The sequence below is a fragment of the Ascaphus truei genome, chromosome 4 (genome assembly GCF_040206685.1).
Source record: "Ascaphus truei isolate aAscTru1 chromosome 4, aAscTru1.hap1, whole genome shotgun sequence".
NCBI lineage: Eukaryota > Metazoa > Chordata > Amphibia > Anura > Ascaphidae > Ascaphus > Ascaphus truei.
The window spans coordinates 353,581,608-353,653,696 of NC_134486.1; the positions used below are offsets into that span (position 1 = coordinate 353,581,608).

At 43.3% G+C, this 72,089-nt stretch overlaps 1 long non-coding RNA gene across 1 annotated transcript; it reads left to right on the top strand.

Moving 5' to 3' along the window:
- Window positions 1-36,105: 36,105 nt before the first annotated feature.
- On the top strand, window positions 36,106-43,194 carry LOC142493736 (uncharacterized). The gene is made up of 3 exons (XR_012801192.1): window positions 36,106-36,632; window positions 39,538-39,661; window positions 42,594-43,194. It is a non-coding gene; the product is annotated as an uncharacterized LOC142493736 (long non-coding RNA).
- The last annotated feature ends 28,895 nt before the right edge of the window (window positions 43,195-72,089 follow it).

Sequence of the window (72,089 nt, forward strand, 5' to 3'; positions counted from 1 at the left end):
GATATAGCTTGATAGATAGATATAGATTGATAGATAGATATAGATTGATGATAGATATAGATTGATAGATATAGAATCTAGATCATGCCCAACATCAATAGCTATAGTAGTGCCAAAACTATGCCTAAATCAAGCCATTTTGTTCATAATATTTAGATATGGATAACTAAGGATAACTATAATTAATTGAGCCTTGTGAATTGGGGACACGTCTGCACCAAAAACCAAAAAAGTGCATCACAGCCACCAGTAGGGTTGTCTGGTGTCCAGTATTGAAGCCGACTGTCTTGAATTTGGACACTGTCCAGTAAAAAAATAGAGGTAATACTGGACATGTATGAGTCCAGTATTACCTCTTTGGATATAATGAAATGTCTGGCTTGCCCCACCCCCCCCCCCCCCCGAGATTTCCCCGAGCAGGGAGAGAGCAGGGCTGTTGCTAGGGGGCTGAGCAGCTTCCTCCATCCTGATTGGCTGCATTACCACGAACAGCTAATCAGTAGGAGTTGTCAGGAGACCAAGGGGTTGGGGCCAAGGAGAGGAGGAAACAGCATGGAGCGGAGAGAGGTGTGTGTGTATCTCGAGTACGTCACACCTTTCACCATTGTGACCAGTATTCTTGGAGAAGTCACCTGGCGACCCTAGTCACTAGCCAAGTTTAAGTGGCCGTAAATCTCCCAAAAAAGTAGGCAATAGTGCTGCTGCAGAATTAAGATAGGAATTTGATGCAGCACAGATGTTTCAGAATCAAGGTTAACAAAATGCATTATTTTCACAGAATGGCTGTTAAAAATTATGTTATTGTAATAATTGAAATTCACTAATACAGATTTAACAGTAGGGCCACAGAAAACAATGGTTAAAGGGGGTAATACTATAGATATGTGAATAAATAAAATACACATTTAAATTCATATTTATGTAACTACCTTTCCCTGTGTCTATGGAACTACTTGTGCTGCCTTTACCTGTGGCTCACAGAAGGCCTGAGCAGCTATGAGCCTGGGGTGAGCTCTCGTTCTCCTCAGTAGAGCACCTCCACATGAGAGGGATCCCAGCGCATCAGGATAACCCCTTTCAGGACCTCTTACAGTGAAATGATACACATCAGTATACAGCAATTGGTTTACTGACAATAGAATAATGATATAATGGTACCATACAATATACCACACACAATACAATAATAACAACACAGGGTGGGTGTCCCCCAAAATACATAGGGTACGTGGCACCAATACCCCTGGTGTCCTCCTCCAATGAGAGTCAGTCCACCCAAGTGTAGGGAGAAGCGCTACCCTGTGGGTTGGTGCACTTTTACCTCCGTGGGCGCACTCCTGTACCCAGGTCCCGCTGAATGAGCAAAAAGGATCCATCTGATCCCACAATGTCTGCTGAATTCTTTCTTTCTCTCTGGTCCGCATACTCATCCGCCTCTTGAGGGAGCTCCAACTGGAGGGTGTCCCTTAATGTCTATAGTTGTCTGTGGTTTGATCCCAACCCGTAGGCTGCAGCTCACTGAGTGGCGTCTCTTCACTGGTGCTGCACCTGACACTATAAAGCTAAAGGGTAGCGTCAATCTCTGGCGTTTTCCCAGTGCATGAGCACGGCTGCAATTGCGCATGCGCGAACTATAATATGGCGTCCCCCACTTGCCGAGTACACAGCGGATCTCCGCCACTCCTATACACTGCAGCCGTCCCCCTCCCAGGCACTAGCGTTAAGAGGGAACACGGCTACATCTATTTCATTTAAATTGTTCAAATAAGGTATTCAACTTGAGGGATGTGTCAAAAATCCTACAATCTTATGGAACAATACCAAATAACAATCACACACAGGGTATATAATAACCGGTTGTACTGACATAGGATAACCAACCTGTACCCTGCAGTATATAGCCCACACACACACATCCCTAGCACGCCAGAGGAGTGTCCCCAAAATACATTGGGTGCTAGGCACCAATACCCTGATGTCCTTCCCCAATGTCAGGGCCACCCAAAAGTGTGTGGAATAGCGCTATTCCGTGAACTGTTGGTGCACTTGTTGGTGGTACCTGCCCGGGAGCTCAAGCACCCTGGTACTGCCGAATAACATACAGGGATCTGTCTGATCCAACATCGTCGTAGTCCGCGAAGACGTCCAACTCTAAGTGGGGTGAACTTCCGTTGGAGGGTCTCACCTTTGAAAGTCTATTACTGCGATGGTGGTCTGGTCCCAGACCACAGGCCGCAATCACCATGTGGCGTATCACCGGGGATATACTCTGACTATCAGCAGCTACTGGGGAAATGTCCCTAACTATGGGCTTTCCTGTAGCAGCCACAACCTACTGTGAGTCGGTGTCTATCTGGGGCCTAAGGGGGTATGTGGCCTAGTCTGGGATGCCATCTACACCAAGACACTACTTTACCCCTCTGCGTCCCTTCTCCGACTGGCGTGGTCCCTGCATTCATGCCAAATGCCTATCTCTCCTGGCCATGAATGCAGCAGCCCTATTGACCCTGCTATACCATGTGGTGGCAGCCCCTTGGGCTGCTGGGATATGTAGTTCCCTGCAGGTCCTGTTTCTATTTGCCGTCGCAACTATTGGCATTACGCATGCGTGGGCATCCTCAAGATGGCAGCCCCCGACAGCGGCGTCCACAGCAGATCTCCGCGACCCGCTCGCCCGGCAGCAACCTCCCTGCTCCCACTCATCTCCCAGCGGCTCGTCCCGCCGCTCCCGCGCTCACCATAGTGCAGCTGTCCCCTCCAGCAACAAGGTAAGGGGGCCAAGGGGGGAACCTGGCTACACTTAGTATATGTATATGCATTTCTTCTAGCCCTTCTAACATTTGCCATTTTAAAGCTCATAGAAACATATAGAAAAATTGTACAAGAGCTTGAAAAATCGTTTCTAGCACACAACAATGTGTGAAGGTAATTTGTAGAAAGATTATGCTACTGACTGCATGTTGAAGCGCATAGCTGTTTCATTAACACTACCTGCTTCTCAGGAAGCATTCAAATTGCTTATAAAGAATATGAATCTCAATTCTCAACTGGGGTATACAACAATTTCATAGCTCAGCCATTGCACCTAGCATAAGGCTAGTTAGACGTGCGCATGCGTAGAAATATTAATTTTACATGGCAACAAATGTTTTATTCTAAAAATTGAGTTACAAATGCTTAAAAAAACAAAGTGTATTTGAATATTTGCATCTGATTTGTATGCAAATCACAAGAGTAGTGTTATTTTAAAGTTGTTTTTCTCTAACTTGTGCAATGTTATTTCAAGTTGGGTATTGTTTTGCCATTATATTGTAAGTAGTAATTATTAAAATGGTATAGTGTTGTAACATTTCTGCAGAGAGCTATTGTATAAAGCAGGGGTGCGCAATATTTTTCCCCTGCGCCCCCCTGCGGCTCTCCCCCCCTCCTCTCGTCCCCCCCCCCCCTCCTCGCGCCCCTCCCCCTTCCTTACCTTGGGTCCGGCATTCTGACGTCACAACGCCATGGCAACGTGTCTCCAGCAGCCGTCTGAGCCAAAGTAAGTGAAGTTCACAGAGGCCTTCACCACTCCCCCGGCATTTAATTTAAATGCCTTCAGGAAGCGTGTGCGTGTAAATCCGGCGGCCCCCGCAGAGAATCTCGCACCCCCCCATCCCTGTCTATGGCAACCAGGCTACCTCAAAAAAGACTAGAACGGGAATCCCTGATACAGCACGCTGCCCTCATTTATCTTAGGCATCTAGGCCAGAATATTAGGCCTAAAGCTAGTGTGCTGTTTAGTGCCTAAAAGCAATAAAGCTTTCAATATTACTACGGTTAGAACCTACAATTAGAGTCTGGAGAGCAGAATGCTATATGTTACAAATCAAGAATCCATTTCTGAGTTTTACAAACCCACCTCTGTAGACAAAGGTGTCTGTAAAGTGTGGTTTTACGTAGAGGACTGCAGCAAAACTATAGTATGCCATGGTCTAAGGCTAGGCCATGATCCTATACAAAATGGACACAATAGAACTGATTGTATTTATAGAACATCAGTAAAATTGCCATTGTTAACTGAAGCTTTAATAGTTTTTTGTGGTCTAAGACATCTTAGAAAGAGTCTTATTAATAAAGTAAAAAATATCCTATCCTGTGTTTTCATGCTAATAAAGAAGAATATAAATTTGAAAGAGTTGCTTAACCTTAAAACATATAATTAGTACAGTTCAGTAACGCAACATGCTTTTCTTGCAGTATGAAACAGTACAGAAAAGATGTGTCCATTTTGTGTCTTTGCAAAGAATACGTTTAAGTGATAGTTTTACACCGCATACATTAACCTTGGCCTCTTGCAGACGCACTTACCAGAACGCCCTCCTACTATCGCTGTACGTCTTTCCTACCAACCATTTAGATTGTAAGCTCTTCGGAGCAGGGAATCGTTTTCCTAAATGTTACTTTTATGTCTGAGCACTTCTCCCTTTTATGTGTTATTTACAGTATATTATTCATGTGTATTACTGCTGTGAACCGCTATGTACATTAATGGCGCTATATAAATAAAGACATACATACATACAATGATTCTTTAAGCAATATTCCTCAATTCCGAATGCTTAGATCTGAAATATTATGCTTCTGTAGAGTATTACTGTACAAGCTCTAGAAGGCATATTGGTCCTGGAGAAAAGCAGATTTGTTGTAGGTTGTATTACCTTTTAGTGGACAAACAATAGAGTTCTTAAAGGAGCAAACAAGGAACTGTGAGCCTAACATAATGGCGGCTGCAACATTTTCCGGGCCAATAAGAAGCCGTGATGTCATCTGTTGTGGCTTCCCATTGGCCAGCGTGACCGGGACATTTAAATTGCACCGGAATAGCGGCACCGCTAGGAGGTAAATATCTCTGGAAGCAGGGGGTCCCCGGAGTTGAAATTAGCACAGTTCTTCTCCGGAGATCTCTTGCTTCAGTCCTATAAATTAAAAAATTTAAATCATTTAAAAACACAATGATGCCTGTACTGCTGCTTTAAACATTTCGGGAGTGTTTAAATCATGCCCTTTTTGTGCTCGTTTTCCAGGGGAGACAGCGTTCTGCAGGATGCGATCTGTAACAGGGAAATGGAAAAGGACTCCTCTTCTTCAGGTTCCGGATTAAGAGACAAGCGAGAATATGAAATTATAGTGTAAAGAGGTTTCAAAACCTCATTGATTTCTTGTTCAAAAGGAACTCTATTTAACCATTACAAATTTAATGATGTTTATCCACAAAAAAAAAAAAACATTCCATTGTGTCCATTACATACATTTTTGCACAGGACTTGAGGGCACTTGAAGAAGGACACTGTGAAGTTTCTAAAGCTCTGTACACTATAATTTTGTCTATCAAGAACTCTGATATTGGTCCCCAAATAGGTATCACACTGTACTGTACTGAATCTGCTCTTACAGAGTAAAGCTGGAGGAGGAGATAAGATGATTATGTCTCTTGGGCAATATCTGTTAGATAATGAGTAAATTCATAATGCTAATAATACCCTATATATATATAAATGGAAAAATGGAAAATATAATTTTAAGAAGCAAGAAAAAAAAAATGGCTAAGAGCCCTTCACAAGATGTTGCCAGCCAGCCAATAACGAAACATAAGAAAAACAGAGGTGGGGTTTGGGGTAAGCATTATAAATTATTGTTCTTCGTATAATGCTATATATATATATATAATTTATTTAAAATGTTATAATTTGAATACAATTTTCAAATCATTAAGTTAATTAGCTCATCTGGTACAGTCAAAATAAAGATCAATGCACATTGAGCTCTATGTGGCTTATTCACTAAACCCCGATAAGTGACTTACAGCACTATATTGTATGTAGCGCACTTTCCCCACCCCCTGGATGTGTGGCTACAGTGTGTGGGTGTAGTGCAATACCTGTGGTGCACAGGAGATATGAGCCTCCGCTGCTGGGAACCTGGGGTATACCTGAGTGATGCATGGTAGCGCCTCCACCTGTACGGGATTCAGCTGTGAGGAATACCCCTGTTACAGGACACATAAAGAATTACACATTGGTATAAGATAACAATTTTACTGCAGGTAACCAAAGATAGCTCAGACCCATATATACAGTATACAGCCCCACCAACCGCCAGGCCACACATGGCTGTACCCACCAGCCCTCTGTCTCCCACCTGAAATACAGTCCCCAAAGTACTGAAGGGGCCCCTGGGCACCCAACCACCCTGGCGCCCACAAGGTAATTCCCCACCCACTGTGTTGTTCAGCACTGCCCACTAAAGTGTTTGGTTGGTGCATGTGTAGAGCTGGGTACCTGCCGGGTGATCCCACACCCTGGCACACTGTGGAAGATAGGATCCACTGATCCAGCAATGTCAGCGATGAGTCCGCCTCCACGGTGGGTGGTATCCAGCTGGAGGGTCCCACACTGATGATAGTTTCTGATGGAGCAGGTGTCTAGTCCCAGACCACTTGAGGATAGGATGCAGCCATGTCCTGTCTGTGTCCCTATGCTCTGGTTCTACAAGGGCAATGTCCCTATCTATGGGCCTGTCCCTGCAGCAACCAAAAGCTTCACAGGGGAGTCGGGGCCTAGCTGGGGCCTAATAGGGAATATCTGGCCTAGTGAAGGTGCCGCAGACACCTGCACATACCTCTTACCCCTTCCTTGTCCCAGCTCCAACTGTCATGGTCTCAGATTCGCGCCAAACCTAACCCCTAGCTGGCCGTTATCCTAGCAGCCATATTGGCTGTTCGCACCCCTGTGATCGCAGCCCCTAGGGCTGCTGGGAGTTGTAGTTCCACATACAGAGCCTAGTTCTCTACTGGCCATCTTGCGTGCCTACACTGTACATGCGCGGCATCTTGTGCATGAGAAATCGCACCAAAGATGGCGGCGCCCTGCAACGGAAGCCGCTGGTGCCTCTGGAGACCGGGTCGCCCGTCATACACACCCCACAGTGTCGCCCGCACCTGTCCTGGGTGCGCGCACTCAACCGGAGGTAAGGGGGCCAGGAGGATCTCTGCTATATGTAAATGCCCTTATAGTGCGATATTGCTTGTGTTGCTATTCACAAAGCTATCACACTAAAACAGCTTTTTATAGTACTATAACACTCTGGCAAAAACAAGTCATAAGATAAGCCACAAAATGCCCGAAATAGCTTTTTGCCAAACACACATTCCCAGCTAGCTCAAACTCCCACACCCACCACATGATGAATATATATTTATGTCAACAAGATAGCTATTGAGCGTGGCAATTGTATATAGCAAGAGACAGGGGGTGCCCAATGCTACATCCCATTGACAAAACATATATGGTGAAAAGTATAAAGTAAAATACTTCAATAATAATATTAAATACTTGGTTATTTAGTTAACCCTTTGGCCAAAGCGTCATAAGCCTGCATACCAACGCCAAGGTATAACCAAATGAATGCAGGTCCTACACTACACTGTGAACCCTTCCTTTTACCTCTGTAAGAGGGGAAGAACCATTATAGGTCTTGTTCCTGCAGCAAATGAAAAGACCTCCCAAGTTAAAAAGGTGAAGGAGGAGGAGTGAGCTCTAGGGGGGAGGTGCCACCAGCCTCCAAATTCCTGCTACCAGTCAGACATAGATTAACACAAATTCCCAGCTAGCTCAAACTCCCACACCCACCACATGATGAATATATATTTATGTCAACAAGAGAGCTACTGAACGTGGCAATTGTATATAACAAGAGACAGGGGGTGCCCAATGCTACATCCCATTGACAAAACATATATGTGAAAAGCTTTTTGCCAAAAACTGCTATTCACTAAGCAGTGATAAGAATGTAGTGGGCTATGCACTAAGCTCAATGCTTTTGCGTCCGGATGGAGAAAAAAAACACGTCTGTTAAAAAGTGAGGCCAGAGACGCGATTCACTAAGGCCTTGAGCCCATTTTTTAACGTACGTGCTCAAAACAGCCACAGCGTATGTGTTGCTTTTTTCCCCCTGCTAGCATTCTTAAACTTCACGTTCGCTAGCTGATAGAAAAAATAAGCCGCCTGTAACATTTGCATGGAGATTCTGTATCTCCAAGCAAGGCTGTTACAGGCGATCGTACACTAAATAAATACATTTTAATAATAGTGTACATGAGCAGGGGGTCTCCGGAGCTGAACCGCATTGGTTTCAGGTCCGGAAGCCCCCTACATCAGGAGATACAGGCCCCGTTATGGGGTGCCGGTATCCTCTGCACTTTCAAGCTCCCGCGTCACGTGAACGGGATATTTACATTCTGCAGTGGATACCGGCACCCAATAAGGGGGCCTGTATATCCTGAAGTAGGGGGCCCCCGAGGCTGAAACCAATGCGGTTCTGCTCAGGGGAACCCCTGCTCCCGCACACTATTAATAAAAATACATTAAAGCAGCTTCATTACCTTAGAAGGTAACCGCTAAGGCAATGGAGGGGTTAAGGCACAATAGCATGTTTATTGGGGACATTTGTCCCCAATAAACATACCAATAAGAACACACATCCCCCCGCCCCCTAACACATACAATACAGTAATGGGCAAAATAACTATTATCCACATTTGGATAATAGATTATTTGCCCATTATTAAACACATAAATCACCATAAATTGTTCTACTTACCCCTTGGCAATGATGGGCGCCCGGTCACCCACCCTGCCCCCATTCATTTGTACAGTGGGTTATATATATATACATACATATAACACCAATATACAAAGAAATGTTTAAGGGTTAACAAAAACATGATCAAATAAAAATACCACTTCCCCATATCAGCCATAGTAAAATAAAACCCTATTTCCTAAAAAAATTAATCTCATCTTCCAATCAAAAGCATCAAATGCCAATCAAAACATTGAATTTACATTGTATACTTGATGCATAAAATCTGTACACCATGTACACTCTGCCAATCAATGTTAACAATAAAATAATCCAAACAAAATACCATTAAATCCAAACAAGTATACTATTTAAACCAAGCAAGTCAACAGAAATACATTAGCATTCATTAATCAAATCCCAAAACAATTAAAATACCATCCATAACAAATACACAATTAACTATTTCAATCGTTAAACAAAATAAGTTACCATCAGACAAAATATAAATACCAAAAAGCATCCAATATACAAAAGCAAGCCTCACCGTGACCTAAAGTACAGCATACAACACCAAAAATTACATCTATCTACACACCAAATTACATTACACACACATTTATGCATAGCAGCATAGCCAAAAACATTTTAAAGACAATAAAACAAGCATTTCCTACCCTGTATGTATATGTAACGGGTATTCCCCCTACCCTAATCACAGATAGAGTTCATGTGAGGGGGAACCTATATGTTACCAGGTGTGGTGCGTATACCTGCAGGTTCACAGGAGGCCTGAGCCTCCGCTGATGGGGTGAATCCTCTGAAACGATCTTCCTTACAGCGCCTCCACCTATGTAGGATTCTAGGAGTGTAGAATGTACCCCACACAGGACCCACATATATTAACCACATACACCAAAGGTATATATAACTCAGGTTTACTCTATGCAGATAACATCACACAATACACATGCATCAACCTCAATGTCACCTTGTGACACTACTTCCATGGGGTGATAACCCCACACCGTGTCCACAGTCCCCAATGTCATCCGCTCCCACTTAGGAATATATACCATGGGCCCACCACCGTGTACCCCCACACCGTGCCCACAGTATACCCTTGTCCCATGGTCAGCGCTGCCACTATGTGTGAGTTCTCTGTTGGTGCACTTATAACGATACCTGCCCAGTGCGACGGCACCTGGGTTTTAAAAGATCTTCACAAAGGGTCCGCCGATCTCCTGCACGACGTCCTGGTTTCCCCCAGCGTGGGGATCCGTCAGGGGCGATCCCACCCTGGAGATAGTCCTGCTCTCTCAATGGAGTAGGCTTGAGCCCAAGCCTCTTTGAGGGAAGCGCAGCGTCCGCTGTGTCCCTACCTACAAATATCACTAATGGGGCAGGCTCCCTAACCTAGGGCCTGTCCCTGAAGCACAACAAGCTATACTGGGTGACGCAGGACCTCACTGGGGCCTATGGGGCTGCTGACCTAATGCAGCGGGTCACAGAACCCTGCACTCACCTCCTACCCCTAGCTCTTCCTGGTCTTGACTGACTAGCGTGGGCTGAGCACGCGAAATCTCTCAATCCCTCAGAGCAGGGCCCTACTGGCTCCCTGGCGTCATGTGGGGCGCTCAAGGCTCATCGGACTTGTAGTCCTTTTCAAGAGCCGTCTCTTGGTGGCGTTTCGCGCACTATAACTGCGCCTGCGCGATCTCCCTGAGGCCATCCCGTCACGCAACTGTACTGCGCATGCGCAAAAAACAACATGGCGGCGCCCTGCACTCTGCTGAGCCACCGGAGCCTCCACAATCGCCGCACCACATCCGGCAACCCCTCCCACACGCTGCCGAGGCGCGCGCCATGCGCGCACATGCCCCTGAACCTCCCCCGCGACCGTCCGCCCTACTCCCGACCTCCGCGGTGAGTGCCTGGAGGGGGTCCACTGTGCAGAGAGACCGGCTACATATATATCGATCGAGATATACATACATACATACATACAGTGGCAAGAAATGATCTGTAATAAAAAAAATATATCACATGTAAAAAAAAAACATGTACAAGTTAAAAAAAAAAACATTTCTTTTGTTGACTTACCATTACTTGACCAACTCACCGACTCCCGTTGAACACCTTACTCTCGAACCAATCCACGCACAGGTACCCATAAAATAATAAACCATAAAATAATAAACCATAACAATGCAGGGGTCTTCTATTTGTAATCCATCTTCATCTGTATTCTTCTTTCTTGTTTCTTCTTCCGCTCTCTTCTGGGGTCTTCTTCTCTTCTTCGGCCATGCCCTGGCCTTTTTTCTTCTGTAGGAGGTCCTTCCTCCTCAGCGTCTGGCTTCAAAATGAGACGACATAGGCTTTTATAGGCCTATGACGTCACATTTTGGTCAAATGGTTCCCACGGCCCTGATTGGGCAGGGAAAAACGTGATTTGGCCGAACAACAAAAAAATGTGATGACGTTATTTAAAGGCAATGACGCCAGCCAATCAGAATGGCTGAGCTTCAATTGCCTTTAAGATGACGTCATCAAAACAAAGATGGCCGGCGACACATGGTACGGTAGCCAATCAGAGCGTGGGAACGAAATCCCAACTCTGATTGGCTCTGGTAGACCATCTGACAGAGGCTTTGCTTCAGCCAATCAGAGTGTGTCATGTGTCGCCGGCCATCTTTGTTTTGATGACGTCATCTTAAAGGCAATTGAAGCTCAGCAATTCTGATTGGCTGGCGTCATTGCCTTTAAATGACTTCATAATTTTTTTGTTTTTTTTCCCAAATCACATGTTTTTCACGGCCCAATCTGGGCCGTGGGAAACATTTGACCAAAATGTGACGTCATAGGCCTATAAAAGCCTATAGGCAAACAGGAAACAAGGTTCCAAAATCCAAAGTTCAGCTGCAGAGAGTCAGTGTCCAAAATATGCAATATAATCTTGAATGATATAACAAATTATAGTAATGGACCTAATAACACCCCTCTCTGAAAAACCGTGTCTCTAAATATACTCCTACATGTGGGGGACCTGTGTTATGGAGGTATGGGTCAGTAAATAATATCTAGCCCCCTATACACAGTAATTGCCGTCCCCCTGGAGAGAGACACAGACAGAGAGATATAAACCCCCAAACCGCAATGATCGGAATGGGTAAACTCACAATTGAGAGCTGGTGATCTCCAAAGGAGCGTGCGTCTCGTATGTACACTGGCGACACACTTTATTGCAGTGTGGCCAGTACCACAAGCCGGGAGATTTCCCGGCTTGCAAGTGGCAGCCCCTCGGCGTGCCGCGCGTCTCCGATGCCCTGGTGTCCCGCGATGTGGGGGACGGCGGCAGGGGGTTCCGGGGGACCCGGCGGACCCGGAGAGGAGAGGGGGAAGCCGCGATCGGCGGGCCTCTCCTCCGCTGCTTCGGCGCGCGCCCGGCACCTTCCGGCGCGCGCCAGGTAACTGCTGCGGCCGAGAACGGGCAAATGCTCGAATAAACTCGGCCGCAGCAGTAGATAGCAGCAGGAGAAGTTCCACGGGGGAAGCACCGGAGCACAGCAAAGGAAAGGAGGGGGCTAAACATCAGATAAAGCTAAAAATCCTTTATTCCGTGATTGACATCATGGTATTGGATATGTAAAAGAACTCTAACGCGTTTCGGGCCGTCGCCATTTGTCAAAGAGGATGTTTTACACTGCATCTGCCGCGACTGATATAGGAGTCCCCCTTCTCCAGTTGATCAATGACGTCAGTGAAAAAAGCTCGAAATCACTGTGCTACAATCTGATTGGCTCAAAGAAGAGCCAATGAGATGAATGACATGCTAATACTATCCTCGAGTCAGGGGGCAGTCCCAATCAGGTGCGTATACACTGTGTGCCAAAGGGAACACACAGTAAGCAGTACTATTGCGTGATAGTTCATAAAAACAGCAACTAACATATTTCGAAAGAAATAAAACAACATTAAAAAAGGCAGTCTTATAGGCAGTCTAATAGAATGGAATGGAGAGGTAGAGGAAGGCAAAGTAATAAGGCAATGTTTATAACAATATTTGAGTAGACTTATCATAATAGTCCACACAATATAGAGTTGTGGATGAAGATGGTACAATAAGAATATGTCAGAAAGATATCTCTGAAAAGATTTTAGAGAGATGCACCTGGAATACATTGATAGGGAATAAACTACAAAAAATAAGTAAGTACCAATATAAATCAATGAATTATCATATAATAATATGAGAAAACAATAATGAAAATATGAAATACATAATGTAAAAATGTAAAAATAATACCAAAAAATGTATCATAAAGCAATACACATAATAATAAAAAAAAGCCTATAAAAGCCTATGTCGTCTCATTTTGAAGCCAGACGCCGAGGAGGAAGGACCTCCTACAGAAGAAAAAAGGCCAGGGCGTGGCCGAAGAAGAGAAGAAGATCCCGGAAGAGAGCGGAAGAAGAAACAAGAAAGAAGAATACAGATGAAGATGGATTACAAATAGAAGACCCCTGCATTGTTATGGTTTATTATTTTATGGTTTATTATTTTATGGGTTCCTGTGCGTGGATTGGTTCGAGAGTAAGGTGTTCAACGGGAGTCGGTGAGTTGGTCAAGTAATGGTAAGTCAACAAAAGAAATGTTTTTTTTTTAACTTGTACATGTTTTTTTTTTTTTTTTTACATGTGATATATTTTTTTTATTACAGATCATTTCTTCCCACTGTATGTATGTATGTATGTATCTCGATCGATATATACATACAGGGTGAGAAATGATTTGGTAGGAAATGCTTATTTTGGTATCTTTAAAATGTTTTTGGCTATGCTGCTATGCATAAATGTGTGTGTAATGTAATTTGGAATTAGATAGATGTAATTTTTGGTGTTGTATGCTGTACTTTAGGTCATGGTGAGGCTTGCTTTTGTTTGGATTCTTTTTGGTACTTATATTTTTTCTGATGGTAACTTGTTTTTTTTAACGATTGAAATAGTTAATTGTGTAATTGTTATGGATGGTATTTTAATTGTTTTGGGATTTGATTAATGAATGCTAATTTATTTCTGTTGACTTGCTTGGTTTAAATAGTAAACTTGTTTGCATTTAATGGTATTTTGTTTGGATTATTTTATTGTTAACATTGGTTGGCCGAGTAAGATATAAAAAATGCACAATTGCGCACCAGGGATTAGTGGAAGGTAATTTGTTAAAAAGTACACAATAACTGAGGGGATCCAACCCCACCTCAGAACAGCTGTGCAGCTGAACGGCTGAGTACCACCATGAACAAATACTAGTAGTGACTATACCCTAAGCTGCACAGTATACAAATAACAATAAAATTCATATAAAATAAACCAAAAAAATAAACATGAAACAACCTATCAACCGATTTGTTATAAAACCGCCATAGGGTTAGACACTGGCATGGGGAAACGGACACCTACACTGAGACAGACAGCAGACTCGCGGTGTCTGCATAGGATCCGGATCTCGACACCGCGGGGATGGAATAAACCGCTGCTGTCTCCTGCAGGCTCCGTCACAGCTTGCCAGCAAACACGCGTGCCAGTGTCTAACCCTATGGCGGTTTTATAACAAATCGGTTGATAGGTTGTTTCATGTTTATTTTTTTGGTTTATTTTATATGAATTTTATTGTCATTTGTATACTGTGCAGCTTAGGGTATAGTCACTACTAGTATTTTTTCATGGTGGTACTCAGCCGTTCAGCTGCACAGCTGTTCTGAGGTGGGGTTGGATCCCCTCAGTTATTGTGTACTTTTTAACAAATTACCTTCCACTAATCCCTGGTGCGCAATTGTGCATTTTTTATATCTTGTTTTTCAGGGTGCCTTCCCCCCTTTTCAGGGGGGTTCACCTTGATTTGAGAGCTTTTGGGGAGACGTTGTATGTGCATGCTGCAAAGGGACTATCCACATCTTTATACAGCACGAGCGCTGAATATCCTGTTTTTTCTACTTGGTTGGCAGAGTGTACATGGTGCACAGATTTTATGCATCAAGTATACAATGTAAATTCAATGTTTTGATTGGCATTTGAAGCTTTTGATTGGAAGATGAGATTGATTTTTTTTAGGAAATAGGATTTTATTTTACTATGGCTGATATGGAGAAGTTGTATTTTTATTTGAGCATGTTTTTGTTAACCCTTAAACATTTCCTTGTATATTGGTCCATCATGTGTATATATATGTATGTATGTATATTTACATTTGCATATTTGCTTTGCTGTGGAGGTTTTTAATCACTTTTTTTACTCACCACAACTTAACTCAGTATGGTAAACCCCATCCTTTAGCTTCTCTGCATACCCAGTTTACCAACCCCACACTGATGAGACCCATAAAGGTTGAAACAGCTGTCTGTGGGTGGGTTTTCTGGGTATGCACCTTAACCCTGGCTGTGCTCAAAGCTGTGACCATGCAGCAAGCTTAAGCCTATAGGGAACCATGTTAAAAATGGTTTTTGAAGCAAAAAGTGGCACTGTGTGCTCATTTGCATGTCATTCCCCAGAATCCCTTGCTGCAGTGGAAGTGCTGTGTGTTGGGTGATAATGGTGAAAGGCGGGGTTGCAGACCTGCCTAAGACATGCAGATGAGCATACAGTTGTATTTACATTTGCATATTTGCTTTGCTCTGGAGGGTTTTTGTCACTTTTTTTACTCACCATAACTTAACTCAGTATATATATATATATATATATATATATATATATATATATATATATATATATATATATATATATATATAGTTGCACGATGAAGTCACTGTACAAATGCATGTGTGAAGGGTGGGTATCGGGCCAGGGTGACTTAACCCCTTAATTACCTTTGCAGTTATTATCCGATAAGGTGATTAAGGGGTTCATTGATATCAGAATGTAATTGCAATGTATTGGCTATGTATTTTGTTGGCAACGGAGGACACCGAATTTGCTGTCGAGGGGGCTTCTTATTGATGAGGTCAGTAGAACTTTATTTATTTTATTATGCTAGTTAATGTGTTTAATAATGGGCAAATAATCTATTATCCCTATCTGGATAATAGTTATTTTGCACATTATTGTACTGAATGTGTTGGGGTGGGGGCGTGGGGGGGATTGATGTATTTAATGTATAGGTCAGGTTTATTTTTTTTAAATACAGGATTGGTTCCTTTTGGTCTGCGGGGGACCTATGTTGACCACCTGCAGTCTCCTCGGGCTTCTCACGGGTAAATGGGTGCCGGGTCCACGGGGGACTCCTGCGGGGAAGAACCGGGGACCCCACATCTGTGGTGGCACCGTGGACCCGTAGGGCATGTAGGGACCACCGAGGGCCCCCAGACCCCCGTGGGAACCACCCAAGGCCCCTCAGACACCTGTGGGTCTGACCCGGGGACCCCCAGACAGCCGCGGGTCTACCCGTGGGGACCCCATTGTGGCCCACGGTGACCCGCGGAGACCACCTGGTGTACCAGGGCGCCTGGCGGGGACCACCCATAGGCCTCCAGACCCTGTTTGAAACATGGTGCTGGGCTTCTGTGAGGTCTGTGAGGTGACCCGTCAGGCCCACCGATGACTCCCGTGGGCCTGGGGTATTAACCCTGTATGTAAAATAATAAATCATGTATTTATGGGGGGGCACAGGGGGTGGGTTATGTATAGAATAAATATAATGATGTTTATTGTGGGGCTGTATATTGTTTTTCTTGTGGGTACTGGGGGTGGTGGAAGGTGGTAGTGGGGGAGGGTATTTAGGCAACCCGAGTGGTGGGTGAGGGTGAGTTAACCCCTTAATGACTGTAGCGGATAATGACCACTAAGGTGATTAAGGGGTTAGGGGCTATTTTTATTCTTGTACAGTATGTTTTGCAGCACCGGAGGGACATGGGCAGAATGAAGATGAGGATGAAGACGGCCTTCATCGTGGGTGCCTGGAAAAGGTAAGTGTAATATGTATTTACTGTATTTATTATAATTTATATGTATTTAAAATGGACAAATGCATTATTATCCATATGTGGATAATAGTAATTTTGCCCATTACTGTATTGTATGTGTTAGGGGGGTGTATTTAGTTATAAATATTGTTTATTATTTTTGGAAGCACAACATTGGTACCGCAGGACCGCGGGTACCCGGGACTCCCGCGGGGACCCCGGGACGGCCGCGGGGACCCCCGGACTCCTGCGGGAACCCCCGCACTCCCATGGGGTCAGCCGGGGACACCCGCCGGCCTGTTGTATGGGTGTTGCGTCTGCAAAAAATGTAAACAAACAAATTTTTCTAAGTCCAGCTTTTTTTGAGACTACTTTGAGCTGACGTGTTTTCTTCAACGCAGCTTTCGCGTACGCTAAGGTTGTGTTGCTTGGTGCATCCCGCAGAAGGGCAGAATTGAACGCAAACAAAGTTGGACTTAGAAAAAATTCCTGAAAAAAGTTAGTTTTAGAACGCAAAATGTCTGTTTGCGTGTCTCTGTGAATCGCGTTCAGCGCAACATCACGTTCTCAGAGCACTTTGCGTTCTAAAAATGACTTATCGGAGCTTAGTGCATGACCCCATAGTACTATAAAAACTTGCAATGTTTATATTTATCTAAAGACTGGTGCTAAAGGTATTGCAAGATGCATAAAAACTGTTTCTTTTAGTTTTACTGCACAGGATTGATACCGGAGGCTGGCAGGGATCCCCCCGGAGATCCCTATGTGAAACTCTGAGGAACCCCAAACTCTCTCTAACAGCGAGTCTGAGATCAGATGCATTGTAAATTCTCTTGAAATTTTGTACAATTTTAAAATGACCGGAAAATTACAGGGTATCTTTTAGGCATGCCAAGGGAACCCAAGGGTTCCTAGGAACCCTGGTTGAAAAACACTGAACTAGGGCAAAGGTCATCACAGCCATAAGAGAAATAAAACATATGCAGGGGACAGAACAATTGTTGCGTCCTTAAAGTATGTGTTATGGAACATGAATCAGCATCACTATATGTAAGAGTCTGGCAGTTTTGGTTAATGAATAATGTTGGCACACAATACCGTACAATGGACTTCTGAGTCAGATTACTGCTGCTTGATTCTTTCCAAATCCAGCAATATAGGCCATTCCTAATCAGTGAGAAAGACAAAATAATTAAACATTTATCTGGTTCTCGTTCAAGTTTTGCTTAAAGCTTCTCACCTTTAACCTGCAATCTGTTTTGAAAATAATATGCCACTGAAGTACTTCTCAAGCATGCTGTCTCTATAAAATGTGGCTCTTCATTAATAAAATTACATAAGGGTCTGGCTAGCAATTTTTTGGCTGGCGGAAGCATGGCAATTCAGCCCAGGTATCACGCACCCTATGCAACTTCACAAATGTAACACAATGTATACAAAAATATACATGACAGATACACACATACAGTACATATATACACATACATGCATCATGCACAAACACCACATATACAGTACACATTTGTACCAGATACATACACCAAGGAAACACATTCACCAAACATTGTATAAACACACACACACACACAACAGATACATGCACCATAGAGAGAGAGAGAGTGTGGGGGGGAGAGAGAGAGTGGGGGGAGAGAGAGAGAGAGAGAGTTGGGGGAGAGAGAGATAGATAGAGAGAGAGAGGGAGAGAGAGAGAGGGGGGGAGAGAAAGAGAGTGTGGCCAGAGAGAGTGTGGGGAGAGAGAGAGTGGGAGACAGAGGGGAGAAACGTTGAGTGACACACACACACACACACACACAGAGGGTGGGTGATTCACAGAGAGAGAGAGAGGGTGAGTGACTGACTGGCTTCGTGACTGACTGGATGGGTGACTGACTGTCTGGCTGGGTGGGTGACTGGCTAGGTAGGTGGGTGACTGGCTGGGTGACTGACTGGCTGGGTGACTGTCTGGGTGACTGACTGGCAGGTTGGGTGACTGGCTGGGTGGCTGACTGGCTGGGTGACTGACTGGGGCAGGAGTGACTGACTGGGGCAGGGGTGACTGACCGACTGGGGCAGGGGTGACTGACCGACTGACTGGGGCAGGGGTGACTGACCGACTGGGGCAGGGGTGACTCACCGACCGACTGGGGCAGGGGTGACTGACCGACTGACTGGGGCAGGGGTTACTGACCGACTGACTGGGGCAGGGGTGACTGACCGACTGACTGAGGCAGGGGTGACTGACCGACTGACTGAGGCAGGGGTGACTGACCGACTGACTGGGGCAGGGGTGACTGACCGACTGGGGCAGGGGTGACTGACCGACTGGGGCAGGGTGACTGATTGGGGGGGGGTGCCTGATTGGAGGGGTACCTCTGGTGTCACACACATTCTCCCATACACACTCACACATTCTCCCATATATACACACACACACACACATTCTCCCATATATATACACACACACACACACACAAACACATTCTCCCATATATATATACACACACACACACACACATACTCTCTCTCTCTCTCTACACACACACACAAGGGGGGGGGAGTTAAGGCTGCGACCAGCACCACCACCACGCTCCCCACTCACCACCCCCACCCCCCGCGCCCAACTCCGGAGGAAGCGGAGACCTGAGAGACATCCCCGCTCCCATCTCCTGCCCCGCGGGCTGTCACGCAGTGACAGGGGGAAGCGGAGACCCGAGGTACATCCCTGCTCCCATCTCCTGCCCCGCGGGCTGTCACGCAGTGACAGGGGGAAGCGGAGACCCGAGGGACATCCCCGCTACCACCTCCATAACTGCGGGCAGCGGGAGCGCCGGGGACAGGGGAGAAAGCTCAGATAATACTTAATGTGTCCTCCATGGGAAAGGAATGGCCGCTCATTGGGGGCGGGCTCATATAGAGCCTGGCCGCGCGCCCACAAAGCCTGGGAGCGCGCGCCAATCAGCTGTCAGGTAGGGGGAGTTTTTATTTTTTTTTCAGCTCGAGCAGAGAAAATTCCAGCGCGAGCAGGGAAATTAAAAAAACAAACACGTGTGCTGCTTGGGCCAATATTTACTCGCCCGGAGGTTAAATCCACTCGCCCCGGGCATGTAAATGTATATGATTGTCGAACAGTGTGTGTGTGTGTGTGTGTGTGTGTGTGTGTGTGTGTGTGTGTGTGTGTGTGTGTGTGTGTGTGTGTGTGTGTGTGTGTGTGTGTGTGTGTGTGTGTGTGTGTGTGTGTGTGTGTGTGTGTGTGTGTGTGTGTATATATATATATTCAGTATTTCATTCATGCAGTAAACAGTTATTTTATCAGTGTGTGTTTCATTGCATGGGGTCCTGTAACGGGGTTATCCCATACAGTAGGATCCTGTACAGGTGGAGGCACTACCAAGAGACGATTCAGGTATACCCCAGGCACCCAGCAGCGGAGGCTCAGGCCTCCTGTGAGCCGCAGGTAAAAGCAGCTCATACACTAGCCGCTATATCTCCCAAGGGGTGGGGAAGTGCACTACACACACAATCCAGATACATGCTAAATATGCAGTATACTGTATACACACACATATTCTGTGCAAACATCAGGTATATACAGCCTAAAACATACCCACATCAGATACAAGAACTATACACACAGAGATGCATGCACAGTACATACAGTATACATGGACTATACACAAATATAATACAAATACATGCAAATATCAGATACACACATCACATGCATGCACCATATATATACATCAGATATATGCAACCTCCACACACATCAATGAATCCAAAATACATGAACACAGACACACACATATGCTACAGTACTACTTACACAAATATACTGACCAACAAACATACACATAAACACTTACTGACCAAGGGCTGGACTGGAGAATGAGAACAGATTCCAGCCAAGGGGAGCTCAGAAGTGCCCCAACAGGGCAGGAACCTGATGCAGCAGCAGCCATGCCTGACATGTGTGTGCAGATCTGCTCCTCCCCTCCCAGCAGCTATTCCACAGCATTAGGAAATCTGAGAGGCCCAAGGGGCAGTTTCCTCCCTGCTCCCCAGGTCAGCCAGCTCCTGATAGAACATACTGCATATCATATTCAATTGTCACTATGGGCTAGATTAATTAAAGTTTGATATTGCTGCATTAAAAGTTTGCATTATTATTAAATAGGATTATGGTTATTATTAAATAGGATTACAGATATCATTTAAAAAATTACTTGTTTTTTAACTTAGAATTAATTATTCATAAATACGTAGCGATATTCATCTCATTTGCATACAAGAAAATGGAGTTAACTCAACTTCATGACACAAATAAATTAGAATTTATCGAAATCAGCGAATTTGGATCCACAGCAGGTCGGCCAGTTCCTTTGGTCCACGGATTTCAACGGACCAATCACAAAAAGGGTGATTCGCAGTTTTTTAAATTATTATTATTACCAATACACTCCACTGATTCCGCAACCCCTGGTCGGATTTGTAGAATCCAATCCACAGATTCAGCAATCCGTTGGCGGATTCTTAAAATTGGCTGAATCAACGGATTGGATTCTACAATTCCGTCCAATAGTTTTTTTTTAATAAATCCGCGCATATTTAACCCTTTTCATTTGCTAGTAATACATTGCAAATGAATACAACAAAAATACTGCAAATAAAACACGAAAAAGCATAACATCCTTATCCACCAATATTAAGCCATTAGTAGCTCAACTGGCTAATTTTCATATGCACGTTAAACATATTGCCATCATATTGCTGCAGTAAAAATCCCTTTATCACTGCTACTGTATACCTATGGCGATATGGCTATATTGCAAAGGTGGATAAATAACATTGTACTGTATTTCAACACAGATATTGCCCTTTTTTTTTTCCATTTACAAACCTTTAGTGAATATAGGCCTATGAGCCTGTTAACATGGTTATCAATATTTATGAATCTCTATACTGCAGAAAGGTGCAATCTAGTTAAGACACTGAGTCTATCCAAGCTGAAGGTAGATTTCAAAGGAAACTTGTTGACAGAAGAGCAGGATGTAAAGAAAGAAAAAATAGCGGTGCATGTGGAAAATGTGTGTTTCCAAAGTGAGAATATGTTTGTATTGTTTGTGATCTGAACTGCTATTTTTGTAATAATTCTTGTTTTACTAGCATCCACTATGTCTTCTTCTCAGGTAATATATAGATCACAAAATATTAGAAGGAGCACTCACAATATTTGAAGTACAATAACTCAGTTATTCTTGCTATCGGTGCAGGTTTTTTTTTTATCTTTAAAAAGGTCCATGTGGGGGCTGAAATGTTGATGAACTATCTTCAATTTTTGTAATTAAATTAGCTTTTGTACCAGGCCACTGGAGTGGCGATTTTATGCATTTTTGCTTCTCAGGCAAGCCAGGCTAATCAATGCTCACAGAATCTCTCTGCTAGAATGCACTACACAAGGAGCACCTGGATCTTACAGATGTAGCAGACATTTTATTGCAATTTCAACTAGCTTTCCAAACAGATCAGAAAATATTTAGCAGCAGAAGGAGCACACGTTTTGTAATTGTAATTTGATAGATGCAAAATTATTATATTTAAACATTTTACAAACTTTTATAACATTTGCACTGTATACATTTGCATTAACTTCCTCTATACAAACAACAGCATCGTACATTGTAACACAACAGAAAACGTTTGAGGTAAGGAATATGATGATGATGATGATGATTATTATTATGTTCCTAGTGGTCGAAGCACTGGTGGGGGCAGCAGAGGTAGATCAAGCAGGGTGAGGAGCTGGGCAGTTTTTTCTTAAGCAAGTACATCTGCATCTTTAAGTCATGGCAACCGATCTTACACTTTCTTCAGTTTCACTTAAATCCAGAGTTTAGAGTTTTTTAAAGTGGAGGGTAATGATGAAGGTGCAGTCTCCTGTGGTCCGTGTCGTGATTTTATGAGGCAAAGGAAAGCAGGGATTTATATGGGTACTTCTGTACCTACAGGGCACATGACACTTCACAAGGTTATATGGCAAAAAAAGTGAGAAGGGCACAAGCAGTAGCTGTGAAGAGGGGTGTCTCAATTCCTGGTAGTCGATCACATGGCTTAGAGCAGTGATGCTCAATTCCAGTCATCAAGGCCCCCAACCGGTCAGATTTTAAGTGTATCCCTGCTTCAGCACAGGTGGCTCAACTGAGCCACTGATTGAGTCGCCTGTGCTGAAGCTTGGATATCCTTAAAATCTGACCTGTTGGGGGGTCTTGAGGATTGGAGTTGAGCATCATTGACTTAGATGGTTTTGGTGGTGGTGGTAGTGATTAAAAGCATCATGATGAAGATGTACTGTACTTGGTTGGAAATAGTGATGAGGAGGAGGTTCTGTAAGGTTGCTCCAGTATGAGCTGCAACCAGTAGTGGGTAGCAAAGGCACAGGAGAAAAGGGGCCCTCCGGCATGATTATACAAACAATGATTTCTAATACTCCAATACATTAGTATCTTTTATTTGTATGGCACCAGCATTTTCCGCAGCACAGTATATGTGGGATGGTTTACAATAACATTGTATGACAAAAGAGTACATATATGTTAAGACAAACTGAGACAATAGAAAAGAGTTCTCAGCCCTTAAAAGCTTACAATCTAGAAGGAGGAAATTGGAGATACATCAACCCACTGTTAGCAAGGCTTTTAATAGGGTGTGCATTCATTATCATTCACACAATAAGACCCTGGCCAAAATGCTTGCAGTTTATGGCAATTAGCTTTGTAGAGGGTAAGCTCCTAAAATATTTAGCCTCACAGGAAAATACCTAGTAAGGCATATATTTCCATTAAGGCTATTCCACATCTGTACCAAGAAGTTGTTGAAATTGTACGCTGGGCTCTTGATACTTCATACAGTAGGAAAGAGCACTTTACAACAGACATGTGGTCTAGTGGACATGATGGATGGAACTACATGACTGTTACCTCCCATTGGATTTGCTTTCTTCCTCTTGCCATAGGGGATGGTGGTGGTGGTGGTCATGCTAAGTCAAAAGGACTTACTCTGCAAGCTCCGTTAGAGCTGTACCGAGCGGTCTGCATGGAAAGCCCCATTGACTTAAATGGGGCTTTCTGTGCAGAACACACAGCAGAGCGCTAACATAGCTTACAGAATAAGCCCCAGAGAGTCAGAAGCAGCACTTATAGGTGACATGCTACACTATGTATGCAAGCTTTTGAGAAGACAGCTCATAAAATGGCAATTATTATTTTGAAATTAGAGGTTATTAAGCATTGGCTTTTTCTAATGGGAATAGAGTTTGGGCTACTGGCAGGAGATATAGGAAGCAACCTGTGGCACAGTTCATTAGGGCAACCTGTTTCACATTCCCTGCTTTGCCCATGTAATCAACTAACCATTTCATAGACCAGCGTGAGGAAGTGCAGGAAATATTATCAACGATTGTTTGGTTTCAAATCCATTAATTCTTTTTCCTGTTTTTTTAGGTGATACCCAGCATGTATATCTCCATATTTCTTGGCTTTTTGAAGCTTCTGAATTATTTTCGCATTTAGGATCCAAGCTTCACATCCTTACAGTATGTAAGCACTGGCAGAATACACTGGTCGAAAACTTTCCTCTTGAGGCACAGTGGATGGTTCCCTTGAAATATTATCTTTTTGCCTCCAAATGTGCTCTCTCTCATCTTCATTTTCCTATTTATTTCATTCAAAAGGTTCCCATCTATTGTTATTTGCCAACCAATTTTTATCAAATTGACTGAGACCCGATGCCTCGCTTGCTGATAAGTATTTTTTCTTGCTTATTTTTGCTCTCAGAGCCTGTTAATTATTTTCTGTGTTTATATTAATACTGATAATGCACGTTGTTACTGTGTGTTTGTTCTTTCATACACTTGATCAGTAAAAATGTTGTTTTAATTCACTCATATTTATCTTGTATGTGTCAATTGGAGTGCTGGGAACATCCTTGGTGTTGTTTGATATTGAGAGAGGATAGAGCCTCTTCTTTTGTTTCCTGTAAAACCACATAATTATATAACATTTTCCTTACTTCTTTTATTTTATAAAAAAAGGTAGTGCTGTCTGAAACATATTTGTCTACTCCTGGATGTACTTCAGTGAGTTGTAGGTCACTGTGTCCTGCTCTTGCTGCCCATCATCATAGGAGACATCCAGGGAGCTGTGTAATGCAGCGAGTGGGTGTCGGTGTGATGGTCCTTGAAAATGTTTAAGTATTTGGTTAGAGTAAATACATTTTATTGTTATATGTAACTAAATTGGTATGGCTTGTGTGTGAATAAACATACATTTCTTATACAGTACGTTTTAGCGTCCTGTAATAACATGAACCAAATATACAGTACGTTAAAAGTGTATGTTATATAAATTATGACCTTAAAACACAAATTCTTAACGAAGCATATGAGTAGCTCCGTGGCTGATACTGTACACCTCATAGATAAACCTTGGCCCCTTGCAGACACACTTACCAGAACACCTTCCTACTGTCTCTGTACGTTCCGCCTAGAGTACCTACAATTAGATTGTAAGCTCTTCGGGGCAGGGACACCTTTTCCTGAATGTCACTTTTAAGTCTGAAGCACTTCTTTCCATTATCTGTTATTTGTATCATTTGTTATTTATATGTTTATCACGTATATTACTGCTGTGAAGCGCTATGTACATTAATGGCGCTATATAAATATATACATACATACAGTACATACATGATAGAACAGTTTATATTATGATATAATAGACAATTATTAACATTACTAAGGAGATAAAATAGAAAAGGCCTACTTAATAACTATTATTACATGTCTGTAATGTATAATTTACGGCCTGTGGTACACTTGAACATTATGGGACTATGAATATAAATGTCTCATATACAGTATAGGTTATTGTGGTAACTGAGCAACACATACTGTATATGTGACTGACATGTAATGAATACTGTAATCATTTGTATGTCATACAATGTTGGCAATAATATAACATTTAAACCTTAGATCAGATGTGCGCAAACTGGGGGGCGGGAGATATTTTGGGGGGCGCGGGCGGTTGCAGAAGTCCTGCTCTCTTCCCCAAGGCTTTTAAATTAAATTCCGGGGGACCGTACGAGGCCTATGCAACCTCTACTTACCGAAATTCAGCCGGCTAAGGACGCATCCCCATGGCAACGTGGCGTCAAATGACTCCGCGGGGTCTTTTGATGTCACACGACATGACTCCGCGGCATCATTTGACGCCACGTTGCCATGGGAACATGGCTTCAAATGACGCCACGGGTCACGTGACGTGACATCACACGGCATCATTTGACGCCAGACTGAGGTAAAGGGGAGGTGCAAGAACGGAGGAGAGCAGGCAGGAGAGGGCAACAAGAAATGTGTGCGCACCCATGCCTTACATTGATTCCACTGTATTATATAAGTTATCTGTTTGAATTTATCAGGTTTTTCTTGAGGAAGATCCCATGTCCATCATTGTAGGAAGGTCTACAACCTGAGCTGTGGATATGACCTTCATTCTCATTGAGCTGTGGCTTTGGTTCTCCTCCTTTGCGTCTGGTCCCAGCATCATGGTCAGCAAACTTCTTTGCATCTACCCATCTTTTTTTTAACATATCTCTTGTACGCACAGCATTCTCTTGGGCATTTACATACAGCAACATTTGGGGTAAAATGTGAGTCTTCTCTGCTGTGCTTGTTTTGTAGCAGAGTTCACCTAACAGTTTAGAATGCTTGTCAACTATCCCAATAATTGAAATCTCCATGTCACTACGTATCTGTGAATTTAATGCTCCTAACCCCATGAGGCTTAAGCCTCAGCAGAGTGCTGCAGCAGAGGTGGAAACTTCCTCAGGCGAGTTAATAGCATCAAGGTAAAAATAGGTTACAAACGTTCTTGTGCTGTGTATTTATTTAAAATGTTGTGTGCACATGGGTGTTACATTTAGGTAACGCACGTGTGTAATACGGTTGGAACGTGGTATTCTTTTCATTGGAAGATTGCAAGCTTAGTGCATCTTAGATGCTTCAAAGACCACCTGGACAACATCAGTCCCTCCCCCCTGCATGTCTGCCATGTGGTTCTGTACTGTGCTATGCTGCAGTTTCATTCTACCAGAGAATCTCTGAGACATAACACCCGAGTCACCCCAAAGGCATCTCCCCAATATGCCTTCACTGCCCCTGTCTACTAAGCCAGCATGGTAGGGGTTAACAACAGGAGGAAACGAGATGCTTCAAATACTACTTGAAGCTCATAAATCCCCCCTCCCACCCACATACATGTCTGCCATGAGGTCCCTAACTGTGCTATGCTGCTGTTTCATTCTACCAAAGAATCTCTGGGACTTAACACAGAGTCGCCCCAAAGGCGTTAGCCGAAGGGCAGTCATACATAGGGTGTCGCAATTTGCTGCCATTCACTGATGTCTGGTATTGTTTTAGTTACTCTATTACATTCTGAAACTCACCAACCCATTCATCCCCTGTACCCAATTTTTCAACTTGCCCCGCCTTATAGATTGTAAGCTCCTTGTTTCAGGGCCTCTTCTAACAACACATTGTACGTGTATCCTACCTTTCTAACACAATTTTAACCCAGTCTGTAAATGTTACATAAGTCCATAATCATATCTCTGTCCATGAAATATCTGGATATCGAATGTATAACCATTGTTCATTTAATGCAATCATGTATTATTATAACTCTGGCTTTTCCTGTCTGTCTCATGTGCAAGAACATAATTGTATTTAATTTTAGTTGTTCTCAAACTGACTGTAAAGTCTGTAGAGTCAGTGGGGCCTATTTTAGTAACTCTGAAGTTGTTATTGCCGAACCACACAGTTTGGCTTGTTCAGAAGTCACGGAATGAAATGTGAAAAAAAAACGATTCTCTATTGCACATCACATTTTCTATAAAAAGTGACAAAACACATGGTTTAAACAAAACACCCAGATTGTACTTGCTTTTCAAGCGGAATGACCTGAGATGGAGCTAACTCCATCCCCAAGCAGGGATATCCTGAAAACCAGACCTGTTTGGGGGCCTTGAGGACTGGAGTTGAGTACCCCTGCTCTAGTACATGAGAGCTGCTGATAACTTGCTCTATAAGCTTTCACGTATGTTTGTTTCACCATATGGTGCTAATCTTTGAGAGAGACTGATAACTTTATATTGGTTGCACACAGTATTTCCTGCCTCAGTTGTGAAACATGGAAGGCCATACTTTAACTGGTAAATTCTATATCTGCAGAAGCAGCCATTCAAATCATTTTTGGACAGAAAAACCCTGTAGACTTAATGGGGATTTTTCGTTCGAGAATGACCCGAATGGCAACTTTGACAGATATAGAATTTACCCATGTAGCGCACTTTCCCCCACCCCCTGGGAGATATGGTGGCTACCGTGTGTGCGGTGCATTACCTGTGGCTCACAGGAGGGCCGAGCCTCTGCTGCTGGGAGCCTGGAGTGTGTCTGATCCATCTGGTGACAGCGCCTCCACCTGTATGGGATCTTAATATGTGGGATAACCCCGTTACAGGACCACATGCAATAAAACACACACTGCTAAGAGTAACAGTTTTACTGTATGCAATAGAACAATCACAATGTACAAACCCACCAACTAGGCAATGCACGGCTGTACCCTCCAGTACCTTCCACACCGTGTCCACACCTGAACAGATAGTCCACCAAAGTCCCAAGGGACCCTTGGGCACCCAACCACCCTTGTGTCCACAAGTAGCAATTCACACCCAAGTGTGTGAGAAAGAGCTGCCCCACTAGTATGTGTACCGTTAGTGCACTTGTTGTACCTGCTAGGTGCTCCGGCACCCGGTAAAGCAGACTGCAGATGAACGCCGTACGTTCCCACATGTCAGCGACAAATCCACCTCTCCGCGTTGGGTGGTGTCCGGCAGGAGTGTCCCACCGTTACAGTCTCTCTCAAGAGGGTGGTCTGGTCCCAGAACACTGAAGCGCCAGTCCGCAGCTGCGTCCTGGCTGTATACCTGAACTGATGGTGCTAAGCGGGGCAATGTCCCTGTCTAAGGGGCAAGTCCCTATCGCAACCACAAGCTATGTGGGAGTCGGGGCCTAGCTGGGGCCTAACGGGGGGTCTCTGGCCTAGTGCAGGGGTCATTGACACCCTGCATATACACACCCTACCCCTCCAATGTCCCAGCCCTCGACTAGCATGCTCCAAGTGCGTGAACAGTATCTATATCTCTGAGTAGGAGAATCCGGCGCGCTATTAATTGCTGCAGCCACGTGGTCCGTCATCCAAGTGCATCTTGGGGGCTGTAGTCACCTGAGGATCTACTCTCTGATGGCCACTTGGCATGCCTACACTGCCAACCAAGATGGTGGCACCCTGCAAGGGGAGCCACCAGTTACCTCGGCAATCAGGTCACCTGCAGCAACCACTCCAAGCTCTCCCCCAGCCTCCGCTGCCAGACGCAGCTGCAGCCAGAGGTAGGGGGCAGATGGGGGATCCAGGCTATACTCTCCCTCTGGGGAAAACCCAACGTCCCCGCTTGGGCACAGAGTATAACATAACAATATAACCACACAGCTCATTATATAATAAAAATACAGTATCATGGTTACAACTTATCACATTAATCGACTGTAAATCAAGTTATACATCTCAGTAAACATAACTATGACCAACTTGATCTTACTATGAGTCCACTGCTGAGTCTCATAGTGGGGTGTCCGAATTGTACCGTAGGTGACCCGGTTTGGAGGGTACCTTGTGTGCTGGCTTCTGCAAAGCCCTTCTTCCACTCCCTCTAGGGAGTAATGTACATAGTCCTGAGGCTCAGCCTCTCCCATTGGGGGTACTAGTGTCTCTGTAATGTCTCTTTTGGGTATGAAGCAAGGGCTTCTGGGGTCCAGCGCTTGGCTCATTGGAGCCACCGGAGTAGGCGTTTGTCACCTTTACCCGTAGCTCCTTCAGGAGGTACCCCTTAATTCCTGAGTGCCATTTGAGAGGGTCCCTCCATACGATCCTATGCTGTTTCATTGACTGTTTCTTCACTGTCCATAGGATCCTCGGTGGTCTCGTTTATGGTTTCCTCGTTGGCTTCTGATCTTTCCAACTCACCGTCCAGTGGTGTAGCCTGTATCTCTCGCTCGTCATCTTCCACCCTTGGGATAGGTAGAAGATGGTTCCGATGCCAGATCCCTACCCGGCCATCTGTGTCTTTTATACAGTATACTGGGAGGCCCTGCACCTGCGACTCAACCTCGAACACTCCGTCTCAACAACGATCAGCCAATTTATGTTTCCCAGGGATTCTGAGGTTACGGAGGAGCACAGCGTCTCCAGGACGAATCTTCCGATGTCTGACCATAACGCCTTTTACTGTTAGCGTTCAACTGGGAAGAAGACTTTCCGGCTAGCTGATAAGCCTGTTGCAGACATTCTTGAAGCCGTTGCACATATCGGAAGTGCGTTGTATTGTGTACCCGATTGTGTATTGTGTATCTGTTGTTACTCCCAGACGCACGTCTACCAGCAGCCGGGCTTCTTAACCAAACATAAGAAAGTATGGAGAGAATCCTGTGGACTCGTGGCGGGTACAGTTATATGCATGTACCAATGTTTCCACGTGATTGCTCTACTCACTTTTCTGCGCGCATTTCAGGGTGCTGAGCATATTGAGTAGGGTCCTGTTAAACCGCTCCAGCAGAGCATCACCATCCGGATGGTATGGGGTAGTTCGGGACTTAGTGATGTTGAGGAGCTTGAGTAATTCCCTGATGAGTTTACTCTCAAAGTTCCACTCTTGATCTGAATGTAAGTGGTTAGCTTGACCATAGTGCACAAAATATCACTCCCACAGGATCTTCCTCACCGTGATGGCCTTCTGGTCTTTGGTGGGGAAGGCTTGGGCATAGTGGGTGTAATGATCTGTAATGACTAGCATGTTGCCAATGCCTTGGGCGTCTGGTTCAATGCACAGGACATCCATGTACAACAGGTCCATGGGACCCGAGCTCTTCAGATGAGCCATTGGTGCGACTCTGGTGGGTAGGGTTTTGCATTGGATGCACCTGAAGCATCGGCGGCAGTGTCGCTCTACTGATTCTTGCATTTGTGGCCAAAAGAATTGGTCTCGTATCAACCCAAAGGTCTTCTCTACGCCAAGATGGCCATGATCGCCATGCAGTGATTTCAGAACCTGGGGGTTAAACTGCGGCTCATGTAGGCCACTGGTCGGAGGCCGACCGGGTATTTCTGGTGAAGGATGGCCCCTTGTCCGTTGAGGCTCACATCTACATGAAGAATGTAGGGCTGCTCAGGGTCAGCTTACGCCAGGACGGGTGCCTCTGTCAAGCTTCTCTTCAGGCCCTTGAAGGCCATTTCACAGGCGGCCATCCATTTCTCGCCAAACAGTGTTCGGGTGGAGGTGGCCTTTTGCCCGGTATCCTCGGGGTATATTTTTAGGAGGTTGTTTAGGTCCTTTGCTCGACTGGAATACCCTTCCACAAAGCAGCAATAGTTGCTGCAGAAGCCTAGAAATTAACATAGTTCTACGACGTTCTCTGGTCGGGGCCAATTCCCCACGGCTTCTATTTTGGCAGGATCGGTGGCGATACCATCCGTGGATACTATGTGTCCCACATATGTCACGGACATGCAACAGAATCAGCATTTTTCTAAGGACAGCTTCAGTCCTTCCTGGCCCAGCCGATCCAGCACCTTCAGCAGGCGTTCTTCATGCTCCTCCAAAGTCTTATCAAAGATGATGATATCGTCCAGGTAGACCAAGCATTCCCGTTGGTTCATGTCACCGACGGTTTTCTCCATCAGACGCTGAAACATTTCTGGAGCTCCACAAATGTCTTGGGGGCATACGGGTAAACGCTGAACCATTGGATCCCCATCAGTGCGTGCAGTAGTTCTTCAATCCTTGGAAGAGTATACTGGTCAGGTGCGGTGTGATTATTCAGTGTTCGATAATCCACACACAGGCGGACCGACATATTCTTTTCCTTCGCCACCACGATTGGTGACGCGTATCGGCTACGGGACTCTGTCACAATCCCCACTGTCTCCATCTTTTGTAGAACATCTCTCACGTCCTCCACATCTCAAGGAGCGATGCGAAGGGATCGTTCCCGGAAGGAAGTGGTATCACTTAACCAGATGGTGTGCTTGGCATTTCGGCTGCAGCCTACATCCATTTCACTAGTGGAGAACACTTCCCTTCATTCTTCTGCTCCCTCCAATCGGCAGATAGAGTTGAGTCCCCAAAGACGAAGGCCAGCCCGGCCAACAGATCTTGTACTGGGACGGTGGTCGCTTATGTGCCATAGTTTTGACAGAAGTAACAGGATATTTTCGCCCCAATTTCTGACCATGATCGAAGGCCATTGGATTAGAAGAAATGTTCTGGACCACACCTTGACCCTCCCCGGAAGCTTAGATTGCCATTCCCGCACTTCGGGCACCAAATTGTAGCCTCTGTGGGCGTCCTCCTCAGGCGTACTCTCTAGAGAGAAAAGGTGGTAAGTCTCGACTCGGCCCGCCTAACAGCACATTGCGGCCATGTGCTTCACTCCCCTTGTGGAATCTCGGTTACCCCTGCTCGGAGGTTGTAGATGAACCCATGCCCATTTTGGGCAGATATCTTGCAGCACTCTTCTAGTAGTACTGGGTGGATCTGTAAGGCAGGCAGGAGTAGTTTGCCGGCGTCTTGCAAGTAAGCTCTGATCACTGCCAGCACTACGTCAGTTTTGGTTCCCAATATGAGCAGAGATCTTGTGTGATGCCGAGGCTCAGGGCATACTAGCACCTCCACATCCATGGTGTGGGACTTGCCAGTGTTTAGTTGGGGTATTTCCAGGCGAACCTGTACCACGCCGTTGATGGGGTACTCCTCAATGCTGAGCCCCACTGCTTCATTTTGTCAGCCGACTGCAAGGGCAGATGCTTAAGATGTTTGTCATAGAACAGTCAGTACACAATGGTCACCTGGGACCCTGTGTTCAGCAAGGCTGAGGCGTATATGCCGTCCACGAATACACGGATGATGCCAGCTGGTCCTACGCGATGGTAAGTGTCCGATGATGAGGTGTCATCGGGTGTTGGTGCTGATGCACCCTCTGCGGGTGGGGAGGTTGTTTCTGCGGTCTGAACATTGCAAATCATGGTCTTGGGATGGAACGTTCTAGTTGGAGTTTTTTTTTGTCTCTCGAGGCAGTCCCATGAAAAGTAGCCCTTCTGGCTGCAGCTGAAGCAGCTTATGCCACTCGGGTCCTGGCGGGCCCGGTAGGTGGGGGATACTCTCCCAGACGTTCTGGACTTGGTGGTTGACAACTGGGGAGTTGTATCCTCAGTGCTGAATGTTTCTTTGAACTTTGGGGCTGATGCACCCTTGGATTCACCCTAGAGGGGCTATTTGTCCTTCTTAGAAGCATATAAGCGAGTATACGACTCATGTCCTTTTACTGTCTCTAGTAGGTCCTCGATCAGGTTGCCTGCAGCAACCACATCATGCTCTCCCCCAGCTTCCACTGCCAGACGCAGCTGCAGCCAGAGATAGGGGGCAGATGGGGGCCCAGGGGGGACCCAGGCTATACCCATAAACCTTTTTAATTTTCTCTTTAACTCAACAGGTTGAAGTTTTTTTGCATTAAAATATGTCAGTGCGTAACATATCAGAAAATAACAGTATTTGTTTGTGTAGATGGGCTAATTAGCAATGTGTGTCTTGTAGTTGGATACTGTATGTTTGCATTACTAAGAATTCCATAGGTGGTACCTATCACTATGCCAAAAAGGTATTCATTTAATTAGAAGGTGCCCTTGAGTACAATGTCTGTGAATGCTAATTACTTACTATAAATGTCACTGTCCTTTCTGGAAAAAAAAATGTTGTATGCTGCATACTGCAGAATGGACACACTTCATTTTTATTGTTGCTTTGAACTTCTACTGAAATGTTCTTGCAATGTTTTACACAGCAATTATGTCATTGGTCAGCTTTGTTACTTCCACCTAGGGGTAGATCCTCATAAGTCCATGAATGTTTTATCGTTATGTTATCGCCATTTAACGTATTGATATCCGTAACGTGTATCCCCAAAGGGGATTTGCTTTACAATACCCACACGTTCACCTGAAAAATAGCAAGGAGGATCATACGTCCGTAGAAGCAGGATCGATTCATTGCATACGATAAAGTATCTGAAAGCACAAGAGAACAAGAGTTATTTCAGATCAAGATCAGTGTGTGTGGCTATGCAATTTCTGTGAGCTTTTATGTACAGTATCGTTGATGTCACAGGGGTAGCATTCCATGCAGGGTGGGGATACATACGTTGGTAAGGTGTCAAAAGTAGGCGTATACCTGTACCTGTCGCTTTACCTTTTAAATACAGCATAATGTATAATGAAGATGCAATTCACATTGAATACACATTCATTAGTGGTTCAGTCCTTCTGAAAAGTAGTAATGCCCAAAATAATTTCCAGGAATATAGCATGGCGATAATGCACATGTACAAGAAGGACTGAACCGCGGTGCTGAGGTGGGGAAAATATATAACCACCGCCCTAAGCCACAGGGGTGGGTCCAGATTGCAGCATTGTTGATGTATAGCCGGGTCAGGGTAGGAGAGTGGAGAAAGTAGAGGGCACTTGCCTATGGTCCGGCAAATGTTTGTTTTTATTTAATTGTAATGCATTTTTTTATTTAGATTTTTTTTTTAGGTTACTCATTCTTTGTCATTGTGGCAATCCATGCCCATATTGTGGGCATGGCTTACTACAGTGACAATCAATGAGTTTATTGGCAAATGTGTGTTTTTACAGTATTTAAATATAATGTATTTTATTTAGTTCTTTGTTTTTTTGTAGTTTGCCCATTTATTGCCATTGTGGCAATCCATGCCCATAATGTGGGCATGGTTTCCCCCCATGACAATGGGTAAAGGGGGTGGCGGTAGTTGCCACAGGGAGGGTATGTAGGCCACCTGGGTGGGTAGTGGGGGAGGGTGATCAACCTCTTAATAACTATAGCGGTTACTAACCGCGAAGGGATTAAGGGGTTAGTGGCCAGTAGTTAGTTTTTTTATTTGAATGTTGCTGGATGTACTGTAGATGATGCGGAGGAAGATGAGGACAGCCTTCATCCTGGCAGGGGTAAATACAACTTTAATTTACTTTATGCTGGCTGAGAAATTTGTTTTTTTTTTATAGTGTTTTTTATTGAAAGTCTTGCATTGCATATAATTGTCAACACTTGTTCATATCATAAATGGTCAATACAACAGGTCATTTTCTATTTACAGATTTATGACTTTCGCCTTTTTATTTTAGATAACACTAAACTATTAAACTTTGGTCAGTACATTGTTTCACTTTAACGTTTATTTAACAATAAAACATTTATTTCCTAGAACTGTACTATATGAAAAATAAACTCAAAGAATGATTAGTAATTAACAACTTCTGCGACCGCGTTACCACTGCCATGCCACCTTAACTCCTAGTCTGTCAACTCTCTCTTCTCCTCCATCCCCCCTGGTATCTAGTCTTTATATTTTGCATTGTTTATACCTGTCCCCTTTTCCTGTATGGTTCTCCACTCTATGGGTCGTGTTTGCTTGTCCAGATATCTTTTTGCCTCTAGTTTGTGAATATTGCCCCTGCATCTATTTTGTTACTGCTATTGCCTTTGAGTGCTATAGTTGTTTAGGGATTTCCTGCCTAGGCGTGTGTTGTACAATATGTGTGTTTCTCTTTCCCTCGTTTCCTTAGGCCCTTATTATATTCTAACTGGTGGATCTCTTGTAAGCATCCATGAAGCGTACCAAGTGATGTGCTGCAAGATATCCTGCACCCACTGTTTAATTTCTTGGGATAGTGTGTCAATGAATCTTTCCCAAGTTTTAAAGAAGGTGTTTGCTTTCCTTTCTCTGTCAGTAATCGCTTCCACCAATCTAAATTGAATAAGTTAAATAATTTCCCTTTCCATAGATCTATTGAGGGGGGGAATGTGGTGTATCCTTTGCTGGAGTAATGTTTGATTGGCAGCTATTGCCATAATCAGTCTGTCTATTGAAAACCTTTGTCTCTGTCACCCCCCCCCTCACCCCCCATCCACTCCGTTTGCTATCTCTATGTAGTTGAAGATCGAGTATTCTTTGGTCAAACGGATCTTTATACATAGGGAGTTTTTGCTAAAATCTGCCACCTGTGTCCAAAACACTTGAATCACAGAACAACTCCATAGACAGTGTTACAAATCCGGCACCGGTGCTGAACACTTTGTACAGTTGCTATTTGGAGCTAGCCTAGCCCTTAGTCTAAATTTGGGGGGGGGGGGGTTATGCCGTACGTAAGATGTTGGCATTCTCAGGGATTCCGCTAACAGATGTTGCTTTAGCACTTCCTAATAGGGGGCTAAACTTCGTCCCTAGTGATAACTTTGAACTGTTTGATACTATTATTGATGTTCAATGCTTTGTTAGGAAACTCTCACTTAAAAAATTCTTCTATAAAAAAGCTAATGATTCAACATTAGCTCATGATGTAGCTACCTCCAGTGATACGTCACAGGAGGCTCTGATGTGAAAAAAGATGTTATATCTCTGGCGCCCTGCACATACTATTTGCAACAAAAAAGGATATATACAACCAGGACTGGTGACTGCATCAAATCCCAGGATGTGCTTCAATCGATGAATGCGTCATATATGAAATGAAAACAAATAAAAACACATAGCATAATACTGTATGATAAATATAAAGTAATCTATGACATAAAGTTACCAAAAAATAAAAATAAAATAAACACATTACAAAAAACAAGAACACAATGCTGAGATGAACAACAGGTGAACAGAATGCAAGAAACAAGAAGGAGGCTCTGATGTGTTTAACTAATGGATCTGTGAATCTTTCTTCCTTTTCAGATCAAGCAGCTCTACAAGATCTTAATGATCTATTACATGAACAGGTATCACAAGATTTTGACTCTACTGGTGATGTTGATCCTTCTCTATTTCTGGTAGGTACACAACACTCTACCTTTAAAACTAAATGTACATTCTACCCTACCTACAATTAAGGGCCACACCTTCAAACTTTTGAGAGGTTAGTAGAGAGGGATCTACAGCTCCCAGCTAGTGGCTATACCTGTTCCCCCACTGGCTACAGCAACCTGTCCAGTGAGGAATTAATTGAATTTGATGCTCTGAAAAGGAACAAAGATCTAATTGTAAAAAGAGCGGATAAAGGTGGAGCCATAGTTGTACAACATATTGACAGCTACATTACAGAAACCTTACGACAGCTTAGTGATGTAAATTCTTATCAAAAACTTCCATCTAACCCGACGAAACATTTCTTGACTGATTATCTGATTCTTATTGATTTAGGAAAGTAATTGCGAGTTCTTAACGATAATGAGTCCTCATTTCTCACCATCCCATTGCACCATCCCATTTCACCATCTCCCAAAGCTCCATAAGTCTCTTACCTGCCCTCCTGGCAGGCCTATCATCTCGAGCATTGGATCTTTGGGAGATGGTTTATCTAGATATGTGGATTCATTCTTACAACCCCTTGTTCACAACCTGCCTTCATATCTCATAGATTCATCTGACTTACTTAATATTGTTTCCACTCTCACATGGTGTACACAATACACATGGGTCACCTTAGACGTTGTGTCTTTATACACAAGTATCAATCACACACAAGGTATTCAAGACACACAATTCTTTTTGGACAAATCTCTTTTATCACCAGCACAGATCGTTTTTATCACTAATGCAATTTCATTTTAATTACATCACAGTTATTTTATTTTTGACACTTCTTATTATCTTCAAACACAAGGCACTGCAATGGGCACATCATTTGCACCTTCATATGCAAATTTATTTATGGGCTTTTGGGAAACTATCTTTATTTTTGGGGACAACAATCCATACCAATCAAACATCATCTTTTATTGTCGTTTTATCGACGATCTGATTTTGATTTGGAAAGGTAGCAATATGGAATTGGGTTTGTCTATTGACTACCTTAACAATAACATATACAATCTCAAATTCACTTTTCAATCCGACAGACACCATATTAACTATCTAGATGTCTGTCTTTATATTGATATGGATTGTAACATTCAAACGGATCTGTAGCGCAAAGTTAATTCTCGCAATTCCTTTCTTCAAGCTAGAAGTGCACACCCAAGGTCCCTCATTAGGGGATCCCTAAGGCACAATTTCTACGCTTACGCCGAGTCTGCTCAACCGATCAAGCTTTTATTGATAGATCAATAGACCTTAAAATAGGTTTCTATTAAGAGGCTACAACAAAGATAACATCGATCTGGCCTATACCAATGCGTTTTGTGCTAATCGAAATGACCTCTTAAAACAAACAAGGAAAAATAGAGATGAATTCTCTAATGATTTAGCACCACTATTTATTTCCACCTATAATAACCAATCTGAACAGATTCGGAATATTATCTTAAAAGATTGGAATATATTAAGTCTTGACGACGAGCTAAAGACTTTTACTAAGAAACAACCAAATTTGTGTTTCGGAGGGCTAAAACTCTAGGACACTATCTGTCGCCTAGTTTGTTACAAACTAACAAAAATACCAATACATTTAGCAAAATAAGAGGCTTCAGAAAATGTGGCAATTGTAATATGTGCCGCTATGCTACTCCATTACAACAGGTTAAGAACATCTTTACTAAGGAAACCTTAAAGATTAGATCCCTCATTACCTGCAATTCCAACTACGTTATCTATATGCTTAGATGTGGTTGTGGTAGCAGATATATAGGGAGAACGATACGTCCTTTAAAACAAAGGATATATGAACATCTGAGATCCATTAGACAGAGGGATGACAGGTACCCAGTATCAAGAAATTTCTCTACATGTCCCTAAAGTAGTGTAGACACATTCACATTTAGTGCTCTTGAAAACATGATGGTATCCACTAGGGGTGGAAACAGAGAGATTATCCTCAATCGTAGAGAAATGTTTTGGATCCACTCTCTGGGATCACTGTCCCCGAGAGGGATGAATACAGACTGGGAGCTTAAATATTTTCTCGGTTAGCAACAAGAATATGTTCCTCCCTCGTTATTGCTTCATTAATAAATGTATTAGTCCTCCTCCAGGATAGGAATCCTATCCTTTAGATATTGCATCCATGTGTAGTGATCCTCCAATTGAAGAATTACGTCAATATTGTAATATTTACTTACCTATGCTATTTCCATTCTGATTAAACACCATAGGATATAATTATACTCATCCTATTCAGTCCTTTACTTTGTTTACACTTTGATACATCACACATTAATTATATCTACCAATTGTTTCATTATCATGGATATCTATGATATGGATAAATACTTGATTCATACTATAAGTATTACCCTATAAGATTACTGGTTCACTAGATCAATTACAGTACATAAGTCTTAAACAAGTTCTCATTTAGCTATATATCAAAATATGTTGACAAGGGGAGATTTATTGTCATTTACTTTTATAAATGCTGGTACTAATACTTTATAGAGCTAAGCATTGAATTTAGTGATTAATGTCCATAGTCTATTTATCTCCACTTGGACTACTGTTTTTATCCCCCTTTTTTAAAATTCAGATTCCCTATTAAATATGTTGTGTTGATTTTAAAGTTGTTGCTGATTATATCTATAGTAGTGTTTTGTTATCAATGTTTAACTCTATTTATGTTTATAGATTGTTGTTTCATTCTGATCTCTTTGACACATTGGGGGTGGGATGTTTGGGTCTGCCGTCACTAGATTTGATTGACATGACTTAGACACACCCCCTAAAACCAACTGTAGTCAATCTTCCACTATTATACCCATACGATTAATGTGTGTATGTAACACTGATTTTCCGTCCTCCCAGCCAGATGGCGCTGTTGCGCTAGCTCTGACTGTCTCCCTGAGTTTCCAGGCTTACTGGTTCATCTTGTGAGATTTGCATGAGGTTCCGCTCACGTGACTTCCGGTTTACGGACAACATCAATCAGGTATTTCTTATTTAAATACACACATTTCCCATGGGGGGATATACTCTTTGACAAATGGCTTTGCCCGAAACGCGTTAGAGTGACTTGGTTGTCCTATTTTTGTAGATGTCTCTCTTAGTCACCATCTAATAAATTGCTGCTTTATCCTACCTGCGGTGCTCCACTTATTCCTCTTATGAGGTTACCCTCCCTGCCATTACCAGGTGTGGTGCGTTACCTGTCAGGTTCACAGGAGGGCTGAGCCTCCGCCAGTGAGAGCCTGGTGTGTATCCTGGAACATACTTACATAAACAGCACCTCCACCAGTGCAGGATCCTAGAGTATAGAATAACCCCTGACACAGGACCTCATACACAGTAACCACATACACCAAAGTATATATAAACAGTTTACTGTATATGCAGAACAGAACCATGATATATCATCAACAGTACATTAGTGTCACCCTGTAACACTGACCTCCTAGGGCCATAACCCCATACCAGTACCCAAGAGTCCCAAGAGTCCCAAGACCCCACCCCTTAGGCGTGATCAACGTACCGTACTAGATGTAGTGTAAAGTTGGTGCACTTGGTGACTGATACCTGACTGGGGCTCCTGCACCAGGGTACAGCAGAACAGGAATAGAATCCTTCTGCGTCCAGCGCCAAAGCATCAGCAATGACGTCTCCTCCAAACAGGGTGGTCTCCCTCTGGATGATCTCACCATACAGATAGTATCTAATCTGTAGTTAGATACGTCTGGTCTCAGACCTCACTTCTCAGGGACATGCAGCACTGCAGCTGTGTCCCTGAACTAACCACTGCTAAAGTCCATAACTGTAGGGGCCTTCCCTAAAGCAGCCACAAACTAGGATGAGACGGGGCCTAGCTGGGGCCTAGGGGGTTACCTGGCTAGTGCAGGAGCCACCTCCCCCTACCTCGTCCCAGCACGGGCTGAGTTCCTGACTCAGCGTGCAACAATGTAACTCCTTTGCAGCCCTATTGACCGTAATGTAGCAGGTGATAGGGGGGAAAAGGCAGTCCCCAGAGGCTTCTGGGTAATGTAGTCCCTGTGGGACCTCTTTACTATTGGGACCACGTGCGCGATCTCTACCGCACATGCGAGATCCTGTAATGGCCGCCGCTGGTCTTCTCTTCACATGCGCAACCTTGTAATGGCCGCTGCATCTATTCTGCGCATGCGCAAGCCTAGCAAACATGGCAATGCCCTATAGCTGATGCCACCGGCAGCCCCCGGCCACGCGATCGGAACCGCAGCTTCCTGACATGCCGCGGGGGTGCCCGCAACAGAGCGGAGGTAAGGGAGCACCAGAGGAACCCGGCTACATTACATATATAACATATCATATAACATATATTCTAATGTGATAAGATATAATGGGAGATCTATCAATGTAAAAAAAGAAAAAAAGAATAGAAGTTTTTTTTTATTTTTATAACTTACATTTGTATTGAGTTTTGCATAGATAAAACATAACAATCCATGGTCAAAATGTGTTCTCCTAAGTCAATAACATTAATACAACAAATAATACAGATAAATTAACGATGAGGGGAAGGTCGAGGGGAGTTTGTTTTAATGCATTGTTCCATTTACTGTTTGCATCAAATATAATAAAATATTTATTTAATTTGATGCATGTTGTTAGCACAAAGGTTTACACCACCTCGGAACTGGCAATAATTTTTTGAGGCCCATACAAGATAAAGTAGCAAGCTTAATGCACTGACTCAAAGAGAGGCAAGATGAAAATGATGCAATTTACATAGATATTTGCCCCAAATTTGCTCGATAGATCACCATCCATATAGTAGTCAAATAAAACTCAGATTGCAATACATTTGTCATGCTAAGATGTTAATGTTTCTGGCTGCAGTGAAAGCATTGAATGCTAAGAGGTAAGCAGATTGCAGACCTGATTGAGACATGTGAATGTGCTTGCAAGTGATATTTGTATTTGCTGTAAACTGTACGTGGAGGATTTTTATCCCTTTTTTACCCACAATAACGTATATAATGTGTGGTTGAAACCTTTTCTAGCTTCAGATTGCAAAGCCTGTATAACCAGGCTCACACTGAAGAGACACAAAAGGTTGAAACATATATCATGAGTAGGTTTACTGGCTAAGCACGTCTTTAACCCAGGCTGTGCTGAAAATCTGTGTAATACAAAAGCCATATGCTTATAGGAAGTATAATGTTTTTAGCAGCACCTAAAATGAAGCATATATATAGTTAAATACAAATGTGGTGCCTAGGAACAAGGAGGAACCCCCATTTCCTCCCAATTTACAATATAGAACAAAGGTTGTGTTCCTACGGTTCGGGGCTCCTGGCCCCTTTTTCCCTTTGATCAAACCGTCTTATAGGAGGTTTTGCCTCACTGTTTATAATAGCCCACGCTGTGATACTACTGATTCTCTATTATAGGAGTGCGTTTTAACTATATATATATATATATATATATATATATATATATATATATATATATATATATATAATCACTGTGAAGTCTTTATAATAGTGTTTGGAGAGTTTGTTACTGCATTGTGTGGGATAGCCTGTTTCTGTTAAGGTGGTGTCTTCTACAAGCGTTATAGTACCCCATTGCGGGATATACTGTATATCTACAGACATTTTTCTTGATGATACCATTGATGTTTATTTTGTCGTTTTTGGGAGTACCTATCTGTGACAGGGGTAAGGGAAGTACTGTACCTAGATCGGTTTGATCTAAAGGAACAGGCCAGAAGAAGGGCCAGGAGCATTGCCCTACCTTATTCCTCTGTTTTATCCCCTCCCCCTCTTTCCCCTTGTCTACACATTATCATGTCTCCCTTACCTACAGTAGTGTGTTTTTTCTACCTTGTAAGTTTTTTATGAGAGACATTTTAGCTCACTATTGATTTGTTATTCTACCTACATTAGCATCGTGATATGTGTGGAAACGAAGTACACCATAGGACGCAGGAGCAGGAGGGTGGCCTGGATGTGACCTTCATGATTCCATCAACAATTGCACCCTCTCCGTCTGCAGAATACGTGTACCTGTATGCCATTGATGAGGATGAGATGACAACCCCGGTAAGACCACGACAGGAGATGACAACACCGATAAGGCCACTACGACAGGAGGAAAGCATCCTCCCAGACCACCTACCCTCGTCCGCTGCCAGAAGCATACCCTCTCCCAGAAGCATACCCGCTTGCATTGAAATGCTGCCAGACATCATCTTGCGCGACCTGCCCCAGCAAGTCTGGGAGAAATACAAGATCGGAAGTTCTGGTCTAGGCCAGAAATATGCCCTGTCCATCTTTAAACACTATGTCAGTTATGAGGTGTACAGCGGGTGGACCCACAACGTTAATTATGAAGGTAATAAAATCAAGAAGGCTCTGACAGAAAATTTAAAGAGAACAATTTTGGAGGAAGTGCAGCGTTATTTTACTGTTACCGATCATTTAATGAGAACCGTGAGAGACACCATCAATGGCCTTTTGAGATATATAAGGGCTCATCCCTGGAAGGACTGACCGTTGAGGATTGACTTTGCTGCTGCTTGATTGTTCTGTTGTTCAAAAGTTATAAAATAATGTTTTTACTCAATTTTTTTTTAAAAAAGTTGATTTTTTAAAATTGTTTCATTGTGTCAACTTTTATAAAACATAAGTATAATATTTCACATAATGGTTGGTTAAAATCGGTCAGTCCCTCAAGAAGGCTACAAGAATTTTCATGAATGGCTCGGGGGGGTGGGGGGAGTTATGTGTGGTGTCACTTGTTCACATACACGCATGCGCCTAAATGTGATGCCACGCATATGCGTTTCAACAAGATTCCAATGAGACATACACGCATGCGCATAAATGTGATAACATGCTCGGGAAGATTAAACTAAGCCACAAAGCCACCCATTACAAATGAATGGTTTGGGGGAGGTGTCGATAAGAAGTAGAAATACTTTCGTCTTGTGTGTGTGTGGGGGGGAGAGAGGGCTGTATGCTGGATTATTAGTTCAAATAAATATTTTCAACAGGTCATCATAATGTTTTGAACCCCACACCCCCAAATAAAGATCACAGTATGCCACCCACCTCATAAAGTACGTACATGACTAGTGTAGAATTAAAAAGCTGCAATAGTGATTGATTCTCAGAATAGCAAAAATAGTTTTTTTTTCAGACTTGAAATTCACATTGAATGAGAAGTCATACTGTACACGCATGCGCCTAAATGTGATGACACGCATATGCGTTTCAACATGGTTCCATGAGACAAACACGCATGCGCATTAAATCAAAATAGTATTAAAACAATACATATAGAATACATATACTGTAAAATAAATACATACTGTATAGAATAAAAGATTATACATTTTTATTTTGGGGGTTTCTTATAAGAGATAATTAAACATGCAAGTGTAATGCTGTACAGTATGTAAAAAAGTATTGAATATGAAAACAGCAGCATACTGTTTAAGGTTTTCTATAAAGCTCCCGATTATTCTATCCTAATCAATAAAAATTGCACTGTCACTAAATTGTTGCCTACAGTACTTGGATTTTTAAATCAGATTCATCAATGCGCAAGCAACGTTTAAAAAAACGATATTATACTTTAGGTCCATCGAAATCCATCCTTTTGCTTTTCTCCTTGATGACAAAGTTTCTTTTCTGAGGAAAAATAAAATTATTACTGGTACAGTATATTATATATTTCTGTTATTGCTGCTGCTTGATAGCTCTGTTGTTCAAACGTTATAAAATAATGTCTTTACTCAAAAAAAAATTAAAAAATGTTGATTTTTTAAAAATTGTTTCATTGTTTCATTGTGTCACCTTTTATAAAACATACAGTAAGTGTAACATTTCACATACTGTAATGGTTCCTCCAAGAATGCTACAAGAATTTTCATGAATGGCTCGTGAGATGGGGTGTTGATAAGCGGTCGCATTACCGTTGTCTTGTTACTGTAGTAAGACTTTGCGTGCGAGGTGGGTGGGGAGTGGGGATGTGATGATACGCATATGCGTTTCAACAAGGTACCATGAAAACACACAAAATCCAAGGGGAGCATAGGGAGGAAACAAAGATAAATGTAAGTGCAGCAGAATGGCAATGTGAAAAACACCTCCAAACGACTTGGCACTAATAGATTGACTACTTACAAGATGTAAGAGTCAAACAGACAGGGGTGACTCAAACAGTCAGGGGTTGGTCGATGGTACAGTTGTCATCTAGGTGGATCAGGTTCTCAGGAGGATAAAGCCCAATGTTGAGAGAAAGAAACTGGCAATAAAAGTATTATACTCACAATCTAACAATAAAAAATGGGCATATCACACTGCAATAGTGTAAGAAGAGTGACTACAGCCAGCTGGCTCACTGTCCCGCAACGCTCCCCACTTCTCTGTCTCTGCCTCCGGTCAGCTGTCACACTGTTCCGACTGGCGTCTGACGTCAGATCCGGGTCCGTCGCTGGGTAAGGGCTGGATCTTCCGTGACTCCTGTGCTGATAGCTCCGTTCTGGATGAGACTCCCACTCTGCTTTGGAGACTATCTACATATGTAGCTCAGCCCTCTCTGACTGGGTTGGTTAGCTAAGCTATTTACCAGCCCCAAATCATGGAGACATTTATTAATACACATAGACATAGATAATAGTCTTATACGAAAAGTCTTATCTGTTAGCTGGGCTGCTGTAGGGGAAGCTTCTCTGCTCTCTTGGAACCGCACCCTTGTGTGCACAGGAAATGTCAGGCTCCAGGTTAGAATCTTGTCCCCTTTGTCTTGTGGTCAGCTTGTCGCTCACGACATCTGTCCTTCCTTGGTTCAGCCCAGTTGTGGACTAAGGAATCTCTGTTCTGTCTCCTAGTTCAGCTCAGGTGTCTCAGTTCAGTCTCCCTGTCTCAAAGGCAGGCTTTTTCTACCACCTGCAATCAGCCAGGTGGTGTTAGTTAATTGCCTACCAGCAGTTAACCACCACACTGCTGGATTAGAGGCACATTTGTGAACAGGGATAAGTCCCCTGTTACAATGTAGTTGACAGGTGACAGTGGGCCTGCTACATCTGTAGTTGAAAGCTGATGAAGCTGGAAATCTTTTTGGTACATGCAAGCTTGCTGGTATCTGTACGTAAAATCAGGCTGGACGTTTTGCAGGTATCCTGGCAGGGACAGATAGCAAGAATTTCTGGTAACCAGGTTTTCACTGACGGTCGGACCATTAATGTAAGCCGGTGCTGGCACCGGTGCAGGTGCTGTTACATTGCTGGCCTGGGATTGACGAATCTTATTTTTATTAAACCTGACCTTTCTCCTTTTTAAGTCTCCGTGATCAAAGATACTGGAAATATCTGACATCACACACCAATACCCTCCTCTAACTCCATGTGCAAGGGCAATACGAAAAAAACACAGTTCGCTACCTAACTTTTTCCTTGCTGCACGCTTCCACCAGGTGAAAATTTGTAAAAGTCATACTTTGCGATGTTATATTCATAAATTTCAGCAACTGTGGCCATTTTATCATCTGCTGCATTAATTTCAGAACATTAAAAATGCATCACTACAGTCAGGTCTTTTGCACACTTACTGCTGTGTACTCATTGCGTCCGGTCAGCAATTGTGCAGGACAGGAGAAAGAATGTAAAAAAGACACAGAGCATTGAGTTTTTATTATGAAACGCCTACATTGATACAGTAACTTCTTCAGTACCAAGGTCAATTCACAATGGACCACTGTGGTAGACTTGTTTTTTTTAATCACCTGCAAGTCGACACATTACTGTAGCACAAGTAGTGTACACTTTAGAATTCATTACAATTCATGAATATCTGCCACCTGGCAGATACGCGAAGAATTGCCCCCAATTAAATCAGAAACCATTAAACAGATCAACCGCGGATCAACCATGGGTGCTGGGCGGCGCGAATGCGGCATGAACACGGGGGATGCTAAATTTATAGTGCGTGAAATACCGAAGATGCAACGACAACGGCTCGAGAAGTTTTGGAATAATGGCTGGCGCAGCAGTAGGTCAAAACTCACAGAGTATGGGTGAGGGGAAGGAGAGAAGGGATAGTAAAAGAGGTCTTGCATCAGCCTAAGATAAGTGAATGAACTCTGGTGCAATAGGGATAGGCTTATGGAAGCAAAAAGGGGAGAACATTATCCCTTTAATAATGCACTCTATACTTCTAGTGGGATAGGTTGTGAATTTAGTGTAATCCTTTACTGGTAACAATAATAACAATTTATATAATTATTGGTTTAGGTTTATGGCCAATCTAGACACAACAAGGACGATTACAAAAAACACTCAAATATATAAAAGAATAACACAGGTAAGGACCTACAGCAAGTTGAGATACAAATGGGTATGCAAAATAATCAAACACCCAGTCATTTCAACCTACAGTAATAACAGAGTGTTATAACATCAGATTACACCTGTCACAGTGGTATAGTACAGTAGGACATCAAAAAGAGTGATTTTCAATCGGGGTTCCGCGAGCACCCCTCAGGGGTTCTGCGGACACTGTGGGGGAGGGGACTGCCGGTACAACTGTCCCAGCTGTCTCAGTCTCGGCGGCTCAGCAGCACCCCAAATAGCAGTGACCCGGTGGCTCCCGAGCTCAGCAGCCGTCCGGTCACTGCTATCCTTCCTCTCACTGCCTGCTCCGGTTGCCGCCTGAAGTCACGTAACATCCATCTGACAAGAGGGAGAGATAGCATTGGGCGGACGGGAGCACACTCTTGCAGGGTGTGTGTAAGTGAGAGAGTGTGTGTGTGTATATAATTGGGAGAGTGTGTGTGTGTTTGTCTAAGTGAGAGAGTGTGTGTGTAAATGGGAGTGTGTGTGTGTGTGTGTGTGTGTGTGTGTGTGTGTGTGTGTGTGTGTGTGTGTGTGTGTGTGTGTGTGTGTGTGTGTGTGTGTGTGTGTGTGTGTGTGTGTGTGTGTGTGTGTGTAAGTGGGAGAGTGAGTGTGCACGAGCACAAGGGGAGCATGGGAGGGGGAGAGGAAGCATAAGGGAGAGTGAGGGGGGAGAGAGACAGGGCAACAGGAGTGGGAGACAGTTTGAGGCAACAGGGGGGAGAGAGATGGGCGATGGGAGTGGAAAGAGAGACAGAGTGATGGGGGGTGCGGGGATGAGAGATGGGGGGCGAGGGTTGGGGTTCCCCAGAATTTTAAAATTGAATTCTGGGGTTCCCTAACCAAAAAAAGGTTGAAAAACACTGATCTAAACCAGGGGTGCGCAAACTTTTCTTGCTGCGCCCACCTGCCTGCTTTCCTTCGTTCCCGCACCCCCTCCTTATCTCGGTGCGGTGTCAAATGACGCAGCAACATCGTGTGATGTCACGTTACGCACGGAATGCTTTGCCATGGTCACGTATCCTGAAGACGGCTGAATCTCGGTAAGTAGAGGTTCGCAAAGGCCTCGCGTGGTCCCCTGGCATTAAATTTAAATGCTTTGGAGAAGAGCATGGGACCTCTGCAACCGCGTGTCCCCACCTCATCTAAACAATCATATTGATACATAAGAGTGTAAGTTGCCCAAATATTTAGAGTGCATAGTAAACATTGTAGCAAGTCCAGATCAACTAGTGATATATCAACTAATGATGTAGCGAACTTAATATTCTGCAGTAAAAAGATACAGCATGAGCTGCTGTGTAATAGAATCCCCAAGAGTGTTTGTATTAATTTAATACTGTAGGTATAACGTAGAATAATATCTCAAGGTGTCTAGGGTAATCAGTATTTTGGACTCACTCCTAAGTATAGCTCAACCCCGTTATAACGTGATCCGTTACAACGCGAATCAGCTTATAACGCGATGCAAGCGTGGATCCCAAATTTCGTATTTACTGTATGAATACTTTACAACACGATAATTGGTATATTCAATAATTTATTGTACAATGCACACAATTGTACATTATTTGTCACGCAATCCACTTATAGTGTGATGGCATTCTGTGGACCCCAAGCACAGCGTTATAAGGGGGTTGAGCTGTATATAGACAGATCCCTAAATAGATGTACTGATAAGTTAGCAGACATGCACCAAATAGGTTAATGAAAAAGTGGTCACAGAGTTATGGAATACTACAGGGTGAAAATAGCGGTATATATTAACATACGGAATCACCAGCATAGAATCACCACCATAGGGTTATGGTATCCTGTAATTCAGGGAGGTTACTGAGGAATCGTGTTCCCCCACTCTATTTCAGGTATTCCCCCATGGTATTAGATGGACAGAGTAACCAGTCACTATCCTAAGATTATAGTATCCCGTAATATAGGGAGGTTTGTGGGGAATCGTAAACTCCTTTTATTGGGAAAACACACAAAATATACCCCCTGTATGAACACCGTGCCATATCTCGGCCGGTGAGGCTGCTGAATAGCAGAGAGGTGTTCCGTACATGAGGGGCGGCGTCTTGCTAAAACGCTGTATCATAGACAAGCTAGTTGACAGAAATAAAAGGTATATTCAAATCTGATTTGTTTTAATTCACACATTAAGGAGGCTATGCAGTAAGCTTCGAGCTTTCGCGCTGGCCTGAAAAAAATTAGCACGTCCGATAAAAAATGAAGCCGGCTGCGCGATTCACTAAGGCCCTGAGTCCATTTTCTATCGGACGTGCCCAAAACTGGCTTATCGTGCGTGCAAGCTTTTTTCCCTCTGCTATCGCACTTAAAGTTCCCGTACGCTAGCTGATAGAAACAAAAGCTGCATGTAACATTTGCATGGAGATTTGCCATCTCCATGCAAGGCTGTTACAGGCGATCGTACACTAAATAAATACATTTTAATTATAGTGTACATGAGCAGGGGGTCTCCGCAGCTGAACCGCATTGGTTTCAGGTCCGAGAACCCCCTACTTCAGGAGATACAGGACTCGTTATGGGGTGCCGGTATCCCCTGCACTTTCAAGCTTCCGCGTCACGTGACCGGGACATTTAAATTCTGCAGGGGATACCGGCACCACATAAAGGGGCCTGTAACTCCTGAAGAAGGGGGTTCTCGGACCTGAAACCAATGCGGTTCAGCTCAGGAGACCCCTCTACCCCCTAAACTACTGTCAAAACACACATAACCGCTACACACATAGCCGCTATGGATATGAAGCTGCATTAATGTAAATTTTAATAATATTGTGCGAAAGCAGGGGGTCCCCTGAGCTGAACCGCATTGATTTCTGCCTCAGAGACCCCCTGCTTCCCGAGTTAAAAGCCCCGGTATGGGGCATTTGCCAATTGGCCCCAATAAACATAGCAATATACAACACACATCCCCCCGCCCCCTAACAGATACAGTACAGTAATGGACAAAATTACTATTATCCACATACAGTAAGGATAATAATGCATTTGCCCATTTTAAATACATATAAATTACAATAAATACAGTCAATATATATTACACTTACCTTTTACAGGCACCCACGATGAAGGCCGTCTTCATCCTCATCTTCATCCTGCCCATGCCCCTCCGATGCTGCAAAACATACACAAGAATAAAAACATCCAATGTAATGTCCCCTAACCCCTTAATCACCATAGCCGTTATTAACCGCTACAGGCATTAAGGGGTTAACCCACCCTCACCCACCACTCGGGAGGCCTACATACCCTCCCCCACTAACCCCCCACCCCGTGAGGCCTAACCACCCTCACCTAATACCCAGCCGGGAGGCCTACTCACATAACCTTGGGGCCAATACCCCCTCCCTCCACCCCAGTACCCACAATAAAAACAATACATTGCCCCACAATAAACATCATTCTATTTATTAAATACATAACCCACCCCCTGTGCCCCCCCATAAATACATGATTTATTCTTTTACATACAGTGTTCATACCCCAGGCCCACGTGAGTCCCCGGTGGGCCTGACGGGTCACCTCACAGACCTACAGGTTACCAGCAACTTGTTTCACACAGGTTCTGGAGGCCTGTTGGTGGGTCCCGCCAGGTGCCATGGCCCACCAGGTGGTCTCCGCGGGTCACCATGGGCCACAATTGGGTCCCCACGGTAGGCCCGCGGATGTCTGGGGGCCCCGAGTCTGACCCACAGGTGTCTGAGGGGCCTCGGGTGGTTCCCACGGGGGTCTGGGGACCCGCGGGTGGGCACTATGGGTCCGCGGTGCCCCACAGATGTGGGGCCACCGGTTCTTCCCCGCAGACTACGGGTCCACTGTGCCACCACAGATGTGGGGCCACCGGTTCTTCCCCGCAGGTGTCCCCTGTGGACCCACCAGCCTGATACCCGTGAGAAGCCCGAGGATACCGCAGGTGGTCTCCAGAGGTCTCTCGCAGAACCAAAAGGAACCAACCCTGAATGTAAAAAAAATAAACCTGACCTATACATTAAATACATCAATCCCCCTCCCCCCCAACACATACAGTACAATAATGTGCAAAATAACTAATATCCAGATAGGGATAATAGATTATTTGCCCATTATTAAACACATTAACTAGCATAATAAAATAAAGTTCTACTGACCTCATCAATAAGAAGCCCCCGTCGCCAGCACAATCCTTGTCCTCCGTTGCCCACAAAATACATAGCTAATACATAGCAATAACATTCAGATATTTCCAGCATAGGTTCACTTGGGGAACACCTATCACAATACATAGATCACTATTTACAGCCACTTGTTCACTCTTTACCCTCACACCTTATAGACACGAAACATTTATTATCACTTTTAACATCCATCACTTGGCACTCACACTACATCTGGGTTACCCTAGATGTAGCTTCTTTATACAATATTATTAAGCACGAACATGGCCTTACTGCCACCGAATTTTTCCTGCACAATCACTCCACTCTTTCTCCAGCACATGTAGCATTCCTTTTAGATTTAGCATTAAATTTTCACTTACACACAATTATTTTCTGTTCGATCACCAGTATTATCTCCAGACACGTGGGACAGCCATGGGGACGTCATTTGCCCCCTCCTATGCTAACCTATTCATGGGTTGGTGGGAGATGTCCCACGTGTTTGGAGATTCTAACCCTTTCAGACATCATGTGGCATTTTACAAGCGCTACATTGATGATCTGATTTTGATCTGGAGTGGTGGGGAGGCAGAACTTTTGAAGTTATACCTTGCTAATAATACACTAAACCTGAGATTTACTCATTCTTATGACAAACACCAAATACAATTTTTGGATTTAAATTTGTATATTGATTTAGAGAACAAAATCCAATCAGATATTTTCAGGAAAGAAAATGCCAGGAATTCATTGCTTCACGCAAAAAGCTGTCACGCTCGCCCTCTGGTCAGGGGTATTCCGAGGGGGCAGTTTCTGCGGTTACGCAGGAACTGCTCTACTTTGGAGTCCTTTGTCCACAGGGCGAGCGAGATGAGGGAGAGATTCCTGCCAAGGGGATATGACATCAAAGATTTAGATCAGGCATATCAAAATGCGCTAGATACGGATAGGGAACGGCTAATTGACATGAATGTCAGCCGGAATAAACAGGGCACTCTAGTTGAGGATACTGAAACCCCCTTTTTTATAACAAACTTCAGTGAGCAAGCCAATTGCATTAAAGCAATAATACACAAACACTGGGCCACACTATCTTTGGACCCCTTGCTGCGCAAGATGGTCTGTGTAGGCCCCAAAGTTGTGTTTCGTAAGGCAGCTACACTTGGTAATTTTTTGGCACCCAGTATGCTAAAACCATCCAACCGCAATAGAACTAAACTGTCCCTATTTCCAAAACTAATCGGTTCATTTAAATGTGGACATTGTAAAATCTGTCCGAATATGCTTAGGAGTAAACACTTTTCAAATTATGATGAAACACGTAGATTCCCCATCAGAACCTTTATGTCATGCCAGACTAACTTTGTGATTTATTTACTAAAATGCGGATGTAATAAACAATATGTAGGGCTCACCAGTAGGGCTCTGAAAATCCGCATCATGGAGCATCTTAGATTAATTAAGAATCACGACATGACACATCCGGTTCCTATACATTTCAATGAATGTCCGTTGGGTTCTGTGGAGAATTTTCAATGCTGTACCATTGAACACATTGCATTACCCCCCCGGGGAGGTGATAGAACTAAGATCTTGCATCAGAGAGAGGCCCATTGGATCCATACTTTAAATTCTCTACAGCCCAACGGACTTAATATTGATTGGGATCTACGCTGTTTTCTTTAAAGTTATCAGGAATATATGCTTCAGGGATATATGCATTCATTATATCCTATCATAGGAGGGTTTTAAAATTATGTTATAATTTTGTTCCATATTTTAAGAACTTCTGTGAATGTTTCTGAACTTGCTCCCATTCCATCACTCCTTCCCTTCCCTCTCCTTCCCCCTCCCCCCCCTCCCTCCCTTCTCCCCTGGTTCATGCGCCTTCCCCTTCCCCCCCCTCCCCCCCCCGTTCTTGCCCCTTCACTCCCCCCCCTCCCCTTTCCTTTTTTCATCAACCGGTTGTGCTTAATAATTTATGTTGAAGCAGCCCATATATACATATTCATAGCTAGATTATTGTGTGGTATATAACTTTTCTGAAAAGAAATACAACCACGCATTATAATAGTAAGGGGCTGCTAAGCCATATACAACATTGTATTAAGAGAGTCAACCAGTTACTAGCAGTATTTACAGCAGTCTTTTAATTTCATTATATACCATCAATGATTAACCAGAGCCAGAGAGAATAATATACATGTAGACAATGAATGCAAGGACACTCCAAGTCTTTATAACAGTGTATTCCCTTAATAATCCTGTGATAGTCTAATCAATGGATGTTGTAATATGGGGAATATGTTAATAGGCTTAGGCATTGATGGGGTTAATGTTTTAAACTTTAATAATGCCGTTTTTCGCGCGCTTTTTTCTGTATTTAATTGGGCAGCTTCCGCTTCTCCCCACTCCAAGACGAAGCCCTATCTGTGAGGGTGAAATGCGTAGAGGGTGAGAATGCGGTGTTAGCCCTTGTGTGCATCATCAATAAAGTTGTTTGAAGAATTTCAGGAGTCTTTCTGATCCGGACATGCGCAGTTGCGCCGAATCCACCATTGTTTCCAGCCTACACGAAGACGGTGGCACGCAGGAGCAGCCGAGGGAGCAGACCCCAGACCGGAGTGCAGGTGAGGTAAGACAGCTTCATCCCCCCTGCACCGGTTGTTATTGAGGCAAAACGGAGCTCCCTCATGTGAAGCCCCAGTGTCTGATGCATTCAGAACACTGCTCTGCACACGGAAGCGCAGGACAGACACACTGACTATTAGATATCAATTAACCCCTTAATCACCTTATCGGATAATAACCGCAAAGGTAATTAAGGGGTTAAGCCACCCTGGCCCGATACCCACCCTTCACCCATTTGTACAGTGGCTTCATCATGCATCTATATATATACATATATCCAGAAAGGAGAGAGGAGAGAGCGCACGCCCCATAGTATAAAACCGTAAATTTATTGAGGGGAAGGGGGGGAGGGGGGTTAAAAATGCACTCACAAGGGTACAAGGTATAAAAGCATTTCGTGCTAATAATCACCACCATCCGGTAGCTGCACTTGGTTCTTGGGAAACCCCGATCTTGAAAATAGATGAACCAAAGTCCTACAAGATGTCCAGGGCAAGTAGATGGTTCAGCAACACGTTCCAGAGATCGTAAAGTGTCGCTCCTTGCTGGCAAGTCTCTGTGATGTTGGCGCTTGGATCGGTCTGCTCCTGCGCTCCGTGATGACGTAGTGTCTCTGCATCCTACGTCCTACACTGCAGCAAGGGATTCTGGGAAATGACATGCACTCTTTGCCACCTTTTGTCTCAAGCCCGTATTACACAAGCAAATCCTCAAGCCAATGCATGCTGTTTTAAACACAGCTTTTAGACAGAGGCTGGGATGGGATGCAAAGCCATTAAACCCACTCACAGACATGTTTCAACCTTGATGGGTATAATCAGTGTGAGGTTGGTTGTAATGGCTAAGCTGGTTTGAGACTATAGACTAGGTAATCACCACAATTATTAAGGTTATGGTGGGTAAAAAAAGTGACAAAAACCCTCCACAGTAAAGCATAAAGCAACTGTAAATATTACTGTATGTTCATTTGCATGTCTTAGCCAGGTCTGGAACCCTGTCTTTCCCCATTATCGCCCAGCATACAGCGCTTCCACTGAAGCAAGGGATTCTGGGAAATGACATGCAAATGAGCACTCAGTGCTACCTTTTGTCTCAAGCTCGTATTACACAAGCAAATCCTCAAGCCAAAGCATGCTGTTTTAAACACAGCTTTTAGACAGAGGCTGGGATGAGATACAAAGCCATTAAACCCACTCACAGACATGTTTGAACCTTGATGGGTATCATCAGTGTGAGGTTGGTTGTAATGGCTAAGCTGGTTTGAGACTATAGACTAGGTAATCGCCACAATTATTAAGGTTATGGTGGGTAAAAAAAGTGACAAAAACCCTCCACAGTAAAGCATAAAGCAACTGTAAATATTACTGTATGTTCATTTGCATGTCATGTTGCAGACCTGGCTAAGACATGCGAAAGAACATACAGTAATATGTACAGTAATATTTATTCCAAGTTGGACTTTGAAAAAATTTCAAGAAAAAGTCAGTTTTAGAGCGCAATGTGCCTGTTTGTAAATAGCGCTCGGCGGAACTTCACGTTCTAAGAGCACTTTGCGCTCTTAAAACGACTTATCACTGCTTAGTGCATAGCCCCCATAGTGTAGTACCCTGAGGCACAGTTGTCTCCATGGATAACTGCATTAAGTTATGGCCTCTTAGACTAGCTTGCATAGAAGATATCATAGCGTGATTTCCCTTCTCTAACATGGAGAGGTGCAAAGTGTAATAGAGCACTTTTCAAAGCTGCCGCCTCATTACACAACACCGCGGCATCACTGCATACACACACCACCGTACCTGCATTATTCTTTTAAATATTTGTGTGTATTTTATAATCGTCCGTATTGCATCTAGATTGGCCATAGACCTAATTACCAATCATTATATACATTTGTATTATAGTTACCATCTTCTGATGAAATTGCTCGTCATACAGCCACCACCTATCTCACTATGATTTCTATACACTAAACTAATCATGTCCTGATATATAAATAAAGTTGAACACAAATGTGGTGACTTTTCTCTAATCACACAGGCCAGAATGGAGAAGACCATTTAGAGTAACCAATTAGAGAAAGTACTTAGGAATTACTGCTTCTCAATATCTTTCTTCTTGGCCTCACCTTTCTTGATGGACCATGTCAGCGCTTCCCTATAACCAGAAAGTAGTCACAATATGTCAACATAATCTCCCGCCTATATCTTTTCTTTTACCTCCACAGGTAAATATAAACCTAGCAGGTTAATGAGGCATGCTTGAAACAAATGTCCACTACTTTTCTTGCTTCACCCATGGTCAATGCCACGGCTGGAGTAGTTAAAGTCATCTCGCCACTTACCAACCCCAGTATAATGGTGCTGTCAGGTAAAAGATAAGGCAGTGCACTGCCAAAAGGAATAGAAGGAGGCTCACGGCATGCAGCATCAAAAAGGGTTTATTCCATGTTAAGTGGATCAAAGCTTCCCCCTTAGGTCACAACAGGCATCCACCAACGCATTTTGGGCAGTATGCCCTTTCTCACCTTGAGAGAGACTACCTGGGAGATTGCATGCCTAAGAACACACCTGATGTTGGACACTCCAGGAGAATATAAGTGAGTGATACTTATGGGTTGCTGTACCCTTCATTTCTCCTTTATTATGGGATTCTGGTCTGTACTATTCATATATGGTGCCGCTGGCATTAGGTACTAGTCCCCTAACCCTATTAGGGCTATGCTATAATACATGCTTATATGTAAGGAGTTTATACCAACTGCAGTTCTTTATTACAAAACAGGACTTGTTTTTTCTGATGCGCTGGCTTTCTATATACAAATGGTGCTGCCAACCTCTTCTTGAGAGGTTGCCACACTCCAGGCTTCCACCACCACTGGTGGTGTAGTACCTACCACCGCAATAGGAGGTGCTCACAACATACCAAACCCCCTAAAAGGGCCCTACCCTGAACACCTAAAACTTCTAGCCCCCTTCTCATAATGGCAGCCATATCCATTACCCCAGAAACACCTGCAAACCCACTCTCAGACAGCCCGCTCTTTTGTTGACGTTGAGGCCTGTGGGCCCTGACCGCTGCTGTCCTTCACTTACTTGTGAGGTTAGCCGCACTGAACCATCAGCTGCTAGTATCACTGACACCCCCTGGCCTGTTCCCCTCAAGGAAGATCCTCCCAGACCACCAAGGGTACCCAGGGACTGAAGCACCTCTGCAAATCCCCTTATCTCACCCAAGGGGGAGGCTGGCTTCATCTTATTAAAGCTGGGGATAGGGGTGAATCAGAGCCCTTCTCTTATAACCAGCTGATCACTTCCTGGCACCAGTCAGCTCAGCAACCCATCTCCTCCTTGATGGATGATCAACTTACTACGGTGCACGCCACACATGTGGATCCTTTACCAACTCGTTACCTCTACGATAAGCTGCCTGCCTCTGCTGCACCTTAGCCAGCCATGCTGGTGGTCATTTCACTCTTCTCCCACACCACTCAGGTTCATTATTTGTCATCTCTTTGGGACACACTGCCATTAGTGACTCCAACCCCTGCAATCAGGCCTGCCAGATGTTGCTGCCTCCAACTATTTTCACATGAGCGGGCCTCCTCCTGAAGCCAATTCATTCATTCCTGCATGGACCCCATCACCACAATTTACAACCTTCCCTGCAATGGAGTGGACTCCAATCCATATAACATTGACAAAGAGCGAACCCCCTTTCCTGACATGGAGCGGCTGACTGCGTGTGTGGTAAAATGTCTAATGGAGATCCAACTGATTTTCCTGCTCACGCATAAATCAAAATGCTCCCTAAGCTACTTCCCCTCCAGATATTACAGAATCCTATGATAGAAATATTAGGAATGTGATCACGATGCTGTAATAAACGTGTAATTAACGGACGTATTAATTCCTGCATTGAAAGTATGGGTCAAATATTACACCCTGTAAATTATTACGGTGACTCCATTTTAACTCTGTATCCTGGCCTATGTTTCCTAAATACTATAAATCATGTTTAACAGCAATGGAGAGATAGTTTACTCTGTTGGTGCTCAGCAATGTATGGTTTGCAATGTATTTTGGTCCCTCTGGAGTAGAGTGGTTCAATCTGCAGATGTTATATGTCTCTTCCCACTTCTCATTGGCCCTGAAGAGATCCTTAACCATTTACCAAACTGCAGTCCTTGAGGTAAATTTCCACAGACACTGGATCAATGATGTGCAATTTATAACTGTAATCTCACTCACAAGATCTGCAACATACAAGTCTGAGAACTATTGCCAGGACTCACTAAACTCCGACAAGAGGAATCGAGGCTCAATCCAGCATGAACGGCCATTAACTTGATTGACAGTTAATGCCAGATCGAGCTCCAATTCCCTTTACCGGAGCCTAGCGAGTCCTTCCCTTTGTTCTATGCTGCCTGAAGAAACCAGCAACTTCCAACAGTCAGAGCAGCAGCATTCTATTTTATAAGTTGCCATGTCAATGTCAAGAAGATTGTCCTATAGATTTCAAGATATTGGTTGAACATTACTGTATAAAGACTGCTGATTTGTAGCTAATATGTTCAATAAAGGTTTATGCATCCAGCAGTATTGCTTGAACACTTTAAGCGTGTCAGGAAGAAATACACTAACAAATAAACTTAGAACAGGTTTCTCAGTATGACATCTAAATAAGACAGCAGTACTGAAATGACTGTCGGTTGCGCATAAGCTACAAAGAAGGCAAGGTCATAGCTAAATCATGTACATGATAAGAAACAAGGAAGGTTTCAGAAAGTCAACACATTTTCTCACCTTACTCCTTTATTTTCTTTGGAATATAACTACTGTATACTTCTTTATTTTATACATTTTATACATAGCAGCAATGTCAAAACAACTAATTTCAATTATATTATTTAAAAAAAAAAATGTCATTATTAAAGATTTGCTAATTTTCCATACATTTTGCAACAGGTCACATTGCTGGTGTAGCCATGTCTGGTTTGGCTACCAGTCTGCCCTCCCTGGCATGCAAGCCCTGGTAAGAACAGGCAGTGCCAGTACCAATGATAGGTTTTCCCCACACAGGCAATTCCTTGAGTGACAGGGGAGGAGGTGGAACTAGGTCTGTGTTCTACCCAATCATGGGTTCAGACCTAGTACCTTCCCCCTACTATACTTAAGGGAGTTGCAACCCCAAATTCATTAGTGTCTCTACTGTTGAGAGAGATAAGGTATCACGCAGGGCTGCTGTGCACTGGCAGGCCCTGGTCCTCTTCCCTAAGGGGGAGAGTGAGTGATTACATTTTCCCCTGGTCCTGCTAGAGGGCTGGGGAAGAGCAGGGACTGCTGTGGGGGCCCTTGACCCGGAGTGAAGGTCCAGAGACCATCCTAAGTTTGGAGACCAGATCAGTGACTGTATTGGGCAGGGCTGCCTTGAAACTGTGTTGCAGAATAATAAAACCGGTTCCAGTTATCTATACCTTCCGCCTGGTGTATAATCTTTCTGGGGGGAGAGGAAGCCGTTTGTACTGTGGGAGATTTTCTCCACTGATCTGAGCCTATAGCAGATGGAGGCGCTGTGCACCATGGAATAAATGTCGGGTATATACCCCAGAAGCCTGTCATGCAGTCCCCACAACCATTGGTGGACCACTCAGCATTATGTGAGCCAACAGGTAGCCTGCACCATACACCTGGTAACAGGGGAATCTCCCATTGGGTGGGGGAAACACTGTTACACTGGTAAATGAGCAAAATGTTGCCAGAACTTTTCAAATAGTGCTAGAATTAGGCCCAGATATACTAAGCTATTAATTAGAGAGAGAGAGAGACATAAACAAAGAGACAGAGAGAGAACACTTGAGAAAACGTATAGTTGCATATTTAAATAAGCTTATTTCCCAGGTACTGTATCTCAGTTATGTTCACTCTTCTTCTACTAAAAATGCACTTTATATCATTTACAGAATAGTACTACTCCAAAAAGTGGTGCAGATTTTTTTTTTTTTTTTAACAAGGTCTTGTTTTCCCTAAAATTATAACGGTAAATGTGTTACACATCTATTATTATATGTATTTTGTATAGTTTACATAAAATAAGAGATTAAAACATATGGTCCGTGACCGGGACATTTAACAATGCAGGGGGACACCGGCAACCCATACCGTGGCCTATAACTTGGGAAGCATCGGGTTCCCCAGGCTGAAATTAATGCGGTTCAGCATGTTTTTTGGGGGTAGAAGTGGTGGGTGAAGGGGATAGTTTCCCCAAGGTGGGTGGTCAACTCTCACATTATTGCGATTTGAAAAGAAATGCATTTAATTTAATATCACAATCTGCAAATCCCTTCCATGTAAAAATGACAATCTCATTCACAAACTGTCCGAAACTTGAAAAACTAAAAACAACACACGAAACTCGTTATTCTAAAAAGGCCATGATGTGTGAACAGTTACAGCATAGGGACATCGTGGATAAACCAATCAAAAACTTATTGTGCAGTGAATAATTACCACTGCCACCTAGATGTCAAAGTAAATCTACAGTTTGTGGTTATACAGTGTTGTTTCTTACTTTGGTTACCAATTTATTTAGATTTTTAATATTTAATTTCTCTGGAACGGTTCAAGCAAATTGTCTGAAAATGTAGTACAAGTTGCAATGTAATACATTTAATGTTTTGTATCAAGAATGCGGTCGATGAGATGTACTGTACCACTTTTTTTCTTTATTTCTTAAAAAAAATATATATATATATATTCCAAGATGGGGGCTGCAAAGATTGGGTACAAACTTCTGGCAAATCTAAGTTAGGATGGCAGAAAGGTACCCTCAAAAGTTCATCAGAATCGGTCAAGGGGTTGGCCTGTGGAGAGAGAACACATGAACAAAAAAACCCAGACCAAACAGAAAAGCACATCCACAGTAGCCACAAAGTCCTGTTTATGTTTTTGCTCGCCCACCCAACAAAACATACTGCAGAAATCTTATTACATAGAGAAATAAAGGAAAACCTACTCAGTCCTTTTAGACAACCCAAAGACCAGTTTCAACTAACAAATAATCAAGTAGAGCAGTATACATAATGGCCACCGGAGTCCGGCCCCCTAGTCAGTGATATTGCATCAGGATCATTTGAGATTGGAATAGTGCCTACAGGTGAGAAAATATATTTTTCTTCAAAATAATTTTATAAGCTTTCATCTTTCAGCTTTCATCAAAAATAACAGCAATGTGTGGCCAAGAGCTCATATGTTTTGTGTAACCAACATCCTTAAATCACAGATAAAGTGCACAGGGACTCAAATCACTCCATTTTGGTTACGAATGGGAGCTTAAAAAGGTACACTCCTGGCTCATCTGGTGTTCCCAATTGCGGTCAATTGTCACATTCTGATGATTGATTTGTGGACATGTTTGTCTTAGAAACCCCACAATCTGGAGAGAAGATGAATCCAGTTAAGCTGAAACCTGTCAGACTCTGAGATGCATTCAACACAACACTGCACAATTCAGCTCTGTTTCTGTAATCTTATCACAGTAGCTTGCTCAAGCCTCTAAGCAGTCAGTCTTCCCAGGGAATAGAAGGCAGAATGGTCTTATCTTTAATACACATTTCCAAAATGCGGTATGGCCATGCGAAACAATTTTTTCTCACAACAGTAAAGCTTTATTACAGACATAAAATGAGTGCTCTTTTGGCATATTTGAATTATATAAATGTATGAGGCAAATGTGTATCAGTCTTTACTTAGTTAACAAACATTTTCCACCTAAATTGTAGCTAGATGTCATTCATTTTTGTCTGCAAGGAATCTACCCTAAGGGTGTTATATTAACAGCTTGTGGGTCCTAAACATGTTCAATAAACAGTGACATATTTATCAAAGAAAAATACAAGCTAAAATATGAGTTATGGGTCTAAGCCTTTAGGTTTATCCTGAAATCACACAATAACATAAATGAATGCATTTAATAATAGTGTATTATCTAGAATTAATAAACAGTTTTGAAAGATATGGATATTATCCACTTATATTCTTGATTAAGTTTGGTCTGTAATAACTGTGAGAAACTGAACTTTGTTTACTAATCTGCAAATAAACCTCACTGCTCAAAGCTGCATATTTCATATCTGTAATGCACAAACAATCTCTATGGATTTGATGCCCACTCTAAATACAAAGATAACAAATTTGAAATCAAGGTTGTCAACAACTAAAAAATAACGACCTGAAAAAAAAAGATAGAAAATGAGGGTGCCGTAGTTCAAATCGTTCGCCGCTAGAAAGGCTCTGAAATGTATTGCAAAGTCAGATTCCTCTTGTAGCAAAAGGGTCACAGAGTTACATAACAAATCAGGTTGAAAAAATACATATGTCCATTGAGTTCCAATGTTAACAACACTTATATTTACAGTAAATTGATCTAGTGGTTGGCAAACAAAAAACCCCAATGAAACATTATCCAATGATGTTTCATAAGGGGAAAAATAAATTAATTCCTGACTACAAACAATCTCCCTGGATCAACATCCTTCCCGTGTTTACTTACTGTATTTTATATATCCCTGTGCATATTTCCTTTCTAAAAAGACATCTAACATTTCCTTAAAGATATCTATTGTATCTGCCATCACAGTCTCCATGGATAATTGAATTTAACATTTTAACTGCTCTTACTGTAAAGAACCCTTTACTTTGTTGCTGGTGAAATCGCCTTTCCTCCAACCTTAAATTCTTTGGCCAAAGCATTTTAAGCTTGCAAACCACGCCATAGTATCCCCTCTTTTGCACGTCCTAACACTATCTGCAAACATTATCTTTACCTCTGATGGAGGAAGAAGTCTTAATAGGCCGGTTATTAACAGCTGCATCACAAGACCTGCTATTTAAAAGTGGGCTGGGTGCACTTAAAGGAGGAGGGGTCTCAAACCTCCAACCAATTGTTACTAATTGACATTTATGAACACATAGTCACTACAAGCTCAAAACACAAACACACCACGACACGTTAGGGTAAACGCCTCTTTTTAATATCATCACTAATGGCCATTATAGTTAATGCAATGCTCTTTAGAGTAGAAAACATGATAACATTATGTTATTCACCTTTGTAGATATGCTGTAAGGCTTAAAGGGATGTTAAGTTAGGTTAACAGAGCTTTGTGTATTTGAGCCTTAGGGGCCTATTCAGTAAGCTTTAATAAGTAGCTTATCGATTGTTTTGAGCGCTTTCTAGCGCGTTTTCATGTGTACCTATTCCGAAAGCTCAGATAACATACCAAACTTGCTAGAAAACTGTTTATTTTCAATCGGTAGTGCTCACCCTCAGAGAAACCGAGCGGTAGCTCAAAAAAGGCTCACTCGCATTTTGTGAGAAATCGAGCTATTCAGGTAGCTCCAATATGCACATCACGGCTTCAACTCAGAGATTATGATCTTGCCACCTGAAGGGTGAGAGATGGAATCCGCGATGTGCATATGAAGCAGAAAATGTATTGTTACTACATCGGATTGAAGCCGGGGGTCTCCTAAACTGACCCGCATTAATTCCAGCTCCAGAGACACCCTAATTCAAGCCTATGTAATTAAAACCCATTTACAGCTAGCTTCATTACTTTAGTGCCTAACTGCTAAGGTAATGAAGTGATTAAATACCAGTGTCCAGTTTGTTGGTGGTAGACGGAGTGGGTGAAGCTTTTTGTTGCCCTAGAGTGGGTGGTTAGGCCTACCGGGAGGTTTGCGGGAGGAGTTAATCCCTTCATTGTCTTAGTGGTTACTACCGCTATGGTAATGAAGGTGTTAAACCCTCTCACTACCTAACCATTAGGTCTAAACACCCACCACGGGCCAAATATAGCCTTCTTAGTTTTGCCGAGGTGGGTGTTTATGCTTTCCATGAGGGTTTAACCCCTCCCTTAGTGGTTATAACCGCTATGGTAATGATAGGATTAACCCCTCCTGCAAGGCCTAAACACCCACCCAAGGGAAACTACCCCCTTCACCCACCCCCTCTACCATAAACACCACACAGGAATGGGTAAAGGTGCTGTTAGCCAAACATGGCTAATAGCTCTTTTGCCCATTCAAATGATCATTAGGCCTTGCCCCCGCTGCATGCTGCAGCGTCCGCTGTGGCGGACGCTGCGCTCACCAGAGCCCTCCCCGCAATGGCGCCGGGCCCGTTGCGAGGGGGGGCCGCAGCGCTCGCGCGAGAGCTACTCCTGCTCTCAATAGAATTGAGAGCAGGAACTCGCGTCGAGCGGCTAGGCACTCCCCCCGGCGGTTCAGCCAATGAGGGCGAACCTGCCGGGTGACGTCATGGCCGCGCCCCCGTCACTCCACCGGCACGCCCCCCCCCGGTCTCTGCTCCTGCAGTGAGCTGCAGACCGGGGAATCGCCGGAACGCGCAGCCGAAAGCGCGGGCGCGCATTAGAGCGCCGTGACCGGGGCCTTAGCCTTACAGTGCAATAGAAGAAAATACATTACTATTAAAAACACATTACTATAAAACAACTCTAGCCATGTAATCCATTGATTGTCACTGTGGTAATCTTTGTCCTCAACGGGTCACAGAAAGTCACATTGGAAAGCAATGGCAACCGAACAACCCCCTCTCCTCTTCTGCCCCCAAGTTGTCCTTATCTCTGTCAGGATGAAGGCCGACCTCATTTTTGGCCACCACATCCTCCTCGTCTTCCACGTCTTCCGCAGGCAGCAACAGTAAAATAAAAAAACTGAACTACTGGCCAGTAACCCCCATTCCCAATCCCCTCTATATAAGAACGTATTCATAAAAAGATATGTATTCAAAACTGTGCACTCACACAACAAAAACAAGTGTAAAATTGTATATTCGCCTGTTTTATAACTCTCTGGTTACTCTCTTCCTGCGTTGGTGGTCCGCTAGTGTTCTATACGATAGTACTGTCTGTCAAAGAGATCCGTTGGACTCCTTGCTGGTCTCCGCGATGAGAAAAAGTATTCGCTTGCAGGCTGTGGACCTCTGTTCACTAACAGCGGTCACAGCTCTGCAAATTCCTCCCTCTGCCCGACCGGCATCCTCGTTGCTGTGGTATCCTTCCATCTCTGACGTCACAGACCCAGAAGTGGTAAGCCCTCGACAGCGCTCCTGCTCACAGATGTGGTTTTGCTCGCTGGATACTGACTACAGGGGGGAGTTGACTGGGGAAAGATGCCACAAACTGTGCCTGCTACACTCCAATACGTTTCCCCACCTACTGTGGATTTATCAGGGATTGTCTACATCTACTTCAACCCTTCTATTTATAGCAGGCTGGTTTATTGAACCAACATATTGTTTTAGATACCATTAGATCACAAGAAGCAGCTCCTTAATGGAGGATGCATCTTTATACGTGGAGTAACATGCGTTCAATAATTGAAAAAATTATGCGCCCCCAATTTTCCTTTTTTTTGAGGATTTCTGTATTGAAGAGGAGTGGTTTCTTGGCATCTGGGGCAGCATTGGTTTAACTCCTATACAAACATCAAGAATCACACGAGGATACTTTGTAGCTACAGATTGTATCCCCTTTATTCGTTACACTTGCTTAGGTGCGGACACAAGAGTTTCCACATTTAAGGGTGTGATGAGAAGCCCTTACTGTGTTTGCTGCGAGTCTGCATCCATAGGGACACAGTTATCAGTGGTTATTATTGCACAGATTTATCAATTTCTTTTTAATAATTGTTATCACTGCATTCAGAAATTGGGCAATTTGTGTGGCTTTTTTTGGCGCGATACACATAATATATTTAATAGGCACAGCAATCTAAGATCCTTCAAACACGATTAGCCCCTGAAAATCAGATACCATTGACTACGCGCACCCTTAAACGCACACAGGTGCATGTACACTAGTAAATGTTTCTTCTTTATAACAGTACAGTACATTACCCAGCAGGCTGTAAAACTGTTGATTGTCACTGTGATTTTGTATGCCAAAATGGGAGCACAGATTAGCACAATGGCAATGAGTGGGCAACCTCATTATTTTTTTTAAAAAACATTACAATTAAATCAAAACAAACATTTGCCAAAAAGTGCATTGGTTGTCAATGTGGTTATCTATGCCTTCAACGGGAGCATAGATAAACAAATTGCCAATCAATGGGCAGCCTAAAAAAAATACACAATTAAATAAAATATTATCAATGTGGCTCTTACCTTTGCCTGGATGAAAATTCGCCCTCATCCAACTCTTGACCCACAAAGCAATGATCCTCATCAGCAATGATGCGCAGTAGTCCATGATCCTCAGTTGCTTTCAGAGGAGGCCCCAGTGAGCAGATATTCTTTCTTCTCATCTTCTTTCTTCTCTTTAACTGGTCCAGAAGATGTTGATCCGCCGTCTTCTTGGGTTCAAATCAGACATAACAGGCCTTATATAATCCAATCCGATTGGTGGATGTACTATGTGATGGCTTCCATTTTTTTGCTGAAGTGACGTCATTTTAAATGGAGGGAAGCATATGCTATCAGATTGGCTGGCATCTCTCCCTTCCTTTAAGGTGACATCACATCATTAAACCCCCTTTGTGATCAATAAGGGATTTCAGTAAGGGATAGTGTTAGGTTTTCTATCTTGATTTTTCTGTAATGTCTTGTTTAAAATTATGTACCATTGCTGAGTAATAATTGTGCGGTCTGAACATCCTGTTTTAAACTGACATTTTCTTGAAAAGTTGTTGTTCATACTGTAGTTTACTTTAATATTGGATATTTGTAATGCATGAAACCGTTGTAGTGTAATTTATAAATTATGCTATCACAGTAAAATAAATACATTGCTAGGCATGTGTGCAATGTATGCCAGATTAAAATTGTTTTCAGATCTGCCATTCATAGTTTTTATGTTAGCATGGATTTCCTAGATAGCAAGATTTAACTCAGATTAATGACTGAACGTTGTTTAAAGCAGATTTACTGAGATTATTCTAAAACAAAACAAAGGTGAAGTGAATACAGGCAATGTATTACAAATATACAAAAGAATGTGAGCTGGTCATGTGTTGCTATGTACTGTACATCTCGTGCATTCTTAGTTTTATGTATCAATTGGGAGAGAGAAGTTTGTCATACACTTTATTGCATCTCAATGAAAAGAATGGCACAGTATACATTTCCAATAATGCTTTATACCTAAAAACTGTATTTTATACAAATTACAACAGTTAATTATCAATTAGTCATCATATTCTTTCCCTTAATCTTTCATTCTATGATATTGATCTCGAAATGCATCGGAATACTGTGTAGTTTGTACCTTTAGTACGTGGGATATCTAAAAAGACCATATATGTCTCACTGAAGTACTAGATGCTGTTTCCTATTACTTCAAAAATGATATTCCTCATTCATTGATTGTGATCCCATTAACTAAGCGGTGCTAAGCCATAAATCACCTTCCACTCCCAGGTGACACCTTAAAGCACATTCAAGTCAATGGAAGACACCGAACAGCTCATCCCAGTGTCACAGGCCATTATAAATGCCTTTTCACCTATTATTCACTAACTAGTACTGTTCACAAGATGCCTTATTCTATGCTTTGTGAATAGCCTTAGACCCGTTTTATAGTGGTGGGCGAGCGCTACGCCGTGCGCGCGGATTTTCAGTTGGCTGTCGTCAGTCAGCCTTTCTATAGATGTGCCGCGTGAGCGCACGGAAGGGAGAGGGGAGCAGACAGACAGCGGCGAAGATGAAGAAATTCATATTTTCGCGCCTCTGCCTGCGCTCAAATGTATGTATTGGTGTGTATGTGTGTATGTATGTATGCGTGTATGCGTGTATGCGTATTTGTATGGATGTGTGTGTGTGTATGTGGGGGGGGGGTAAATAAATGCACAAAAAAAAAAATTATTAAACTTTTTTTAATTTAAAAAAAATCTTACTTACACTCCCCTTACACTTACACTTACACAACATATACACACACATACATGCATATACATGCATATAAACGCACATACACGCATACACACTTACCTGCAGCTTCCGGCTCTATATACAAGGAAAGCATGCGGCACTTGCACGCGCGTTCGCATAGGAACGCGCGGCAGCTCGGCCGCATGCTGTATAGAACGGGCCTTAGTCAAACTGGTATCATCGAGTACTTTGTTCCATTGGCTGGACTTTCCCTTATACCAGCTGTCTCTTTTTTTTTTCAATATTTTTTTTATTATTTTACATGGCTAAGGGTTTTCATAGACGTCAGCCTTATTATGTCAAAAAGATATACGGTGATGTACTCTCGACGCAAAACGAATGGCAGCCAACCCATCGAATACGCAGACCACTTCCTCGCATACGCTATGACGACTCTGCCGCCGCTGTCCCGGAAATCTTCAGCCCGCCTTCTCCACCCCTCATCCTCGACGCTGCTGCCGCCCTCACGGAAACCCACAGGCCATCTTCTCAAGTTCTATCTGACGACGCTGCCTCTGAAATCCACGGGTCACTTTCTCCTTTGCTCTTAGACGACTCTGCTTCTCGCCCGGAAATCCAAAGGTCACTTTCTCCATCCCTCTTCGACGACGCTGCCGGTTCTCCTCTACCGGGTATCCACAGGTCACCTCCTCCACCCTTCTTCGAAGACGCTGCCGCTTCTCTCCATGGAACCCCCATCTCATCCTCTGTTGCACCCATCCACCCAGATGTCCAGAAGCCATGCACAAGAAGCAGATGCTGAATGGGATAACTGTGGATCTCCCCGGGAACTCTATTGTGCTAGCAAAGATAGATTTTCTTCTTGATACCATGCTAAATGTGGAGCAACGGATGCTACATATGGATCAACGGATGGATCGACGGATGGAGAAGATGAGGCTGACATAGTTATATACATCATTTGCTCGGTATTAATGCCCCTGTTTCCCCGACGCTGGAGCAGGGGTGTGACATGGATGTGATTAATGGGACCTTCGACCCCCTTCCATCACCAAGCGCACCCCCTCCACCAGAAGATGTAGTGTACATGTATGCGGTTGAGGAGGACATGACAACCCCGTCAAGACCACGCCAGGAGACAACACGCCCATCAACCTACCATCGCCCGTCGCCTCAAGCACACCCGCTCCCAAAAGACCTACATTCGCTCGCATCGATCTGCCACCGGCGCTCAGGGAGAAGTATAGGGTGAAGAGTGCTGGTGCACCCAACAAGTATGCCTTGTTACTTTTTAAGCACCATGTTCCCTACTCGTTGTACTGCGACTGGGCCTTCAGAGTGAACTACGAATGAAATTGCGTAAAAAAAGGCGCTTCCTGCCAATTTAAGAAAGAACATTCTGGATGAATTGCGGCGCTTTTATCCAATTACAGATCCTGTAATGAAAGGCGTTCGAGACTGCATTAATGGCGTTTTGCGCCATGCAAGGAATCAGCCATGGACGGACAATGTGGAGGACTTTCTGGTTTAATCACGGGAACTGTAAGACCATACTGTTGTGCTGAACTGTGCTGTACATGTTTTGACCTGCTGAACTTACTGTAAATAAAGGAGATGTTTTGACCTGCTGTACTGTATTTAACTTACTGTTTTAACTTGCTGTACACCTGCACAATTCCAGTCCCTGAGGGCTGCAAACAGGCACGGTTTTCAAGGTTGTCCTGAAAACCGGGCCTGTTTGCTGCCCTCGAGGACTGTAGTGGTGCAGGCCTGACTGACTGACTTTTGCACACCATCCCACTGTACTGTATACTGTATGTTTCTTTAATAAAGGAGATGTTGCGTTTTGTATATTTTGTGAATAAAGAATTTGTTTTTATAACATGTGACTGCAAACCATACTGACTGACTGTACATAAATGTTTTCACTAGCAGTAAACCATACACCTGTTGATGTTTTGAATTGTTGTGCACTTAAAATGTTTCTACATTGTACAGTATTTGTAAATAAATGTTTTTGTTCTTACTCCACCAATAAAAGAACATGTTGATTTGTTTTACATTGTTCCATTGGCTCCTTTGCTACTGTAACAAAATACAGTATTTCTAGAATGTCGAGGCATACTGCACTGCACTGTATACTGTACTCAGTATGAGTATTAAAAAAAATAGAAGACACAAACTGTACTGTACTGTATGTACTGGCACTGTATACTGTAGAAGACACATAATGTACCGTATGTGATACATGTAGAATAAATGCATAGTTTTTATTTTTTCGGGTTTATTACACAGTATACCTTATATAAAACAGTATTGTATACTATACGGCCAGAAAACATCAGCATACTGTTTCAGGCACAGTATTCTATCCTAATCAATAACTACGGCCACTAAACTGTAGACTCCGGTACGTGTTTTTTTAAATCCGATTCAGCAATGTGCAGGCATTGTTACACAAAGCGATATTATCCATCGAAATCCCTCCACTAGCCGTTTTCTTTTCTGAGGAAAAACAAAAAGAAAAGTTTTACTGTACTGGTCAGCCCCCTAAAGACGTTCCCAGCCAGTCCCCGAATATTTTTCTCGGGGGGCGTCTCCTGTTCACATGCGCACGCGCCTACCGTCAAAGTAATGACACGCACATGCGTTTCAAGAAGGTTCTAATGCACATGCGCCTAGCGTTCCACCAATTGTTCAGTATCTGCAGTACAGTACTGTAGAAGCCGCTCAGCCAATGATATTGCTTACAGGAGAATCGCTTTACATTCGAATCGCACCAATATTGATACTGTATTGTCAAAATAAAAAAAAACACAGAAAATAATACGGCAACAATACTAACAATACTCACCATAGAATTTCCCATTCAGCTGGCGCCGGCGCCGGTCCACTGCCAGTCCAGTGTTCTTGATCATCCACGTCGATAGTTTGCAGCGGGACTAGTCCACCTGTAGTCAGCTGATGAGGCTGGAAATTGCTTAGGTACATGCAAGCTTGATCGAAACTGCACGCAAAATCCGGCTCAGGCTTGCAGGATAGACAGCAAGGGTTGTCACTGATGGTGGGACCGTTATTGGAAGCCGTTGCTGGTGCATTGCTTGGCAGCGACTGTCGTTTCTTAGTTGGTTTTAACACGACCCTTCGCCTTTTGTCGTCATCATGATCATAGATACAGGAATAAGCCGGTGATACACACCAATACCCTCCAACAAATTGTGGTTCAATACGATAAAAACAGGGATCGCTACATAACCTTTTCCTTATTGCACGCTTCCACGTATGAGGAGCTGGCGAAAATTTGTAAAAGTCATAGTTTCGGTAAAATACTGATACATTTGAACAACTGTTGCCATCTTATCATCTGTTGCATTAATCACGGCCCATATCAAATACGCGTAACTTCTGTCGGGTTTTTGGAAAGCGGGCTGCACTTGAACACTCATGGCGGGCGGCGGGTCTCTGGAGAATACTGCAACCGAAACTGGTCTTTGTCTTTCTTTAATATGAAAAGCCTAAATTGATACATTTTTGCAACCTCTTCCTTCAGTCTCAAGGCCAATTTACAATAGCACACTGTGGTATCTTTTTTACACGAAACACCTGCAAGTCGACACATTACTGAAGCGCATGCGCATTACAATTCATGAATATCTGCCATCTGGCGGACACGCGAAGTATTGCAACCTATTAAATCCGAACCATTCTCAATAAACGCATCAACCGCGCGTCAACCACGCATGACCCGTGGCTGGGAACGCAAAATGAACGCGGCATGCGCCAGGTGAAGTGCGTCGCATTCCAGGAAAAAGCCAGGGAAAAACCGGCGATGTGTCGCAGCAGTATTCCATCTCTGTAGATCTGTTTACATTTTTTTAAATAGGGGTGGATAATTACTTTTGTATAGATCTTGATATGATTTTACTATCTTAATTCTTAAATATTTAATGTGTTTGGAGCTCCATTTATATTTGAAATTTGTTTGTAAATGGGATATATCAGGTATTGTCAAATTTAAATTTAAAGCTTCTGATTTGTCATTATTGATTTTATATCCAGAAACTTTTCCAAATTCATTTAGTTCATATTGAAGATTAGGTAGGGAGATTAATGGATTAGCTAACGATAATATTATATCATCTGCAAAGAGAAATATTTTATAGTTTATATCTCCTATTTGAATTCCCTAGATATTTATATCTTCTCTAATTGTTTATGCTAAGGGCTCAATTGATAATGCAATGAGAAGCGGAGAGAGGGGCCAACCCGGTCTGGTACCATTTTTTTTTCCAATGGGGACTGAGTCTCCTCCTGGAAGTTTAACATAGACAGTGGGTGATCTGTAAAGA